The 54,941-nt window shown below is 51.4% G+C and overlaps 1 protein-coding gene across 1 annotated transcript; it reads right to left on the bottom strand.

The window, feature by feature from the left end:
* Positions 1-23,628: 23,628 nt before the first annotated feature.
* Positions 23,629-36,827, bottom strand: LOC133345423 (C-X-C chemokine receptor type 3-like). Its single transcript, XM_061556150.1, has 2 exons — positions 36,782-36,827; positions 23,629-25,822 (listed from the first exon to the last, which is right to left on the bottom strand). The coding sequence occupies exon 2, from the start codon at positions 25,812-25,814 to the stop codon at positions 24,534-24,536; it is 1,281 nt and encodes a 426-aa protein (XP_061412134.1). The 5' UTR covers positions 25,815-25,822; positions 36,782-36,827; the 3' UTR covers positions 23,629-24,533.
* Positions 36,828-54,941: the final 18,114 nt, after the last annotated feature.

Here is a 54,941-nt window from a genome sequence, read left to right on the forward strand (position 1 = left end):
GTGAGTGGTGAGTGTGAGTGGTGAGGGTGAGTGGTGAGGGTCAGTGGTGAGCGGTGAGAGTGAATGGTGAGAGGTGAATGGTGAGGGTGAGTGGTGAGGGTGAGTGTTGAGGGTGAGTGAGTGGTGAGGGTGAGTGGTGAGCGTGAGTGGTGAGGGTGAGTGGTGAGGGTGAGGGTCAGTGGTGAGCGGTGAGAGTGAGTGGTGAGTGGTGAGCCTGAGTGTTGAGCGGTGAGAGTGAGTGGTGAGGGTGAGTGGTGAGGGTGAGTGGTGAGGGTCAGTGGTGAGCGGTGAGAGTGAGTGGTGAGGGTGAGTGGTGAGCGTGAGTGGTGAGAGTGAGTGGTGAGGGTGAGTGGTGAGTAGTGAGGATGATTGGTGAGGGTGAGTGGTGAGGGGTCTGTGGTGAGTGTGAGTGGTGAGTGGTGAGGGGTCTGTGGTGAGTGTGAGTGATGAGTGGTGAGGTGGTGAGTGGTGAGGTGGTGAGTGTGAGTGGTGAGTGCGAGTAGTGAGGGTGAGTGGTGAGGGTCAGTGGTGAGCAGTGAGAGTGAGTGGTGAGAGGTGAGGGTGAGTGGTGAAGGTGAGTGTTGAGGGTGAGTGAGTGGTGAGGGTGAGTGGTGAGCGTGAGTGGTGAGGCAGAGGGGTGAGTGGTGCGTGGTGAGTGGTGAGAGTGAGTGGTAAGGGTCTGTGGTGAGTGTGAGTGGTGAGTGATGAGTGGTGAGGTGGTGAGTGGTGAGGTGGTGTGAGTGTTGAGTGGTGAGTGTGAGTTGTGAGGGTGAGTGGTGAGCGGTGAGAGTGAGTGGTGGGGGTGAGTGGTGAGGGTGAGTGGTGAGGGTCAGTGGTGAGCGGTGAGAGTGAGTGGTGAGGGTTAGTGGTGAGCGTGAGTGGTGAGAGTGAGTGGTGAGGGTGAGTGGTGAGTAGTGAGGATGATTGGTGAGGGTGAGTGGTGAGGGGTCTGTGGTCAGTGTGAGTGGTGAGTGGTGAGGGGTCTGTGGTGAGTGTGAGTGATGAGTGGTGAGGTGGTGAGTGGTGAGGTGGTGAGTGTGAGTGGTGAGTGCGAGTAGTGAGGGTGAGTGGTGAGGGTCAGTGGTGAGCAGTGAGAGTGAGTGGTGAGAGGTGAGTGGTGAGGGTGAGTGGTGAGGGTGAGTGTTGAGGGTGAGTGAGTGGTGAGGGTGAGTGGTGTGTGTGAGTGGTGAGGCAGAGGGGTGAGTGGTGCGTGGTGAGTGGTGAGAGTGAGTGGTAAGGGTCTGTTGTGAGTGTGAGTGGTGAGTGATGAGTGGTGAGGTGGTGAGTGGTGAGGTGGTGTGAGTGTTGAGTGGTGAGTGTGAGTGGTGAGGGTGAGTGGTGAGCGGTGAGAGTGAGTGGTGGGGGTGAGTGGTGAGGGTGAGTGGTGAGGGTCAGTGGTGAGCGGTGAGAGTGAGTGGTGAGAGGTGAGGGTGAGTGGTGAGGGTGAGTGTTGACGGTGAGTGAGTGGTGAGGGTGAGTGGTGAGCAGTGAGTGGTGAGGGTGAGTGGTGAGTAGTGAGGATGATTGGTGAGGGTGAGTGGTGAGCGTGAGTGGTGAGGGAGAGGGGCGAGTAGTGAGGGAAAGTGGTGAGGGACAGGGGTGAGTGGTGAGGGTGAGTGGTGAGCGTGAGTGGTGAGGGTGAGTGGTGAGTGGTGAGGGAGAGGGATGAGTGGTGAGTGGTGAGGGTGAGCGGAGAGAGTGAGTGGTGAGGGGTCTGTGGTGAGTGTGAGTGGTGAGTGATGAGTGGTGAGGTGGTGATTGTGAGTGGTGAGTGTGAGTGGTGAGTGTGAGTGGTGAGGGTGAGTGGTGAGGGTCAGTGGTGAGCGGTGAGAGTGAGTGGTGAGAGGTGAGTGGTGAGGGTGAGTGGTGAGGGTGCGTGTTGAGGGTGAGTGAGTGGTGAGGGTGAGTGGTGAGCATGAGTGGTGAGGGTGAGTGGTGAGGGTGAGTGGTGACTAGTAAGGATGATTGGTGAGGGTGAGGGTGAGTGGTGAGTGTGAGTGGTGAGTGTGAGTGGTGAGCGGTGAGAGTGAGTGGTGAGGGTGAGTGGTGAGGGTGAGTGGTGAGGGTCAGTGGTGAGCGGTGAGAGTGAGATGTGAGAGGTGAGGGTGAGTGGTGAGGGTGAGTGTTGAGGGTGAGTGAGTGGTGAGGGTCAGTGGTGAGCGTGAGTGGTGAGGGTGAGTGGTGAGGGAGAGGGGTGTGTGGTGCGTGGTGAGTGGTGTGGGTGAGTGGTAAGGGTCTGTGGTGAGTGTGAGTGGTGAGGGCGAGTGGTGAGTGGTGAGCGGTGGGTGGTGAGGGTGAGTGGTGAGGGTGAGCGGTGAAGGTGAGTGGTGAGGGTGAGTGGTGAGTAGTGAGGATGATTGGTGAGGGTGAGGGTGAGTGGTGAGGGTGAGTGGTGAGGGTGAGTGGTGAGTAGTGAGGATGATTGGTGAGGGTGAGGGTGAGTGGTGAGTGTGAGTGGTGAGCGGTGAAAGTGAGCGGTGAGGGTGAGTGGTGAGGGTGAGTGGTGAGGGTCAGTGGTGAGCGGTGAGAGTGAGTGGTGAGAGGTTAGAGTGAGTGGTGAGGGTGAGTGGTGATTGTTGAGGGTGAGTGAGTGGTGAGGGTGAGTGGTGAGTGGTGAGCGGTGAGTGGTGAGGGTGAGTGGTGAGTGCTGAGGGTGAGTGTGAGTGGTGAGGGGTCTGTGGTGAGTGTGAGTGGTGAGGGGTCTGTGGTGAGTGTGAGTGGTGAGTGATGAGTGGTGAGGTGGTGAGGTGGTGAGTGTGAGTGGTGAGGGTGAGTGGCGAGGGTCACCCCCCATTCTGTATCTCCTCCTTAGCTCCTCCCACCCCTCTCTTATTTATATAGCGTCTTGTTTCACTGCAGATTTCTTGCCCAGTTCAGCAGTTGTTTCTAACTGTTGCGTCCCACCTGATGACGGGCGCTTGTGTTGCACTCGAAACGTCGTGAGTTTTTTATTTTTATTTTATTTGTATTTTTTCACCTACGTGACTTTACCGAAAGAACCAAAGAATATGGATTTTTGCAGTCACGAAAACTTCAAATCTAGAATAACAATTAGTGTTATAATAACAATTCTATATTTATTTAAAGTTGCGCATTTTGAGGGACAGGGGTGAGTGGTGAGGGTGAGTGGTGAGCGTGAGTGGTGAGGGTGAGTGGTGAGTGGTGAGGGAGAGGGATGAGTGGTGAGTGGTGAGGGTGAGCGGAGAGAGTGAGTGGTGAGGGGTCTGTGGTGAGTGTGAGTGGTGAGTGATGAGTGGTGAGTGGTGAGGTGGTGATTGTGAGTGGTGAGTGTGAGTGGTGAGTGTGAGTGGTGAGGGTGAGTGGTGAGGGTCAGTGGTGAGCGGTGAGAGTGAGTGGTGAGAGGTGAGTGGTGAGGGTGAGTGGTGAGGGTGAGTGTTGAGGGTGAGTGAGTGGTGAGGGTGAGTGGTGAGCATGAGTGGTGAGGGTGAGTGGTGAGGGTGAGTGGTGACTAGTAAGGATGATTGGTGAGGCTGAGGGTGAGTGGTGAGTGTGAGTGGTGAGTGTGAGTGGTGAGCGGTGAGAGTGAGTGGTGAGGGTGAGTGGTGAGGGTGAGTGGTGAGGGTCAGTGGTAAGCGGTGAGAGTGAGATGTGAGAGGTGAGGGTGAGTGGTGAGGGTGAGTGTTGAGGGTGAGTGAGTGGTGAGGGTGAGTGGTGAGCGTGAGTGGTGAGGGTGAGTGGTGAGGGAGAGGGGTGAGTGGTGCGTGGTGAGTGGTGAGGGTGAGTGGTAAGGGTCTGTGGTGAGTGTGAGTGGTGAGGGTGAGTGGTGAGTGGTGAGCGGTGAGTGGTGAGGGTGAGTGGTGAGGGTGAGCGGTGAAGGTGAGTGGTGAGGGTGAGTGGTGAGTAGTGAGGATGATTGGTGAGGGTGAGGGTGAGTGGTGAGGGTGAGTGGTGAGGGTGAGTTGTGAGTAGTGAGGATGATTGGTGAGGGTGAGTGGTGAGTGTGAGTGGTGAGCGGTGAGAGTGAGCGGTGAGGGTGAGTGGTGAGGGTGAGTGGTGAGGGTCAGTGGTGAGCGGTGAGAGTGAGTGGTGAGAGGTTAGGGTGAGTGGTGAGGGTGAGTGGTGATTGTTGAGGGTGAGTGAGTGGTGAGGGTGAGTGGTGAGTGGTGAGCGGTGAGTGGTGAGGGTGAGTGGTGAGTGCTGAGGGTGAGTGTGAGTGGTGAGGGGTCTGTGGTGAGTGTGAGTGGTGAGGGGTCTGTGGTGAGTGTGAGTGGTGAGTGATGAGTGGTGAGGTGGTGAGGTGGTGAGTGTGAGTGGTGAGGGTGAGTGGCGAGGGTCACCCCCCATTCTGTATCTCCTCCTTAGCTCCTCCCACCCCTCTCTTATTTATATAGCGTCTTGTTTCACTGCAGATTTCTTGCCCAGTTCAGCAGTTGTTTCTAACTTGTGCGTCCCACCTGATGACGGGCGCTTGTGTTGCGCTCGAAACGTCGTGAGTTTTTTATTTTTATTTTATTTGTATTTTTTCACCTACGTGACTTTACCGAAAGAACCAAAGAATATGGATTTTTGCAGTCACGAAAACTTCAAATCTAGAATAACAATTAGTGTTATTATAACAATTCTATATTTATTTAAAGTTGCGCATTTTGATGTGACGTCACATTTCTCAACCCCCCTCCCCTCGTCACACATCGTCACAAATGTCTGACCCCCGCCCCCCCCCCCAGGTGCGTGACGTCATTTATAGACGGCCCCTAAGGTATGTACTGGTGTACGAAGTGCACAACCATGAGCAATTCCCAACAAGTCACAATCACGTTGTTCAGCAGGTGATAAAACACGGCTGCCATACGCGATAACTACTTCTCGCCCATTCTGAATATGTGACAGCACTCCCCTGATATCGACGTTACTAGTGTAGGGGTGTTAGAGAGAGAGCCGTTATGCATGGCAGCTTATGGGAAACAAACACAGTGGGCGGGGCTACGTGAGTGCACGGGGGGGTGCTCTCAACGACGTCCGCACCAGGCAGCCCGGGGCCCCACCCTTCAGCGGGGGTTGAGTATAAAAAGGGGATGTGTCAGAGGGCTCGGGGAGAAATGTTAAGCTAACGAGAAGACTGAAGACATCTTAGCTAGAAGCCCTGGACTCCCCTAGTTCGACGTCCTTATCAGGGCTGAACAGGATCGAGCCAGCGGCGTGGTTCCGAGAGCCAGACCCGGTGCTCTTGTCAGAGCAGGTCTGGGACTCCGGGTACCGGGCCCGACTTACCAGTGTCGGGCCAGATAGCCTCCCCTAGCCCGTTAGTGGAGGACTACGAGGCCGGCTAGGGTAGCTAGCGTGTGTATTCCCAGCTAGCCGGGTGAGGGGGCCGATACCCCCTCGAGTGTTATATGCCCACTGTTGTGCTGTGAAATAAACCCGTGTGCCTCCAACTCCGGCGTCAAGAGTCGTCAACGGTATTACATCTGGTGTCAGAAGTAAAAATCTATGAACATGGACACGCGCCGGACAGCTCGAGTCAGGATACTGGGGGCGGAGGACACCGCTGCAGTCGGAGAGCCCGGGACGGGTGAAAAGAGCACGGAGCAGTCGGGGCCAGATACGGCTACGCCGCAGCAACAGGAGGGTGGGGAGGTGTCGGCAGAGGGGCTGAGGCAGGCGCACGCCAAGCTGATGGAGCTGCTGCACGCCGCTGCCAGCATGCTGGACCACATCACTCAGCTGGGGGCTGCTGGACCGCCACGGGGCGATGAAAGCCGACGACCACAACGCCTTCCCGCCATTTCGGCGGAACACCAATTTGAAAATCCCGCCATCACCGCAGCTGCAGTTGAGGGCGTGGCCGGCCTGAGCATCGCGTCCAACGGCGGGCATACAGTACCTGCCGCGTCATCGCCAATGGACGGGACGTCACCTACGGGTGCGACCGGCGATGCCATCGGTCGTGCGCGCCGAAGCAGAGCCGGGTGAGGGGAACGAGGAAGGGCGACCTTCTGCGGCAGCCGCTGCGCTACATCAGCGACTGCCTCCACTCAAAGAATTTGTGGGCGAGGAAGGCGACTGGGGCGGCTTCCAGCGGCGCTTCCTCGCTCACCAGGAGATGGCGAAGTGGACGGACGCCGAGGCTCTCCGCGTGCTGCCAGCACTCCTCGACAGCGACGCCCTCACCACTTTAACATCGGCACCGAAGGAGAGGCGCTCTACGCTGCAGACGGCGATGCAGGTGCTGGCTGCAGTTTACGGTCCGCCGTCAGACTGTCGCCAACTCTTCTACGATCGCCAGCGGGGGGCAAAGGAGTCGCCTCTGGCGTACCGCACAAGCCTCCTGGCACTGGTTGGAGATCCTCCAGGATTTTGATTTTGAAACCACCTACCGTAAGGGCGTTCGCCACACCAATGCGGATGCTCTGTCGCGCATGCCAACCACCTCCGAATGTGCATGCCTCCTGGGGTCGGGACGTTGCAGGCCAGCAGGGGACATACCGGTTCCGGTCCTGGCGGCCGCCGGCGACGACGAAACATTGGTTCCTAATTCAATCGCACAACAGGGAAAAGATTCCTTGTTGGGGTTGCCCGTCAATGAATGGGGGCGCCTCCAGATGGAGGATACCTCTCTCCTCGGGTTGCGTCGTCGCGTCGGCTGTGCTGGGCAGGGCAGGGGTGATGCCGACGCATGGGAATTGGTGCATGGTCTGCTGATGCATTGGGACGGGAAATCGCATCGACATCGGCTGGTGGTCCCTTCGGGGTTGCGGGGCAAGGCGGTGTGGGCCGCACATGAGCGCCTCCTACACCTGGGGATCCAAAAGACCCTCGCCTTACTCCAACTCGATTTTTTTTGGCCAGGCATGACGAAGGATGTCGGGGATTTACTGGGGTCATGCCCTCGGTGCGCGCAACGAAAACCGCCAGCACGTGTGTCTAACCCACCCTTGCAGTCAATCAAAGTGTCCAGAGTTAACGAACTCGTCGCGCTGGATATTTTGGGCCCATTCCCCGCCACACCCAGGGGCAATAGATATTTGTTGACGGGTGTGGAGTATTTCACGCGCTGGCCTATGGCCTGGCCCCTTGCCAACCCGTCGGCAGCAGCCATCGTGGAGGCTTTTGTTCAGGGTTACATCCTGGACAAAGGTGCTCCGGAGCGGCTGCTGACCGACCAGGGCAAAAATTTTTCCGGTAAATTTCTCAAAGAAGTCTGTGAGCTCCTGGGCACGAAGAAAATCCGTACCTCCCCGTATCACCCGCAGACTGACGGGATGGTCGAGCGTCTGCATCAGACCATCACGTCAATGTTGTCACAGCAGGTGTCGGACTCACAGACCGATTGGGACTTGCAAATTCAAGGGGTATTGGCGGCGTACCGGATGGCTCCCCACGCAGCTACGGGATTTTCACCCTTCTACCTCATGTACGGCCGCGAATCTGACCCGCCTGTTCGTGCCCAGCTGCAGATCCCCGCGCCTCAGGGAAAAACTAAATTGGCTGACCATGTGAAATTTAATTTGGCCAAATTGACAGAGGCACGGGATGCTGCCATACAAAACTCTGACCTCCGTCAGAAAGCGAACGAGCGACTCAGACGGGGTCGGGCGCACATGCTGCAGTGGAAGCCGGGGGACAAGGCATGGCTGCACTGTCCCCAGGTGCCATTAGCAACCTCCTCTAAGCTGGTGCGGCCGTGGCGGGGCCCTGTGGAGGTAGTTGAGGTGTTGCGACCGCAGTGCGTGCGTTTCAAATGGGGAAAGCGGCGGTGGTTCGTGCACCCCTCTAGATTAAAACCATGCGTCGCAGTACACATCCCCACTTCACACACGCGTGGCCAAACATGTGGGGGGTCGGCCGACTCACTGGGTCCGTCTCCGTCACTCTCACCTAATGCCTTGCCGGCTGTGCCACCTCCAGGTGCATCAGGAGTGACGGGCTCACGCCCGATCACCCCTCCTGGGGATGCCAAGGGTCACGCGGCGTCGGATGAGGACTCACCCCAAGACGGACTGTTGCCACAGGACGGTCCGCCACCCGGGGTTACCCCGTGTGAGGGGCCCGCTGCAAGGACGCGCGCTAAAATGCGCAGACTGTTGTGAGGACGGAAGATGTGTACATAGGTTGTGTTCATTGTGTGTTGTGTGAATGGTGTGTTCCCCGCTCATTGGATGCGTATGCGTTGGGCTCACCATGTGTTGGGTGTGTGGTGGGTTCCCTGCAAATCGTATGTATGCTGTTTTACGGAATTCGTATTTATTCGGGGGGGGGTGCGTCGGGTTGTTTTCTCTTCTTGCTGTTGCGTTCTTGTTGTGTTCTTGTTGTTGTTCTTGTTATTGTTGAAAAATAGTGAAGCACACGCGCGGTCAGGGGGTAAATGCGCTTTTATTGTCGTTTTTTTTGTATGTTGGCAGCCGGGACGGCTGCAAGCTATGCGGGGGGGGGGGGGTGATGTAGGGGTGTTAGAGAGAGAGCCGTTATGCATGGCAGCTTATGGGAAACAAACACAGTGGGCGGGGCTACGTGAGTGCACGGGGGGGTGCTCTCAACGACGTCCGCACCGGGCAGCCCGGGGCCCCACCCCTCAGCGGGGGTTGAGTATAAAAAGGGGATGTGTCAGAGGGCTCGGGGAGAAATGTTAAGCTAACGAGAAGACTGAAGACATCTTAGCTAGAAGCCCTGGACTCCCCTAGTTCGACGTCCTTATCAGGGCCGAACAGGATCGAGCCAGCGGCGTGGTTCCGAGAGCCAGAGCCGGTGCTCTTGTCAGAGCAGGTCTGGGACTCCGGGTACCGGGCCCGACTTACCAGTGTCGGGCCAGATAGCCTCCCCTAGCCCGTTAGTGGAGGACTAAGAGGCAGGCTAGGGTAGCTAGCGTGTGTATTCCCAGCTAGCCGGGTGAGGGGGCCGATACCCCCTCGAGTGTTATATGCCCACTGTTGTGCTGTGAAATAAACCCGTGTGCCTCCAACTCCAGCGTCAAGAGTCGTCAACGGTATTACACTAGCATCAGTATCCAAGATGAAAGTAGCGGACAAATCTGGATATGCCAAGGGTGACGTGTCTGTGAGATGTGAGCGCAGCTTTTGAAAACCTGCCTCTTCCACTGGGCCCCATCGTAACCGCTGGTTCTTGGCTGTCAAGGCGTGCAAGGGCATTGCGATAGTTGCGAACTTAGGCACAAACCGACAGTAATAGGACACAAAGCCAATGAACTTGCCGACCTCTGAAAGCGATGTGGGAGTGGGCCAGTCCTTTACACTGGCTGTTTTTTCCGGGTCAGTTGCCACACCTGACAAACTGACCATATGGCCCAAATAATAGACTGATGGCTGAACTAGGTGACATTTAGATGGCTTCACCTTGAAATGAGCGTCCCGGACCTGACCGAATACCTGACATCCAACACAGATGCTCCTCAAAGGAACGGCCAAAGACAATGACGTACAATTAGATAAAAACATAGGTCCCATTGGAGGCCTGCTAAAACCATTTCCATCAGGTGCTGCAAAGTATCTGGTGCCATTCAGAGGCTCATAGGCAAACAATTAAATTGGTACAGTCTTTGCAGAGCTCTAAATACCGTTTTTGACAAGTGACTCGGGATCAAGTGGCATTTGCCAGAACCCCGACAACAAATTTAAGGTACTAAAATATTTGACCCCTTCTAATGCGTCTGGTGAGTCATCGATGTGTGGTAATAGATGGGCATCTGCCAGTTTAAATTTGTTGAGATGGCAGAAATCAACACAAAATCGCAGAGAACCATCATATTTGTTTGCAAGAACCACTGGAGCGCCCCATGGGCTTGTGGAGGGTATTATTATATCTGCTCGTAACATTTCAACCACCGCTTGCTGGACACATGCCTTTTCTGACGGACTCATTCTGTATGAGTTTTGGCTAATGGGTGCTGCATCCCCCATCTCTATGTGGGGTTCCATCAGGGAGGTGCATCCTAAATCGTAGGGCACTTTGCTAAATATGTCACGAAACTCCCCTAACAGAGCTCTCATTTGTTGTACCTGTCCCTCTGATAGCTTCAGATTTTGCATGGATATGGAGTCCATCCATGACTCGTCCACCTGCCACGAAACTATCCCGATTCTTCCTACCATTTGGGAACAGCCCTTACTTGCGCGTGGTGGACATAGGACTGAAATGAGCAAGGATCATCCCTACCTGCACAGTTGTGGCTACGTCAGATATATTTAGGACTTGAACAATCGCTGGTTACTCCAGAGGACCGTATCCGCAGCTGCTAGTGAGTGACAATCCATCACTGTGACTGCTGGTGTGACTAATATGGCTGAGTCTGCGTGAGGGGTCACCAGGGAGATGCGGTAGCATAGTGGAATTAACATTTATGTCGCCGGGGGAATAGTCAATGACTCGCTAACAATGGCCGGCACGAAGGGCACATATTTCATATTGCTATTCAGTCGTAAAAAATACAACCATCCCCCAGAATGCGTTTCTACGCACTCCTTATTTGTAAGAATTTTGACCGACATCCGGTTCAGGAAATCTGTCCCCAGCAAGCAGGGTATCATGAGTGTGCTGGAAATCAGCACTGGTCCTGACACCGACAACTGTCCTATGCAAATTGTAGCATTCATCTTCCCTATAATGCCAATGCTTCTGCCGTTCACAGCTATATATTTTGCTTGTACCGGGTATAATGCACGACATTTGTATGGAAGCGTGTCAAATATTTTCATAGATATAATGGTCGCAATACCTCTGTCAATAAAAATGTGCACACTAACCCCTTCCATGGAACCCACCAACACCAATTTTCCGGCTGTGGCAGCCACCAGGCGCCTGGTTAACTTACGCCATTTTGTGACCAAGTCGGGCCACTGGCTCGTCAGCCGCTCAACATCCTGAGATGATGGAGGTGTAATGCGGGCGTAAATGGGCAGGTCGGATGTGACGATCCGAGAGGGAGGAGTCAGGGTCACGTGGGGGAGAAGTTATAGCGGGGAGACAGGAAGCCATCTGGGGAGTCGGGGGAGTGAAGGGTGGTGAACACGTTGGGTGGTCGCCGTGCCTCAGCCTGGTGGCTGAGGGGCTCATGACGGCGCCAGCCAGCGGGGTGGAAGAGAGTTGGGGATAGAGCAGAGAGTGGCGAGATAGCCACAGAGGCCACGCAGGGCTGAGGTTGGAGATGGCGAGATAGCCACAGAGGCCACGGAGGGCTGAGGTTGGGGAGTGGCGAGATCGCCACACATGGTAAGACTCGGCACCGCCGGCCAGCGGTGACCGAGCACGGAGGAACAGGGAGCAGCGGTGGAGCTGCTGTGAGAGCAGCCAGAGGGCTGCACCAAGAGCCTGCAGCGGAGCTGCAGGAGCGCGGAAGGCTACGGGAGCGAAGGCAGCTGTGGAGCTGCCAGGCAGAGAGTCTCAGGAGGAGTGCCGTGAGGGAAGGAGAACGCGAACCCAAATAAAGGACACGGAGACAGAACCAGGGTCGAGTCCTTTATTACAGAGGTGATGGAGAGGAGTGCGAGCCAGATGGTGGTTGTGAGGGATGGAGTGGGCGTGATATAAAATTAGCTGCCTGGGTGTCCGGGTTGTCATCACTCGCCTGCGCATTGTTGCTTGAGCCCGCAGGATGTGGATCACGTGTGGGCGTCCCAGGAGTGTTGGGATCGTTCTGACTCCCTCGCATGATGTGCCCCAGTTGACTGCAGCGATGACAGATCACCGCAGTACGAGTGCGGTGAGATGTCCTCGCGTCCCTGGGTTTCCACCAAAGTGTCCACTGCAGCATCTCCTGATGTGCTGCTGACAGTTCACGTATGGCAGCCACCATCCCCCCCATGGCTGAGTCCGACGCAGGGCCACTTGCTTTCCCTCGCACTTCATGTGTGGTTGTCGCCCCGTGTCAATCTTCCAGTGGAACTTCTGATACCCAGGCCACGGTGTGCAATGGTCCTGATATTTCTTCATGTGAATGGCTGCATTTCACTATCCATGAAGAGGTTCTTGTTTCTAGTTCCGCGACTGACAACACTATATCTCTCCGCCACTATTGAGTCCAGCGCCAAGTCGTCCAGACATGGGAAGGTCCCTTGAGTTAGAGCCAGCAGTGCACTCCTGTAAGCCAAAGAAGACTCAGTTGCACCACGTGGGCGATTCTGGAATCTTTGCTTGGCCCCAGATGGTGGGTCAAATATTTCTGCCATTTCCCTGTAGGCTTCTTGGAGCGTAATTTTCCTTGACACTGGGATAGCCGAATACACCATCAAGGCCTGGTCATTAAGCGCTGTAGGCAAAGCCTTCGGTGCTTCACTCTGCTGAGACGGGACATTGTACGGATCCAACCGATACCACCAGTTGAAAACGACTTACCTCGTCCGAAGTCCTTTTCATAAAGTTGAGCTATACAGCTCAAATTCATGATTTATTCCCAGACTAGCAGGAAGTACCCGGTGTTGCCCAGGGGAAAAATATATTTCAAAACTTATCTTAAAAACATAACATACATACACAAATATGAAGCTATTGTGAAAGTCCGGCGATCCGTTTGTCTGTCCATTGGTCCGTCAACAAAATTATAAGAGGCTTGCAGAAGTCTAAAAAGTGATAGAAAGTGGGGGGGGCAAATAGTTGATCTCAAAGGTTTTGAAAATTGTCGAACCCCCCACCCTCAAAAAATATATTTTACCTTGCATAGGAATATATACCTACACACCATACATACAATAGTGAGTAGTATCTAGTGACTCTCTAGTAGTATCTGACTCTACAATAGTATCTGGCTCTAAAGTAGTTTCTACTGACTCCATAGTATCTACTGACTCTATAGTAGTATCTACTGACTCTATAGTAGTATCTACTGACTCTGCAGTTGTATTTATTGACTGTCCATAGTAGTATCTACTGGCCCTACAGTAGTATCTACCGACTCTATAGTCGTAACTTATAACTCTATAGTAGTATCTGTTGACTCTATAGTAGTGTAATAAAGGTCGTTGAGATGACTTCTGGAATCCGGTCTTCAACTTGCATTACAGCTTTCCTTCACGCTGCTGACAGGCACCCCGTGTCGTTCGTCTCCACCCCTATTTAATACCCGGGTCACGTGGTACGTTTCCACCAATCTTGGTTAGCCTCCATGGAATTTTCCAGGCTCCCTCGTAGGCTCCCGGAACCACCCCCCTGACTCATCTCCCAATTGGCTGTGGCCAAAGCCAGCAGAACCAATCCTCCTTACAGCTGTCACCTTTCCATTACGTCAGGGCCACGCCCCTAGGCTTCCCCCTATTGGCTATAAACCAGGACCGGCAGAGCCAATCATCATGACGAGTTGTGATACGTCAGTGAGCCGGATATATCCTCACATTACATCACACCCCCCCCCCCCCCCTCCCGGTGTAAAAAGTCAGCCGTCTCGGCTGGGATAAGGGTGACAGGCCGAATCCCATTAGAATAAATCTTAGAGTGTCTATGATGCATTAACAAGGTAATGGGGAAGTAGGCGTCAGCGCGCCGAGGAATTCAAAACATTTAACAACAGACATACATTAGGGCTCCCCTGTAGAGCGGTAACAACAGGGTGACAGACCGCAAGGCAATCAATATTAGCGAAATGGGAGAGATTTCGATCACGTGCGCGACGCAGGACCCTCTCCTTCCTTCGTGCGTGGTTGCCTCACCGACTGTTCAGCAGGAGGTGGTTGCTGTGGAGAAAAAAAGAAGAATGTTGGGTTTCAGTAGTATCTGTGACAGGTCCCGTTGGAGGAGGGACGTCCGGGGTCTCGTCGTCCCTCAAAACCTGTTCATCTGCGGGGGGTATAACACAGCCCCGCTGGGGATCAACGGGCGAGGCAAGTAGCACATTCAGCACGCCAGACCCTGGCAGGTCAACAAGTGGAGCTGAAGGGCCAGCACGCGGGTCAACGTAGGGCTTAAGTCGCGACGAATGGACATACCAACGACATTGGCCGTACTGGATGCAAACACTCTGGGGATTCCGAATGTCCACCAGCCTCACAGGCCCCCGCCAAGGCTTGTGCAGTTTAGGGGATGTACCCACTGGCACCTGAGGGCAATGGAGCCATGCCAAATCGCCCACCGACCAGGGCATGTCAGTTCGCGATCGACGCGCATACCTCTCGTTCCTTGCCTGCGTACAGGCCGTCACACATCTGGCGGCCTCTCGCGCCTCCGTCAACCATTTAAGCGAGTCCCGTACATGATCAGGCAAGAAAGGGGACGGTTGTTTCCCCGCTGCACCCAGTTGCACATCAATCGGGGGTACATTCTCACGGCCATACATCAGGAAAAATGGCAAATATCCTGTAGACGCGTGCGGAACCATGCGGTATGCCGCCAGGACGCGCGGTATGTGCAAGTCCCAATTGGTTTGTTTTTCACTCACCGTGTAACAAAGCATGGCCAAAAGGGTGCGGTTAAATCGTTCCACCATGCCATCCATTTGCGGATGGTAAGGGGAATTGCGGATTTTCTTTGTACCCAGCGCAGAGCATACATCCTTGAGCAATTTGAAGGAGAAGCTACGTCCTTGATCCGTGAGCAGCCCTTTGGGTGCTTCTTTATCCATGACGTATCCATTCAAGAAAGCCTCGGTGATGGACGAGGCCGTTTGGTCAGGCAAGGGCCAGGCCATAGGCCAGAGAGAAAAATATTCGACCCCGACCAAAAGGTATTTGTTTCCCCTAGCCGATGGAGGGAATGGGCCCAGGATGTCCAGAGCAACTAGCTCATTAATACGGGACACCTAAATCGAATGTAGTGGTGGGACATAATTTTTACGAGGCGGTTTCCTCTTTGCACAATCATGGCAAGATCGGATAAAGTTAGTGACATCTGCTGTCATGCGGGGCCAAAATAAATCCTGCTGCATTGCGGCCAACGTCTCCTGCACGCCAAGGTGCATTAGCTTGTCGGCGTGCAGAGTACGGAGCAGGTCGTGGCGAAGGGATGTCAGCACAACCAGGCGTGAACGGTCAGACAATCCATCCGTACTCATCAGTAATCCCGCCTGGCCCCGGAACATCTGCCATTTCCATCCCGCCGAATGAGATCTCGGTTTCTGATCAGTTCCCGCAGCGGAACCCGAGAGGCATCAGCCTCCTGCTCGCGTAGCCACACCGAGTGCGCAAATGCAGCGTACCGTCGGCGCCAACGGGTACATCCTGGCCTTCATCGTTCGACATCTCCCCCATAACCGGACAGGGCAAGGTAGGCAGCGCTGCACAGCTGTGCGTACCCGTCAGACAGGCGCAGGGAGGAGTCGGGGGCAACCTGGAGAGAGCGTCCGCGTTGCCATGGCGAGTGCCCTTGCGGTACGTGATATTCAAGGAAACTCCTGCAATGATTCTAACCACCGAGCCAATTGACCCGATGGTTGTTCCAATTTCAAAGAATATTGCAAGGCCGCGTGGTCAGTGCGCACGAAGAATTTCCTTCCATACAGGTACGGCCGGTACTGGCAAACAAAATGTACTATTGCTAACAGTTCCCATCGCGTCACGTAATATCGCGTCTCGGCAGGGGACAGAACCCTGCTGCCGTATGCCACCACTCACTCGACCACATCTTTCCGTTGCGATAAAACGGCTCCTATGCCGATATCGCTAGCATCCGTGTCAAGGATGAACGGCTGGGAAAAATCTGGGTAGTCGAGCGTCGGCGCGGTGGCCAGGTGATCCCGAAGAGATTGAAAAGAGCGCTCCTCCTCCGGGCCCCATTTAAATCTCTGATTTTTCCCCGTCAGAACATGCAGTGGCTTAGCCAGCGTCGCAAAGTTCTTAACAAAACGGCGATAGTAGGATGCGAACCCAATAAACCGCCGTACGTCGCCCACCGAAGTGAGCGTGGGCCACTCTCGGACACACGCCGTTTTCTGAGGGTCCGTGGACACACCGTCAGAGCTGACGATGTGACCCAAGTATCGGACGGACCGTTGCAAAGGGTGACACTTCTTTGGTTTAAATTTTATGTCCGCCGAGCGCATCCTCTGAAAGACAGTCTCCAGTCGTTGGAGGTGTTCTTCGAACGTGCGGCTGAATACAATGATATCGTCCAAATATATGAGGCACGTTTGCCACTGCAGCCCCGCTAGCACCAGTTCCAACAGGCATTGGAACGTCGCCGGTGCTGCATTCAAGCCCATAGGTAAGCAGTTAAACTTAAAGAGGACTTGTGGCGTGCGGAAGGCCGTTTTTGGTTTGGACACGTCATCGAGGGGAAGCTGCCAAAACCCAGACGACAGGTCGAGGGTGGAGAAAAAATTTGCCCCTGACAAAGGATCCAGTGAGTCGTCCATCCGTGGCAAGGGGTATGCGTCTGCCATGGATGTCTTATTCAATCGGTGGAAATCCACACAAAACCTCGTCCCACCATCTTTTTTCTTAACCAGCACCACCGGCGCGCCCCAAGGACTGTTGGACGGCGAAATTATATCGGCCGCCAACATGTCGTCCACTGCGCCACGCACGTGTTCCCTTTCAGCAGGGCACATGCGATGTGGGTGCACACAAATCGGTCCCGCCACACCGGTGTCGATATGGTGCGATTAGAGCGAGGTATGGCCCAGATCCAAATCGTTTTTACTGAAAACGTCAGCGTACTCCGATAATAACGAATGCAAGGTGCTCCGCTGCATGGCCGACAAAGATGTATTTTCCCCGCACAAATCTGCGATCCATCGATCGTCTGAACGATCGTATCGTGGCCCGCCAGCGGCCATTTTTGTGTGTGGTTCACCCTCAAAGCTGGTGAAATCGGTAGTGGCGTGAGCCAATACCGAGCCAGCCGGGACGACGACCCGGTCCGGGCCCCCATTTAAGACTTGTATAAACGGGGCCTGACCAGGCTGAATGATAGTTTGAGCCGCTACTAGGGAAAAGGATTTTGCCACAGAATTCGACGGGGACAATCAGCATACCCGTCGCACCGTCCGCAGCATCAAAACGCTTTCGGTAACGCAACGGAATAAGCATTTGCGAGCTCGACGGCACCTCCACCGTGGCAGCAACAATCGCGTTAACAACGTTACCTGAGGGCGAACGGCCCAGCAGGGATGGCAGGAACGACATCCTACGGCCCCCTGGCATTTCCAAGCAACCTTGTCCAACGAGTATTTTAACTGGCATGCGGCGCAAGAAATCGGTGCCCAATAGGCATGGGACGGCCAGTGAACGTGAGATCAAAACTGGTCCGACCGCAGTGATATTCCCGATAGCAATGCGCACATCAACTCGCCCCAAAATACCCATGCTACCCCCATTAGCAGCAACGCATGCGTCATTAGCCGGTCGGATCCGTGACGTAGGAATGGACAGGAGATGAAAAATAACATCGGAAATTATGGTGGCAGACGCGCCAGTGTCTACCAAAATACGAACATCGACGCCATCGATAGTACCCCGTACCATCGAGGACCCCGACGCGATTGCCACCACCCTACGGGCCAATTTTTTCCATTGTGTCGCAGAGTGCGGCATCGACACAGGTACACCACAATTACCGTCCGGAGTGCAAACATGTGTGCGAGTGGATGGGTGATGTGACAAGACCTGTCGGGTATCTGATGTGTGCCGACTTGCCCGAGGGTGCCGTGGATCCACGTCCGGTGGAGGAGATGGAAGCCAGCCCGACGGGAGCTGAGAAGGCAGAGGTCGGCAGCGGCAATCCCGGGCGACATGGCCTCGTCGGCCACACTTAAAACACGTGGCCGCCGTCGCCCGGCAGTCGCTCGTCCCGGTCTCTGCACGTGGTCATCCGGCCCCATCACGCTGCTCACGCGGCCAGCGTTTCGGGACCCAGCGAGGATCAGCCGCCATCACATCGTCGTCGCTGGAGTCATTTAAGCCGTGGACGACCCGACGTGGAGACCACCCCAACGGTGGACCGTCTATTTTGGGATTCCCCGTCCATGCCGCCATCTGATCCCAGCGTTTTAGGTTGAACTTGGCGTCCAAGCAGCGTGCCGCCCATCGCGACGTAAGCGGTTCGTGGACGCACACTGGCAACGAGATGTTAAGTTCCTGGGCCAGCTCAATCATTTTGGAAAGGATGAGAGGATCCAGGAGATCAGCTGATGAGTCGTGGTAGGGAGCCATGGCAAGCGCTAACAGCGCCCCTCGGTACACCAAGGGCGATTCCTCTGGTCCTCGACGACGTGACATAAATTTCCTTGTAGCCGCCGTCGGCGGTTCGTAAAACTCCGCCATTTCCGTGAAGGCGTCAGGCAGCGTCTTCTTCTTGCTCGCCAGGGATGGATCGGAAGACCGCCAAGGAGACATCATCCAGCAGCGTAGGCAGCGCTTCCAGCGCCTCCGCCTCCGTCCATCGCACCGACCGAAAGGCTGACTCGAACCGCCAGGTGAACGCACTCCAATCGCCCCCTTGATTTGAGGAAGGCGATGCCCGCGGTGAAAGTCGGAAGCCTCGAACGTCTGCAATCCCGCTCCCCGCGCATTTCGCGGCTCCCCCAAGATGGCGTCCGGCTTCCGCGTGGCGACAGCCCCGCCCAAGATGGCGTCCGGTGGCTACGTTGCAGCAGCCCCGCCCAAGATGGCGGCCTCTCCCTCCGCGGCAGGAGCAATGGCGGACGTCGATTCCCGCTGAAAATCCTGCTCATCGGCCCTTGGTTGAATTCCACGCGGCCAACCAAGGGCCGCTGAAGATGCGACCGCCGTCACAAGATTCAGCAAAATCGCACGGAGCGATTCAATCTGCTCCGCCAGTCGACGCCATCCCTCGTCCGCAGTCAAAGACGTCGTTTCGCCGACCTGTCAGCGATGAGCGGGGTCGAGGAGAACAGCAGCCGGAGGCAGAGGACCCGCAGCTCCAAGCAGCTCGTCCTCATCCACCTCAACCTCTTCCTCCGACGGAGGGTCCGGTGGGTTCCTCTTCTTGAGGTGCTTGGACATTTTAAAGGAATCGTCCAAACGGTCTCAAGAGATACTTCTGACACCAATGTAATAAAGGTCATTGAGGCGACTTCTGGAATCCGGTCTTTTATTCAACTTGCATTCCAGCTTTCCTTCACGCTGCTGACAGACAGCGTGAGAGGGATAGATAGAGAGAGACGCACTGCCACGTGGCAACCCGGATCCCCGCTCACGCGTGGCTCCTTCCTCCGTTCGTTCCCGTTCTCACCCTGTGTCGTTCGTCTCCACCCCTATTTAATACCCGGGTCACGTGGTACGTTTCCACCAATCTTGGTTAGCCTCCATGGAATATTCCAGGCTCCCTCGTAGGCTCCCGGAACCATCCCCCTGACTCATCTCCCCATTGGCTGTGGCCAAAGCTAGCAGAACCCATCCTCTCCTTACAGCTGTCACCTTTCCATTACGTCAGGGCGATGCCCCTAGGCTTCCCCCCATTGGCTATAAACCAGGACCGGCAGAGCCAATCATCATGACGAGTTGTGATACGTCAGTGAGCCAGATATATCCTCACATTACAGTAGTATCCACTGACTATAGTAGTAACTACTAACTCTATAGCAGTATCTACTGACTCTATCGTAGTATCTATTTACTCTATAGTAGTATCTACTGACTCTATAGAAGTATCTGCTGACTCTATAGCAGTATCTACTGACTTTATAGTCATTACTACTGACTCTGCAGCAGTATATACTGACTGTAGTGGAATCTACTGACTAGTATTATCTACTGACTATAGTAGTATCTACCGTTTCTACGGTAGTATCTACCGACTATATTAGTATCTATCGACTCTATCGAAGTAACTACTGACTCTGCAGTAGTATCTAATGACTATAGTAGTACCTACTGAATTTATAGTATCTATTCACTCAATAGTATCTACTGACTTTCGCAGTAACTACTAACTCCATAGTAACATCTGTAGACGCTATAGCAGTATCTTCAGACTCTATCGCAGTATCTGCTGACTATAGCAATCTTTGGAAGGACATTGATCAACCAGGTATAGTGATAACTGTTGTGTTGGCCGACTCTCTGAGTTGCATTACATTTCTAAGTTTGCTAAGTTCTCTATCACCTTGTTCCTGCTGTAAATTTCATCCCCACCCTCTCGCCCGTTATGGCAGCCCCTCCCCCCTCCCCTCCCTCCCCCCCTCGGATTAGCCGAGGTCACCCCACCCTCTCGACATTTAATTGCAAATTCCATCCCTAGTCCCGCCCACTTACCCTTGGGCTATACCCACCACAAACGTATATAACCTTTGGTTGCAGTAGCTCTCTCGCTACATTTCCTATTGCCTCATCAGTCCGCCTGCTGTATTGTTTCACCTGAAGACGATGGCTTGTGTTGATATCGAAACGTCGTGATATATTCGTTCTTTATCTATCTACGTGACTTTACCAAAAAAAAACAAAGAGTATGAATTCCTGCAGTCACGAAAGCTTCAAATCAAGATTATATAATAGTACTAACTTCACAGCATGTAGTGGTGAAGCCTAGTCTCGTGCATCTACGGACTATAGTAGTATCTACCAATCCTATAGTTGTAAGTGCACACATTGGAGTGGGGGGGGGGGAGAACATCACACTTTGAAGAATTTACCTCAGCGTCGTGTGTATTTTTCTGCATTTTTAACGCGAATGAGAATTCCCCCCCCCCCTACCGATCGCGTGTGTGTGTTGCTAGGGCAACCACGGGTCAGCTTTCTCGCGAATGCGCAGATGCGTAGTAATATAATAATTAATAGTATTAAATTGTTAATTTAACTATTTTAAACTTGATGGATGTGAAATAGGAATAGCGCTGGCTATCGCGTAGTATCTGGATACATTTTTTTAAACATAAACCCCACAGTTTGCGAGTTAAATCCATCGCAATTTGCATACACAGACAGACGGACAGACACACAAACGGACAAAAAATGACTTATATAGGTAAGGTAATGTGCAAACACATACAGACCATACTTATAGAGGCTTCATTCCAGAATGCGTCCCGAGCTCTTACCCGGGCCCCTTACATATCCTCTACCCCCTTTCCAGCAAGTTCTCCTCTTTTCCTCCAATCCCCTTTTCCAATGGTTATCAACCATTCCTTATTAATTATTTTAATCTTCGCGCCTATTCCTTTTGCACCAATCTGATTTTAATGTTTCGATGCCTTCCAATCAAATTGGTGCGTCATGTCACTGACCAAGTCAGTTGTCAGTGGCTCTGCTAATTTTAAACTTGGCCTGCCTGTGAAGTCCTTAAAGACTTCTGGCATACTACCCCACACATAGACATAGGGTTGGCTGCCAGGCATTGGGGTATGAACCAGTCAAGATCAGTTTCCGAATATTAAAGCAACTCAAATCAGAACTCTACGCAAAAATGAACTTGCATATTGACCCCATGGTGCAGTGAGTGTTAGATCACCCATCGAGGGGTGGGGTTGCGTGGGATCATAGATCCCCCGCTGCCCCCCCCCCCCCCCCCCGTTGGTAGCGCCGAGGGGTTGAGCCAGTACATGGCTCAACCTTGAAGCGCGACTTCCTTGAGCCAATACATGGGTCGACCTTGAAGCATGACTTATTTGACCCGGGATGTTGGAATACGTCCAAATAGTACTTGAGAGGTGTGTGATTTCATGGGCACTTAAAGGTTTCAGACCTCGCCCTATCACCGCTTGCTTGATGGGATGGTTGCACGGTGGCATGAGACCTGACGTTAATGTTGTATCAATGGGTGTGTGTAGAACCAGTCTGATCGCCACGTTTGTTGTGCATCTGTCGCATGTGAAACCGTTTTTTCTCCACCGGGCGGGATCCCTTCATCCCCACTACCCAAGGGCCGGGTGGCTGATGTGTCCGACGAGCTGGGGCGTGCGTCTGCGGAGGTCGTGCCTCAGGAGTTTTCAGGTTTTCCGCCCACAGGATCCCAGCACCTGGTACCCTTGGAGTTTCCGGTTGCGCCGACCGGATGTGGATTGGGGAGAGTGGAGCAGCCGTCACCCGGGTGTTGGGGGGTGTACATTGTCTAGGGGTTGTTGGTCATGTGTTTGCGGAAATATTGTTTTGGGTGCTTCTCAGTTGATGTACATACTGTCTGGGCGACGGTTGCTGCTTTGTTGCTTTTTGGAAGGCATTCTTTTTTTGGTTATTGGTTCTTGTTGCTGTTGTTATGGTTAAAACACAGCCGGGACGGCTGTGTTTTACCAAGGAGGGGGGGGGGGGTGATGTTGCTATGGTGTTTAGCGCCAGCTAGTCACAAGAGTGTAAATTGATGTCTTGAGTCTCTCTCTGGCACAAGAGTGGATATGGCATGGAAGCGGGCCCGAGGGGGCATAGTTCTGGTGAGGGTCGGAGAGAGAGTGAGGACGTGATACTCTGTGTGAACCCGAGATGGCATGTGGCCAGGGCAGGGTAGCAAGGGGGCCCAAAAAGGGGCTCGATGGACACGTGATATGGGCCAGAGCGTTCTAGTAGGATCTAGAAGGGGGTGTGGCCGAGGGCGGAGCCAGGCCTTGCTCAGGAGCATAAAGGGGCAGTCCCGAGAAGGTTTTGGGCTCTCTGTTGGAATGGAACCCGCCGGTGCTACGTCTCTTCCTCGGTCTTCGATGTCACGCTCGGCATCGTGGGTCAGGCAGTATGTGACTGACTGACCCGGTTATGTAGTCTAGTTAACTGTGTAGTTATCACCTCTATGTAGAACCCGTTGTAACGTTTAAGTAGTAGCCCTGTTAGGGTGTTGTAATGAACGTGTTGCCTCCAACTCCAGTGTGTGTCTCCATATAACACACTACAAATGGAACCAGAACCAGTCCACCTGACCTGTATTCCACAGAGGTCCAGACGGTACCGGTCCAGCTCCTGATATAGGAGTGGCAGCCTCTCCTCGGCAGTGAGCATGTGAACATTCAATATACTCTTTGGGTCTTTCGGTAAAGTCACGTAGATATAAAAAAGTAAAAATCACGACGTTTCTATCTCAACACAAGCAATTATCTTCAGGTGAAAAAATACAGCAGGCAAACTGCTGAGGCAGGAGAAAATACAGAAGTTCGCCTGCTGTATTTTTCACCTGAAGACGATTGCTTGTGTTGCGATCGCAACGTCGTGTTTTTTTTCTATGACTTTACCAAAAGACCCAAAGAGTATGAATTCCTGCAGTCACAAGTGAAGATTTAACATTCAATGTGGCCATCTGCAGTGACTTCCAGCTGTTTCTGGAGGAACCCTGGGGGGGAGGGGGGGTTGGTCAGGAGATGAGCTCCATGAGCATAAGAGACAATATAGGCGTTTTTTCCAATGGCATGGCTCATATCACACCAGTGATGTGAGCCATGCCACTCACATACAAAGATCCCCCATACTGTATAACCTTAACAGACTTTGGGGCAAGTGCTGTTAGCAATCACTGATGAAGGCCGGTACAGCACATGAGGAGGCAGATGGCCAGCACCATGTCTGGGTGCTTCTCCCTAGTGCCAATGTTTAGACACTACCAGGTACTTATTTGAGACTGAGTCGATGTAGGGGAGACCCAGGATTCGTGCACTGGTGAGCGGAAATTGAACTTGGGTCGCTAGGTCCGTAGCGCAGCAAGCTTACAGAAATACCACTGTTCCCCACATACAAAACACACTCGTACATCCTAACACTAACCCTAACACTCATACATATAAATACAGATTTTAAACTCTCTTTTCATTAAAAAGGTTTAAAAAAAAAAGACTAACCGTAACCTAATGCTGTGCTACGACTGCATATCTCCCACGGGTGATCTCGTCACCATGTCACACTACTGCATTGTAGCACTGCACAGATAAAATGTGTAAGTGACGAGAAAACCCATCATCACAGAAAAAGTGCAGCCTGGAAAAATCAAACAACACGCAGAAACGTGCACACAAAGCACTCGGACTTTGTGCATTATGTACAAATCATCAGAAGTTCTTTAATCATTTGCATAATGGTCGACTTGTAATGTCACCATCAAAATAACGAGCAAATGTGACCGACTGCCAAGCTGCAGTAATAGAGATAGACAACTGTGGACTGGTCCATGTAAGCACCATGTAAACACAGCACGACTCATCGCTGTAAAACAGTGAGCCTTGCCAATGTGTCATCTCTGCCAACGAGCAACGCATGATAGGAAACTGCCATAATGGAGAAGTATTTTAATTAGCCGTGGCATTTGGTTTGAGGCGGTGCAGCCAACACTGAATGAGAGAGGGATGGGAGCCCTTCCATTGGAGCTGCTCACAAAGATCATGCATGGAACCTCCCTTATCCGGCCACTTACCCAGCGGGGTGGACAGCTGAATGTATTTAGAATCATAACACAACACTTGTATAATCTGGACATTGCTTTCAAAGCACTTCAGCAGATTATATTATTACAATTTGTGGTTAAACATTCCACCTAGGTGTTGTTGGTAGTGGATTTACCAGAGGCAGCAACAGTAAAACCAACGGTGGGGAATTACAACTACCTGGTGCTGACACGCCGGTTCTAGCAAGAGCTGTGATGTACGTGAAACTCCAGCTTGATGGCCAACGAGGGTGTCATATACACACGTACATCACACTACTTATATCTATTCTACAAAGATAATATAATTGGCAGCATGATCCATTGCACTTGATAGGACAACACCAGAATTAGAAATAAACCCACGAGTGAGTGGAGACACCAGAAAAAATGTGGCTACTTTCTGCGTGCAACCCAGGGCTGTGTGCAAGGCAATAAGGTAGGTCTTGTAATGTGTCTATGGGAACACCATCATTTTCCAGCTGTGGATGTTCTTGTGAGCGAGCTTCCCCAGAGTGTGTTGGCATCGATTGGGTTCCTGTGCTGGCCTCCCCAGCAGCCTGGCGGGCTGTCCCACTGCCAGTCAGCAACGAGCAGAGCGTCGATCGCACGTCCCCCAGCATGCGATACAAATCTTCGCGAAAACGGACACCCACAAAGGCGTAGAGCAGCGGGTTGAGGCAGCAGTGCGTGAAGGCAAGCGTCTCCGTTGTCTGCCTGGCGTAGTGCAGCGCCTCGTGCGTGCGGCAGCCGAGCCACGTTCCACGCAGGTCAGCGAGCGCGACCACCAACAGCACCGCGTTGTAGGGCAGCCAACACAGGAAGAAAAGCAGCACCAGGGCCACGATGACACGCACTGCCTTGCGCCTTGAGCCGCGGCTCTTGGTGTGTGCCAGAGTGACGGCAATGCGGACGTAGCAGGCGAGCATGATGGCGAACGGCAGGAGGAAACACGCCGCCGTTTGAAAGACGGCGAGCGCCGCCTTCCGCACATGCCCGCCGGGGCCCGCGTGGAGGCTCTGACAAACTGTGCGCGGTGCGGAGTCGGGGGTGTCCGCTTGAAGCTGCGCACGGCTGGAGAGCACATCCAGGAGGCTGAGCAGCGTCGCCGCGGACCACGCACCGGCGCAGGCGACCCACGCGCGCCGGCGCCGCCACCGCACCCCACGACAGCGCGTGGCGCGCACCACAACAAGGTAGCGGTCTACACTGAGGCACGTGAGCACGAAGACACCGCAGTAGAAGGAGACGCTGTAGAGTGCCGTGGCCAACTTGCATGCCCACTCACCAAACGGCCACTCGCGGGCAGCGTGGCGCGCCCAGAGCGGCAGCGTGGCGACCAGCAAGAGGTCAGCGGCAGCCAGGTTGAGCAGGAAGACTTGCGTCGTGTCCCATGTGCCGCTGCCATAGCCGCGACGCTGCCGTCGAACCAGTACCAGAAACGCCAACCCATTGCCCACAAGGCCCAGGATGAACACGATCGAGTAGAGCACGGGCAGCAGGGTCTGGCCCAGCCGCTGGGCGCCATCCGAGCACAGCGCGCCGCTGTCATCCTCGTAGTCGTCGGTGGGGCCCCACACGGAGCTTGAGTCGAGCGGGTTGGCCGTCGTGAAGCCTGAGTCTACATCCATGGCCTGTGCTGCGAGGGACCGAGACCAAGAAGATGGCAGAGCAGACTGTGTGAGAGGATTCTCACCCCCCTACAGTGACTCATGCTTGCGGGTTTGAGGGGAGCAGCGGCGTGGTTAGCAAATTGTAATTATGACAAGCCAAGTTGCCATGTTATGATGCTCATCTGTGGCAATCTGCAAATAACAATAAAAAATCATGGTCTTCTTCCCATCGGGGCCGTCCATAAATGACGTCACACACCTAGGGACATTTGTGACGATGTGTGACGAGGGGGGGGAGGGGGGTTTGAGAAATGTGACGTCACATCAAAATGCGCAACTTTAAATAAATATAAAGAATATAATTGTTATAACAACACTCATTTTGATTAATTTTCATTATTAACTATTTGAATATTTAAATATACTGAGGTCACTTATTTATTCCATGAAGGAGCATTTTGCTTATCGGAGAATGGAGAAGCATACATTTTGTAATTTTTTTAATGATTGTTATTAAACATTTTGATTTTAATGATTCTTCCAGGGCTTTTCATTCTGTGGAATGAATATGTGATTGTTATAATTGTACTCTCCATTTTGCTTCGTTCTACTACAAAGTTTCAAGTATTTTTTATAGTTTTAATTACATTAAATATTTTATAATGATAAGAGACTTTCAATATAACATTCTGAACATCTGCAGTTTTAGTTAGACGTTAAATATTTTCAAGTGAATTTTATGCTAAATTTCAGCTTCCCTTTTAATACGTGTTTTCTCCTACAACATCAGAGTGCAGCGCCACATTAAATACGCACTATAATGACAATTTTTTTTTTTAAAAAGCCAAGCCATGATAATGACAATAGTTAAAAGTGATTTGAAGCATGTTTTATTTTCAAAATGGAAATATAGCTTTGTGACGTCATATTTGAGGGGGGTCTGACTTTTTATGACGCCGTATGACGAGGGGGGTAGGGGGGTCAAAAATCTGCCAAAATCGCGTGACGTCATTTATGGATAGCCCCATATCCGTCTGCACACAAAATTAACGTATTTTGTACACAACAGCCGCATGGCCTTTTTGGAGTGCATCATTTCAGCAGCAGTCAAAACAAGCAAACTGGACCGGTTTCAACATTCATTGTTGTATTACCTATTTTATATTTTATATTCTCTATGACGATAATTACGATCTGCGATTAGCATATCAACTGAATAGATAGCAATACTACGGAGAAAATAATATCAGTGTTCTCATGAATGAAGTAATCAGACAAATCTTGAGACTGCCTCTGCTTGCTCCCAAACCCAACCCGGCTCAACTCCTCTCGCCACCCTCTATCTCTGCGGTCATCTGTGCCTGCTGCAGTGAACGTAAGCATGTGGCAGGAAGTGAGCGCGCCCGCCTCCTTGTGGCTGTGGTGCCGTGGCACGAATGTGTAAACCCCAACCCCTTTCTGGGAAACTTCAAAGCGAACGCGTTAATATTGAACTTCATTTGCACCATACGTAGCCAACCGTGCTAATCGGAGGAGCGAGGAAATAATAACAGTACATGCCAGTGCCATATTAAGCCGGTAGACGCAAAGGCTAAAGGGTAAAGTCATAGAGAAACACAGGGTGCACCCACCCCCTTTTACAGCATTCATCAGCCATTGTCCATCCACAGCTGGATGAATTCCTCATGCCATTGCTATCCTTCACGGTCTTGTGATGCCACAATACACCTCACTCCCACACATGAGTTGATCTCATCGGTCCATATCTGCAGTGGTCGTCGCCCTTTCCCCTCTGAGAGCATAATTACATTGTTAATTCTCAGAAAAGTGTCTAAATATGTCATTGCTTTTAAACGGCATAAGGCATCACTATTTTCCCTAAAATGTTTTTTTACTACGATAATGAATATGCCGTTGAACGAACCCGAACACAATTCCTTTGTCGAGATCCAGCCAGAGTGGTAGAGCCAGTCCGTTCTTCTATTCTTTAGTATGATGGCAATATGTTCAGGAGCCAATGTCGATGTGTGCTAGCCATGAGAGAGCTTCAGGAAAGAGTTTGTGTAGTTTTTCTATTCTTCCATTGAAGGAGTTGTTGTATATGTCGGATTATGAAATTTTGATAAAAAATAATAAAACTTATAACTATGCGTAATGCACAGTAATTATGGTAATGTATATAATTATATGCATAAATTATGATAATCGCGGAGATAATGTATGCGAATGTTTGAATTTATGTTAACGTATGCAGTTATGATAATTATGGCTTAGCTTCGTTATCCAGAGTTGCATCAATCAGGATAAAACGATTATCTTTGATTAAACATTTATTGAGTATCTTAGTGTGTTTATATTATGTTAGGTCTCCAAATTCATATCTCAACGCAGGATACAGTTCTTATAAATAAGAGTTTTGCATGGACTTGGAAAGAAACACTCAAACGCTTTTGTTAAGCAATTTTTATTCTAAACCAAAATATGACACTCTAATATGCAAAGGCGGAAGCATACGTCAATAGATTAATGAGCAAGATTATTCAATTAACGAAAATGAATGACTAAAACACTTCTTATTCATGTAACTCGACGGCAGCAACTGCTTTGCACAATCAGTTGATATTGAACGCACCACCTTGAAATGGCAACCCTTTTTGAAACACAAATATATCTTTTTGAAAGTCTTATTCGTGTGCGTGTTGTGTGTGCGTTGTCCCCTTGTAAAATTTAAAAAATTTTAGAGCCGGGAGTTGTGTCGGAGCTTGTGGGGTGGGGGAGGGGGATACAACCAGCGGCCAGAGAGGTTTCCTCTCGCTCGGGCATGGCAGCAGCGAGCCCGTCGCCGGCTTTCTCCGCAGCTAGATTGAGCGGCGTTGGCACGATGTTCCTTGAAGAAACTTGGTTGCTTGGTGCTTGATGGCGCCCAGGGCTTGGTGCTGCTCGTGCACTCTCTCCACTGCTAGATGAGTGGCGTCGGCACGACGCTCGCGGTCGTGGTGCGCGATGATTCCATCGTCGGAAGTGCGCAGCTCATCCGCAAGATGACGAGTCGGCACGACGCTCGGTGACGCCCGGGTCGTGCTGCTCGTGCGCTCTCTCTCTCCACTGCTAGATGAGTGGCGTCGGCACGACGCTCGCCGTCGTGGTGCGCGATGATTCCGTCGTCGGATAGCGCGCTGCTCCGCCACCGCTGGACGTCTTCTCTGTTCTCAGCGGGTGCTGGTCGATATGTGTGTGTATTAAACACACGGCGCATTCGATGGCGCTCTCCTCTTCCTCATTTTCTCCGTGCTCTCTACCTGATCGCTGCCAGCTTCACACGGACACCCGCCCTTACTTCAGGGCTGCGTTGGCTCAGACTCTGGACGACGCGGCTGTGCACGCTCACCGGCTTGGAGCGCTGTGGCGATGAATGATGCTCTCGTTCGTTGCTGGGTTGACGTTGGGTTGACGTTGGGTGTCTTCGCTGGCTCGAGAATGATAACTGGAATTTCGCAAGCTTCACTCGCACTTAACCACACCTCGCCACTTCGTTCTGCGAGAAGCGACACTGGCCATCGGTATCGGTGTTTGCTCCCTCACGACGGCACCGCCAGCCGGGGCATGGCTGAAACCCAGCCTCGACCCAGGCTGAACTCAGACTTCTGCGACTCTGACGACCCCTCCTCCTCCCATCTTTCCTCGAGGCACGATGCGCCCCAGCTCCTTTGCGAGCCTCCCTCACAACGCCGCGTCGCAAGCCGAGAGCAAGACTGAGCGCGACTCGAACCAGACTGCCCTCAGATTTCTGTACGTTTGTGTTTAAAACTCAAAAACGTGAACCCCTCCCCTCTGCGCATCTCTTGCGAGAGAAGCAACAACAGAAAAACAGACACCCTCGGAATGTCAGGTCATAAACCCTTTTCGCGACCCTCTAACTCCCTTGCTCCCCCTGCGTGGGTCATCCCGAGGCAAGACCCCTCTCCGGATTTGATGGTTGGCCTGTTTGTGCCGAACCGTTGGAAGACAAAGGTGGCGGGGAGGTCCTGACGTTTGCTGTTTTTGATGGCATACCACGTTTACCAGATGCCTGGCGTGGAATGTGACGAGTAGTGGGTTGTTTTCATTATTTAATAAAAAAATATATATATATTTTTTGGCCTAATTATTCCTAATATACATTTTTGTAAAAAGGGGCATAAATACAACAGAGTGCACAATACAGTGGCTTACTATATGGTCCATGGTTTTGGTTGCATGGCCATTACTGTGGCTTTTCTTGATTTGTATTTATTTATTAAGGAGATATGCATATCGGCCTGATGATGTTCTAATGTGATTGATTGTTCTACCAGTGATTGATTGTTACACCAATGTTCCACTCTGTTAGCCAGCTTTCTTCTGGATCTGGGTGACATTCTGAGATGTTACAGCATGATTTCAGAAGGGGGATCGGATGAGGTACATTTTTTAGGTTGATGGATAGATGATTGTAGTTTGCAAGAAAACATCCAAACTCCTTTGAAGTTTGCATGTCTGTGCAGAACAGGGAGCCAGGGGACTGGTGTCAGGTTCAGTTTCCTGGTTATGAAGCGCATTGCGTTTTCTAAATTTGCATCTGGCAGTGTTGTGTATGAGCTCCTGGATCAGGCTGGAGTGCAGTGACTCTGTCACTGAGTAGATCATCAGTGAGAGGGCGGCAGGTTGCAGCGCATCAGCTGAGGTGTCCCAGGTCGTTCCTGTTTCTGTAGCAGGGCGATTTTTTTACGTGGTCTTTCAACACATCGTTTTAATGTGTGAAGGTGAGGCTTCTATCCATGATAGCCCCTAGATACCTTGAAGTGTGGTCATATCACACTGGGCTACCACACAGAGACACAGCAAGAGTGGCATTTTCTGCATGATTCTACAGGTGGTGTTTCCAGAGACGGTAATGTGCTTCCAATAATAACGAGCTGAGCTGTGCAGAAACGGCTATGTCGTCTGCACATGAAGTTGGGAGAGTTATGTACATGGCAGGTCACTTATGTAAAATTGTGCTAGTACCAAGCATTGATGGAGGTCATTGTTCATGGATGGAAGACCAGAGACTTCTTGCAGTGGCCCACCTGTTACGTGATGTTGCTGTGGCCTTAATTACAATGAATGCCGTAATCTAGGTGAAATGGATGTTACTAATTTGAATCCAGATGTGATCAGTCTCTGTGGTTACTGGCAAGGATCATGGACTCCCAGCTACACGCAGGAGGAAATAACAGGAGAGATGTGGTCGTCCTTGCACATGAAGATTAGATTTGCCTGTTTCATTTTCTGGAACCAGGGATTTAGCAACAACAAAACATGTATTCCCCCCTTCCCCCAGTTTTTTGCAACTCATTCGTGTTGCTTGTTGTGAACATATGAGTCTAATAAACAAATTGACTCATCAATGATGTTACTGTGGGTGATGAATGGCAAACTTGGGGCCATGGCTCGTGAAACTGCAGCACCTGCTTCTGCAGCTGGCGAGTCTCATATGCTTGGGGCCACAACCGAAGCATCTTGCGACTTTAAAGTAGCCAACAATTTCCTTTTTAAACAATTTTTAAAATATCTCATGATTAGCACCATATAGCGTCGTTCATACCAAATCTCAATCGCTGAGGAACCACAGACAAGCTGGAAGGCTTCCAGGCGATGAGTCTGTGCCAACTATTGCTCTGCCATTCTCGAAACATTAAAATGTTTTCAGCCAATTAGTGAGAGGAAACCAGAGCACCTAGAGAAACCCCACGAATGCGAGGGTGTAACATTGTCCCATATAGAAGGGACAGATTATATTATTTCGCATTTTTCTGTATTGTATTCTGCTGGCAAGCCAAGGTACAGTGCTTCAATGCCCATGTAAGTAATTTTTGCACCATTTGTATTTTGTGCAATCTTCCAACCCTTTCCTTCACAGTGCTGGATGACAGGCATGCAGTAACCACCTGAGGTGTGGACTCGAGTCATGTGACTTGGACTCGAGTCAGACTCGAGTCATGAATTTGATGACTTCAGACTCGACTTGGACTTGCATAACAATGACTTTGTCCCACCTCTGAGGTGTGGACTCGAGTCATGTGACTTGGACTCGAGTCAGACTCGAGTCATGAATTTGATGACTTCAGACTCGACTTGGACTTGCATAACAATGACTTTGTCCCACCTCTGGTAACCACTACCTGGGATGTGCAGAGGCCAACGAGCGCAGCACATAAATGATGCCGTACGGCCATGAGCTTCATAGCACGCTCAAAGAATCCCCCAAAGTCCACACAGTACGAGGTTCTGCTGGTTGGCACCCAGGCTCAGGGGAAAAAAATTGTGGGAAGATCAGGTGCGGCAGTTGTAGACTCCAGGATTCAGTTTTGTACTCATCTAAAAAGTTTCAGCACCATACTCGACCAGCATATGTTGCGTGATTACCACGTGCAAAATATAGCCAGCTCTTGCCATTTTCATATTAGTGCTCTACAATACATTCAACAACTATTGATTCGTGACATACAGTAGGGAAAAAAGTATTTGATCCCCTGCTGATTTTGTACGTTTGCCCACTGACAAAGAAATTATCAGTCTATAATTTTCATGGTAGGTTTATTTGAACAGTGAGAGACAGAATAACAACAACAACAACAAAATCCAGAAAAACGCATGTCAAAAATGTTATAAATTGATTTGCATTTTAATGAGGGAAATAAGTATTTGACCCCCTCTGAATCAGAAAGACTTCTGGCTCCCAGGTGTCTTTTATACAGGTAACGAGCTGAGATTAGGAGCACACTCTTAAAGGGAGTGCTCCTAATCTCAGCTTGTTACCTGTATAAAAGACACCTGTTCACAGAAGCAATTAATCAATCAGATTCCAAATTCTCCACCATGGCCAAGACCAAAGAGCTCTCCAAGGATGTCAGGGACAAGATTGTAGATCTACACAAGGCTGGAATGGGCTACAAGACCATCGCCAAGCAGCTTGGTGAGAAGGTGACAACAGTTGGTGTGATTATTCACAAATGGAAGAAACACAAAAGAACTGGCAATCTTCCTCGGCCTGGGGCTCCATGCAAGATCTCACCTCGTGGAGTTGCAATGATCATGAGAACGGTGAGGAATCAGCCCAGAACTACACGGGAGGATCTTGTCAATGATCTCAAGGCAGCTTGGACCATAGTCACCAAGAAAACAGTTGGTAACACACTACGCCGTGAAGGACTGAAATCCTGCAGCGCCCGCCCGCAAGGTCCCCCTGCTCAAGAAAGCACATATACATGCCTGTCTGAAGTTGCCAATGAACATCTGAATGATTCAGAGGACAACTGGGTGAAAGTGTTGTGGTCAGATGAGACCAAAATGGAGCTCTTTGGCATCAACTCAGGTCGCCGTGTTTGGAGGAGGAAGAATGCTGCTTATGGCCCCAAGAACACCATCCCCACCGTCAAACATGGAGGTGGAAACATTATGCGTTGGGGGTGTTTTTCTGCTAAGAGGACAGGACAACTTCACCGCATCAAAGGGACGATGGACGGGGCCATGTACCGTCAAATCTTGGGTGAGAACCTCCTTCCCTCAGCCAGGGCATTGAAAATGGGTCGTGGATGGGTATTCCAGCATGGCAATGACCCAAAACACACGGCCAAGGCAACAAAGGAGTGGCCTAGCCAGTCTCCAGACCTTAATCCCACAGAAAATCTGTGGAGGGAGCTGAAGGTTCGAGTTGCCAAACGTCAGCCTCGAAACCTTAATGACTTGGAGAAGATCTGCAAAGAGGAGTGGGACAAAATCACTCCTGAGATGTATGCAAACCTGGTGGCCAACTACAAGAAACGTCTGACCTCTGTGATTGCCAACAAGGGTTTTGCCACCAAGTACTAAGTCATGTTTTGCAGAGGGGTCAAATACTTATTTCCCTCATTAAAATGCAAATCAATTTATAACATTTTTGACATGCGTTTTTCTGGATTTTGTTGTTGTTATTCTGTCTCTCACTGTTCAAATAAACCTATCATTAAAATTATAGACTGATCATTTATTTGTCAGTGGGCAAACGTACAAAATCAGCAGGGGATCAAATACGTGTTTCCCTCACTGTAACCAACACGGTGGAATGTAGCATAGTATTGACAAGCCTCAATTATTGCAACTCACTACTCTACGGGACGTCTGGCAAACACATTACCATGCTGAAGCATGTACAAAATTATCTGGCACGTGTCATGACGGGTACTGCAAGATCCGACCATGTCCGTTCAGTGCTCGCCGAGCTGCATTTGCTTCCAGTTGCCGAACGAATACATTATCAGGTCGCACTCAATACACAAGCTGCTTGCCACAAGTGAACCCACAATACTTTGCTGATCTCGAAAAGGAACATAAACCATCACAACTTCCGGTCATCCTCGCATCAGCTTTTAGCTATCCATCGAACAAAGACGGTCACCACATCGTACATTTTCAAATGCACTTCTGCGGCTGTCTGGAATCCTCTTTCTTTTGATATTAGGAAGCCACTGGAGCTATGCACTTTTAAATATAGATTACAACTAATTTCTTTAGAACTGCTTTTCATGTTTAACTTGTTGTCCTTTCCCTGCACCTTTGATTAGCACGGTGGCTACCTTATGAAAGAAATTCAACATATCTACGAGTGGGAGTCACCTGGCTGGGCAGAACACTTCTCATATGGTCATAATGTGCAAAATCCTGGCTCTTTCTCTCACAATACAAACATAAATGGAAATGGTGGATTATGACAAATCTAACATTGGTACTGGATTTTCTTAAGCTATTCGTTACGCATGGTTGCACTTGATTTTCTGCACAGTTGCAATTTACATTTCTCAGTCAGTGTTAGCCACTGATGGCGTGACGGGTTTCTTTTTTCATTCTTGTTGCTCCATGCCACCTGCACCGTTCCCGTTCCATTATAATGTGCACTGATGCCTACTTTATTGAGGGCTATATTCGCCCGTAAAATAACGATTGATTGATTGATTGAGAGCAGGCATTTCGAATCGCATTGCTTTTCCAAATAATGTGATGGAAGCATGTTATACACAGGTTCTTGAGAATATTATGCAATTAAGGATCGTAGATTATTTTAAAATATGCAATTTTTCTCAGTCGGTGTTACCCTACATCAGTAAGAAATTCAGAACATCTTGTGAATGTGATTAAAGATATTAAAGATTCGAAGTTTTCGTGACTGCAAGGATCCATGCTCTTTGGTTCTTTCGGTAAAGTCACGTAGCTAAAAATAAAAGTAAAAATAAACAAATTAAATCACGACGTTTCGATTGCAACACAAGCAATCATCATTATTTTTATTTAACTTTTTTTTTAACCTACGTGACTTTACCGAAAGAACCAAAGTGTAAAGATATTAAACTTAACTCTAATAATATTCTGGTGAGCTTTGATGTAATTTCTTTATTTACTAAGGTTCCAGTTAACAAGTCACTTAAATTACTCTACACTAGCAAATAAGACAGGTTTACTCAAATATATTGCAAAACTAGCTGACCATTGTCTAAATAACACTTATTTCTCATGGAGAGGTGATTTCTTTAGACAAAAGGAAGGAGCAGCAATGGGCTCTATTTTACTGCGACAGCGAATCTGGACATGGAAAACTTTTAAGCAAGAGCACTTGCTTCAAGTACATTAAACCATCTATTTATTTTAGATATGTAGATGACACTTTGGTTGTCTGGTTACAAGGTAAAGATACACTTAATTAATTTCTAAATCATCTCAATTCACAAAACCTGCCAATTTAGTTCACCATGGAAATGGAGGTGAATAACAAACTCCCTTTCCTGGATATTTTGCTCGAGCGTCGCCTAAATGGTAAAATAATACATTGTTTACCGAAAGGGAACGCACACTATCTGATTGCAGATTCGCATCATCACCCCGCACAGAAATCCTCTCGCATCAAGAGGCTCATACATCGGGCTAAAACAGTCGTCAGATGGTGAAAAGTCTGAGGAGAGAGATTAAACATGTCAAATAAGCGCTACGATTGAATGGCTGTACAGTAATAATGCTCAAATTAACAGCATTGAATGCCAAACCAAGATCGAACAGCAAGACTGCTGAAAGCGGTCAGGTTATTAAAACAATCAAAATACCATATATCACGGGAGTAACTGCCAAATTAGCTCGAGTTTTGGAAAAGTAAGCTTTGGCATAGTACACAAAATTCAATAACGAGTATCTTGTACTAAATATTAAATTCCTAAGTTATCAACAGTAGGTGTGTATCAGATCAATTGCTTATGTGGCAGATGCTATATTGGACAGACGGGATGTAACATTAGCATAAGACTAAAAGAACACCAAATATAACGTTGAAGTGTTGTGTAAAGCTAATTACTGGCCAAGACTAATTCGAGAATCCAGTGAAACTGAGAGAAATACAAATAATTTTAACCGCTCAGACAGCTTGAGGCTTAGTGCTGCCTGGAAGCGTATTATTAAGTAACACATCTTACAATTACAATTTCCTATAGAGGAAACACATACTAATTCACTGATTACTAATATATTATATAATTACAATACCCCCCCCCCTCCTGATCTCTGCACCTGATTGGGTTCAGTGAGGACGTCGTCTGCTCTATTTAAGACCGGAAGCAGGTGGATTGCTTCACTATTCAGGCAAATCGCCCGATGCTGGATGTAATTACCAGCGAAACGTCGTACTCAAATTATAAATGTTGTGGCTTTACTCTCCAACACACCGGTGAGCTGAAGTAACTAATTGGCGTATTGTTTACGTGACAAACTCCTTACTAATTGGCTGTGTCGGGTGGTGCAGGGTTAAAACACATTTATACTTACCTGATCGAACCCAAAAACCTTTATGACCAAAAACATATTATGAATCATAACAGTTATGGTAGTAATGTAATGAGTAACCCTTGAAACGCAACAGGTGATTGGTTGAATTGCTCATTACAGTTATACGTCCCCCCAGGGCTCACCTTGCAAAGAAAATCTCCAAGCGGCGGACAGGTGAGCGAGCGAGGAGGCTGGGAAAGCGCAGAGTGAGGCACTCCCCGAGCTCGCTGCCCCGAGTGTGCAGTGACTCACGTCGGCTGCTGTAGAGAAATGTTTATCACAAGGAAGGGGAGGAGGGGGAGAGGTGAAAAGGAAGGAGCAGGGAGTTGCGGGTGGGTGAGTGTTGTGCTGTCGGGGTCAGTTATCTTGCCTTGCCACCTTCACTCCCAGTAGCAGCTGGTGCCTGTACTCGGAAAGTATGAGCTAAAAAAATAGTGTGGGGAAAATGGTTGAGTTAACCACACATCTAAGCCAGGGGCGTGGTGCCAATTCTTTCCAAACTCGGATCATGTTGATATTCACGATTGCAAAAGCCAACGAGTTTCTCTCGATGCATTGTATAAAGGACACATACGCCCCTGTTACTTGTGTAGAGCCGTTGTAGCCATTGTAGACGGCCTGATTTAGACTTGCCGCGGGTGGCAAACAAACACAATGGGCGTGGCTACGTCGGTACGCGGAGCAGGTGCTCGCAGCGACGTCCTCGCCGTACGCTGGAATCCCCCACAGCCCCTCCCCTCGGGGGGAGATGGCTATTTAAGGCGGTGAGCCGAAGGGCTCTGGGTCTAGTGTTAAGCTGTAACCAGTGAAGAAAGAAGACCAGCTAGACCGGCCCTAGAACTCCCTGGGATCGCTGTCCTTTTAAGGACCGACCAGGCAAGCCAGCGGCGTGGCCCCCAGAGCCCAGAACCGACGCTCTTCTAAGAGCGGGGTCTGGGTATTCGGGGTGCCGTAACCTAGGTGTAAGCTAGCTGTGAGCTAGGCTGTTGTGTTCCGTAGCTAGACGGGTGAAGGGGCCGATACCCCTTCAGTTACTGTACGCTTCCGAGTTACGTGCTGGTGTTAATAAATAAGTGTGTGCCTCCAACTATGTGTCAAGTCTCCCTGGAACCATACTACACTTGTGTAGAGGTGTTACGGGAGGGCAAACAAACACACCGGGCGTGGTTATGCCCGTACGCGAAGAGATGCTTACATCCACGTCCGCAACATTTAGCCTGGGGGGCTAATACGGCGCTGGGATCCCCCACGGCCCCACCCCTCGGTGGGGGAGTTGCTATATAAGGCGGTGAGCCAGAGGGCTCGGGGTTCAGTGTTCAGCTTAAACCAGCGAAGCAAGAAGACAGGCTAGATAGCCCCTGGGACTCCCCTGGATCGCTGTCCTTCTCAGGACTGACCAGGGCAAGCCAGTGGCGTGGCCCCGAGAGCCCAGAGCCGATGTTCTTCTAAGAGCCGGTCTGGGGACACAGGGTGCCGTAATCCCAGCTTAACCAGAGCTGGGTCAGCTAGCCTCCCCTAGCTCTGAAGTGGACGACCTAGGAGTAGGCTAGCCGGGACAGAGATTGTGGGATTTCCCTGTTAGACGGGTGAAGGGGCCGATACCCCTTCGAGTGTTGTATATCTCGGCCTGTAATATGCAACTGTGGTCAATAAATAAGTGTGCCTCCGACTACGTCGTCCAAGTCTCCTTGAACCTACTACACTTGCACAACAACTCAATAATTATTGTAATCAGCACCGTCGTTGATTTCACCGATTGATCGAGACATTTTTACGTTCGCTCCTGCGTGCATCAACTGCGATATTTACGATCCTCGTTTAGTTTTAAAGACATTTCTCTCCAACTCCTCAGACTGTCTCAGTCACGTCATATTTGTTCACATGTGGTGCACTCAAGTCTCTTTCCTCATCCAGTTCCAGCGAATTAACAACTCGTCATTCAATAAAAACACATCTCTCCCTGTTCACAGCTGCGCTCCTCCCAAGCCATCGTAATCAACGTCCTCCTGTTCCTTGCAATTCAGTTTAAATGTTTAAGGAATCCAAATTGTAGTCGCCGGCGTCATGGCCAATACAAGGAAAAGTGACGAGTTTAAGAAGTTGTATTAACGTCATCACAGTTAAATAAAATGTGTCAATAAATATAAAAGAACAATAAAGATAAATGTGGAAAAAAACATGGGTTCGAATTTTAAAACATTGAAAAATAAAACTAATTAATTAGCGTAGGAGATGATAAGAACACAGACGTTGTGAATGGGGTCTAAAATAAGTAATCTGGTCAACACGCCCAGAATTTTGGAGTCGTCAACCCACGTGACCGCACACGGCTCTCACACCGCACTACTTAAACAAGCAAATAAAAAATTTGACAATCTACAGTTCGATTTCCCTTTTCACATTAAATTCTCAACCTATCACTCTGACCCATTTCAAAAATCAAAAGTTGCACTAAATCTTGTCTTGGTTATTCATAAATAATTCACACGACCTAGTATGTCACGGTTATATGATTCGCAACACTGTATTGTGATTTCTTCATTATCCCACACTCGCAGCTTTGTATAGCACCCATCTCCCTACAATTATTCACACGAGAAGTCATTCTCTGTGAGTGTTCGTAGCAAAAACTATTCCACAGCTTCCACGTGTCGTATGCAGAGGACAAATATATGAAAGCAGCCGCCGTTTTCAGTTTTTGCTGAAAGCCAGATTCTACGTGCGATGTCAAGGCGAGAACCTGGTCACAACAGCTTCGTTGTGGCCTAGAACCTGCCGGCTCAGGTGGTATGGTGGCTTCCAAGAGAGGAGAGTCGAGCTAACAGTATTCAAGCCATCCAGTAGCTGGTAGGCTGTACAAAGAAGAGAGATTGGCCTGTAGCTGTGCGGGTCATCAGCAGGTTTTCCTGGCTTGAGAGCAATGACTTTTGCTTTTCTGCAAAGTCTTGGTTAGTTTAACACGTAGGCTTTCACGACCAATATCATCCATAAGAGAGTTTTTTGGGTTAGATTGCATAAAAATATAAATGTGTCGTTAAAACCCGCCACCACCCGACACAGCCAACTAGTAAATGTTGTGGCTTGGCTCTCCAACACACCGGTGTGCTGTACTAGTGACGAATTAGCATGTTTCTCTTTACGTGACAACCCTTACTAGTTGGCTGTGTTGGGTGGTGGCGGGTTTGAACGACACATTTATATATTTACGCGATCTAACCCAAAAACCTCCTATGAAAGTGTAAAGGAGAGCCGACACAAGTTTGCAGGGGTTTAGTCTTTTAATCCTTTTCTTCCATCCACACCTGTCCCCAGCCGTCCCAATCTCGTTCCCGCCAAAGGCCCCCTCTTCCTGCCCATTCTCCCCTTATATCTACTCGATCACCCCTCCCACTAACCCTCCTATTGGTGGGAATCCTTCCCCTGACACCCCTACATCACCCCCCCCCCCCCCCGGAGAAAAAAAAACGTCCTCGGTTCTGCCTCCCCCAAGGACCATTTAAGTCTCCCCATGCCTCCCACCACTGACAGTGATGACAGCCCTTAACCCCCCCACAACCATACAATGCAATATAACACAACAAAATCAATTGCGCGGCCTGCCCAGGTCTCCAGCCAGCGTCCCGTAACAGCCCGGACATCCACAGGCAGCAGATGACCGTGGCGGCCCCCTCCTTCGAAGGCCCTCTTGTCGCGGTCCCTGGTTCGGTGGTGCCGGTGTCGCCTTGCCTGGCGCCGCTGTCTCTCTGGCCCCTGCTCGTGCCGCCGCTCCGTCAGGCCTCACATGGGGTGCTGTAGGTGACAAGGGAACACAGGGCACCGAACCCCCTGCCGGTCGGCGCGTGGTGGTCGGCGACCTTGGCCTGGGTAGGGATGATGATGATGATGATGTTGGCAGTGATGTTGGTGGTGATGTTGGTGAAGATGACGGTGGAGAGATGTATGGCTTAAGGCGGGTGGGGTGTACAAACCATCGTCTCTTACCCAGTTGGACCTGGATGCACTCCGGTCGGAGTGCTTTAATGACCTCGACCGGCCCTTTCCAGGGTCGGTGCAGCTTTGGTGAGAGGCCAACCGGCACCTGAGGACAGTTTAGCCATGCCTGTTCCCCGACTTTAAAGGGCTTGGCTGTCACTGTGCTCTCCCGTATCCGTACATTACTCTCTTGGCTCGTGGCCAATGCGGCCTCGGCTGCTTGGCGGGCCTCTCTCAAATAAATTAGGGAGGTCTTTAGTGCCTTCGGCCATTCGTGAGCTCTTGCAGGAATGTCCGTCAGCTGCACCTCAATAGGCAGAACGGGATCCCATTTGAACATCAGGAAAAACGGCGAGAACCCCGTTGCCACGTGCAGGGCCACCCTGTACGCCGCTAAGACCGATGGAATGTGGAAGGTCCCAGTCGGAATGGTTTTTGTCCACCACTTGGGACAGCATGGCCGCTATGGTGCGGTTAAGCCGCTCTACCATCCCATCGGTCTGGGGATGATACGGAGATGTTCGGACCTTTTTAGTGCCCAGGATAGAGCAGACGTCCTTCAATAGCCGTGAGGAGAAATTCCTGCCCTGATCCGTGAGCAACCGCTCCGGTGCCCCCTTATCAAGGACATAGCCTCCCACGAAGGCATCTGCGATGGTCTGTGCCGTTTGGTCCGGGAGGGCCCACGCCATTGGCCACCTCGTGCAGTACTCGACTCCGACCAACAGGTATTTATTTCCCCGTGGCGTGACCGGCAGTGGTCCCAGGATGTCCAACGCAACCAATTCGTTGACCCTGTTCACCGTGATGGGCTGTAGGGGCGCCCGGGTTACCCGGGGTGGCGGCTTTCGCCGCGCACATTCGACGCAGGTAGCGACCCATCGATGCACGTCAGCGGTCATACCTGGCCAAAAGTAACGACCGTGTAATGTGGACAGTGTCTTCCGCCCCGCCAGGTGCAGCAGCTGGCGGCCGTGTACGTCCATAACCAATTGTTGACGCAGCGACTCCGGAACTACCAGGCATCGCCGGCGCCCTGTCGGGTCCCATCGCATGAGGAGGTCCTCCCATACGATGTACTCCTCCCCCCCTGCCTCTGCTGAGGCGCGTAGCGTTCACAGTGGGGCTTCCTCCAGCTGTAGCTGTCTCCAATCGTCCAAGGTCAGCCCCAGGTCGTGGTCGGTCAGCTGGACCTCACCCTGTGTGCCCTCCGCCGTGCATACGGGAGCAATGACCGTCCCCTCCGGCCTCGCCTCCTTGCAGCATGCCCCACCTGTGGTGCATGCACAAGGGCCCTGGGGCGCCAGTCGGGACAATGCGTCTGCGTTGGCGTGTCTGGTCCCTTTGCGATGCACCACTTGGTACCTGTACTCCTGCAGGCGCTCTATCCATCTGGCCAGCTGGCCCGAAGGCTGGTCGATGCGGAGTGAATACTGCAAGGCCGTGTGGTCAGTGCGGACAGTAAATTTGCGACCATACAGGTAGGGTCGGAATTTCTGCACGAAGTGAACGACTGCCAGGAGTTCCCTACATGTGACGCAGTAGCGCTGCTCCGCTGATGAAAGCACGCGACTACCGTAGGCGATAACCACCTCCCGACCCTGCTGGACTTGCGACAAAACACTGCCGATGCCCACATCGCTGGTGTCCGTGTCCAGGATAAAGGGGAGGCCAAAATCCAGAAAGGCCAATGGTGGTGCATCTGTCAGACATGAGCGCAGCTGCTGGAATGCCTCTTCCTCCAGAGGGTCCCAATAAAACCTCTGGTTCTTCGCCGTCAACACGTGCAAGGGCTTGGCAATGGTTGCGAAGTTGGGTACAAACCAATGGTAGTAAGAAACAAAACCCACAAACCGGCGTATCTCTGGAACCGCTGTGGGAACAGCCCAGGCCCTCACGCAGGCCGTCTTTTCCGGATCTGTAGCCACTCCAGACTCACTGACGACGTGGCCCAAGTAGCGTATCGACGACTGCATAAGGTGGCACTTCGACGGCTTGAGCTTCAAATTCGCGTTCCAGAACCGCAGGAATACTTGACGTAATCGGTAAATGTGTTCCTCGAATGATCGGCTGAAGACAATTATGTCATCCAGGTAGATGAGGCACGTTTCCCATTGGAGGCCTGCTAAGGCCAACTCCATTATGCGTTGGAACGTCGCCGGCGCAGTCTGGAGGCCCATAGGCAGGCAGTTGAACTCAAACAGGCCCTGTGGTGTCCGGAACGCTGTTTTAGGTCGGGAGTCCGCGTCTACTGGGACCTGCCAGAACCCGGACAATAAATCCAGCGTACTGAAAAATTTGCTCCCGCCAGTGCATCCAATGAGTCGTCGATACGTGGAATGGGATATGCGTCGGCCAGCGTGACGGCATTGAGGCGTCGGAAGTCCACACAGAATCTCAGTGGCCCGTCTGACTTCTTGACTAGGACCACTGGTGCCCCCCAGGGACTCGAGGATGGATAAATTATGTCAGCCCGCAGCATCTCCTGCACCGCTTGTTGAATGTGCCCTTTTTCCATTGGGCTCATTCTATATGTGTTTTGGTGCAGGGGTGCGGCGTCTCCCGTGTTGATGTGGTGCTGCGACAGATTTGTGCGCCCTAGATCGAACGGTCCCCGGCTGAACACGTCCGAGAACTCATGCAATAACGAGTGCAGCTGGTGTTTCTGGTCGGGCGGCAATCCCGGCTCCGGCCCCGCCAGCTGGTCCATCCACGATTCGGCCCCTCTGTCCTCGGACTGGCTGATGCTGCCTACAAGCTCGGGCTCCGTCCCGGGGGCTCCTAGTGACAAGGGACTAACATGGGCCAGAACTGTTCCCTCCTGCACCGTTGCTGTTCTATCGGAGGTGTTCAGCACCTGAATGAACAGATGCTGGTTCCTCTGGACAATAGTTTCGGCTCCCACCAGCGCATGGCGATCCGTGGCAGCTGACGCCGGAGACACCAGGATGAGTAAGTCCGGTCGGGCTGTCACGAGGGGGGACCGATATCGCAGCGGAATCAGCATCTGGGCTGCCGGGGGAATGGAGACAGACTTACTGACCAGAGCCTGCACATAGGGTACACCCCGGCCGACCCCCTCCGCCTTTAGGAAATTGAGATGCGTTCCCTGGACTTCCACCCGCCCATTGGCCAGATCGATTTTCATTGGCATCCGCCTCAGAAAGTCCGTCCCCAACAGGCAGGGTACGGGTAATGTTGCAGAGACAAGGATGGGTCCTGCTACCGAAAGCTTCCCAATCTGTATCGGGGCTTCAACCTGGCCCAGGAAGCCCATGCTGCCTCCATTTGCTGCAATGAACGTCGTCTTGACGGGGACTAGAGGTCGGTTTTTATCCGGCAGCATCTCGTGCATGGTGCTCGAGATGATCGTGGCTGATGCCCCTGTGTCAACCAAGATACGTGCCGACATTTCACCGACCAGGACCGAGGTTCCTGACGTGGCCGCTACCACCCGCCTTGCCAGCTTCCTCCATTGTGTGGCTGAGTCCGGCCACTGACCAGGCGGCGTCTCGTTATCCTGCGGTGCATGGTGAGATGATGGGGGAGAGATGTGAATGGACCGAAGATGGGGTTCCCCCCTTTGGAGTGCGTCGCAGCAGGGTGAACGCGCCCTTGTTACATAGTGTGGGCTTCCCCCTGGGTTGCGGGCTGGGCTCTCTATGTGGTGCAATTTGTCCCCCCTTGGTGACGTAGGATGGGCCCCCCTTGTGGTGTGGGGGGGGGGGCCCATTGTAGGGGGCGGTGGGGATTGGGGGGTGGGTCTTCCCGTGAGCCCCTCACTTCTCCCCTCGCCTTCCTTTGTCACCGGGGCGTGGTCCCCCTGGTCCCGTCTCGCTCCGCCGCAAAGCGGTGGTGAGGCGGGCCGTGGAACTGCTCCAGAGAGCAATGTCAATTTTGTGTGCTGCCTCAGCCGAGGGGCCGTTGCCCCTGGCAACTCGCCGGCGTCGCAGGTAACTAGTGACGTCCGCCCGCGAAACCACGCCTGCACGCGACGGCACGTCCGGCCGCGACATCACTTCCGGTCGCGACGCCTCGCCCGGCCGCGACGCCACGCCCGGCCGCGACGCCACGCCCGGCCGCGACGCCACGCCCGGCCGCGACGCCATGCCCGGCCGCGACGTCACTTCCGCCCGCGACCTCACTTCCGCCCGCGACCTCACTTCCGCCCGCGACGTCACTTCTGCCCGCGACCTCACTTTCGCCCACGACGCCACTTCCGCCCGCGACGCCACTTCCGCCCGCGACACCACTTCCACCCGCGACGCCACTTCCGCCCGCGACGCCACGTCCAGTCGCGCCGCCATGTCCGGTCGCGACGTCCCTCCCGGCCTCGGCGCAATCCCCGGCGTGGTCCCCGGCCCCGGCGCGATTCCCGGCGTGGTCCCCGGCCCCGGCGCAATTCCCGGCGCGATCCACGACACCACTTTCGGCCGCGACGTCACTTCAGGATGCAACGTCACGCCCGCCCGCGATGCCACTTCCGCCCGCGACGCCACTTCCACCCGCGACGCAACTTCCGCCCGCGACGCCACGTCCAGTCGCGCCGCCATGTCCGGTTGCGACATCCCTCCCGGCCTCGGCGTGATCCCCGGCGCGGTCCCCGGCCCCGGCGCGATTCCCGGTGCAGTCCCCGGCCCCGGCGCAATTCCCGGCGCGATCCACGACACCACTTTCGGCCGCGACGTCACTTCTGGATGCAACGTCACGCCCGCCCGCGATGCCACTTCCGCCCGCGACGCCACTTCCACCCGCGACGCAACTTCCGCCCGCGACGCCACGTCCAGTCGCGCCGCCATGTCCGGTTGCGACATCCCTCCCGGCCTCGGCGTGATCCCCGGCGCGGTCCCCGGCCCCGGCGCGATTCCCGGTGCAGTCCCCGGCCCCGGCGCAATTCCCGGCGCGATCCACGACACCACTTTCGGCCGCGACGTCACTTCTGGATGCAACGTCACGCCCGCCCGCGATGCCACTTCCGCCCGCGACGCCACTTCCACTCGCGACGCAACTTCCGCCCACGACGCCACGTCCAGTCGCGCCACCATGTCCGGTTGCGACATCCCTCCCGGCCTCGGCGTGATCCCCGGCGTGGTCCCCGGCCCCGGCGCGATTCCCGGTGCGGTCCCCGGCCCCGGCGCAATTCCCGGCACGATCCACGACACCACTTTCGGCCGCGACGTCACTTCCGGATGCAACGTCACGTCCGTTCGCGACGCCACTTCTGGTCGCGACGCCACTTCTGGTCGCGACGCGATCACCAGCCCCGGCGCTATCCCCGGCGCGATCCCCTTACCCCGACCAGGACAGTGGGGACCGGGGAACGACACCGACGGCGCTCACCCCGAGGAGACTCCCGGTGAGTTCGCGGCGTCGGGGTTGTAATTGCTCGGCCCGACTGAGAGGCCGGGCGGGATGGCGTCACTCGCCTGGATCCTGTCGGCGTTCGGCCCCGGCAGGTTCCAGGTGGCGTTGGAGGCCTCCGGCTCCGTGCGGCACCCCCTCGCCACATGCCCCTCTCGACCACAACGGTGGCAGACCCACGGGGCATTCCGTCGGGGTGGCTCGGCGCGATGTTGTAGAGGCGGCTGCCAGCAACCCGACGGCTGGTCGCGCCCCTGGTCCCTCTGCTCCACCAGTCCCCGGATCACCGCGTACACCTCCCGCAGCGATGGCTCCGGCTCAGACGTCGGGGGTCCGTTCCCAGCTGCCCCACAGGCAGACTGTGGCAACGGTGCAGGTTCGGCGGTTGGTGCCGCTGGACCCAGTAGCACCACGGCAACTGCTCGGCTTCTCCCCCCCGCCGCGCCAGCTACCCGGCCCACGGGTGGCGCCTGGCCCATGACCTGCTTGTGGGCTTGGATGGTCCGGGCAGCCCACAGCAAGGTGCGTTCCTCCGGCGTCACCACGGGCATTACAACGCCGGCGCGGCAAGCGTAGGCGATGAGGTGCTCGACCACGAGGTCCTCGAGCGCTTGTTCAGCCAGGCGAGGGAAAGCCCTCCTCGCCAACACGAGCAGCGCACCCCTGTAGGCTAAAGGGGATTCTCTAGCCCCTCGCTGGCGGTCCTGGAACCGTTTAAAGGCTCCTTCTGCCGGGCAATAGATCTCCCCCAAAGCCTCGTAGGCCGCCTGTAGCGTGGTCTTGCTGTGCGAGGGAAGGGAGGTGTAAGAGGAAAGTGCCTCTTCGCCCAGAACGGATGGCAAAGCTCGTAGTGCCTCTTCGTCTGTCCACTCGAGAGCGTGGAAGGCAGCCTCGAATCGGCGGACAAACCCCTCCCAATCTTCTTCCTCGGCCACGAACTTGTCGACGGGCCCCAGCCGACGCGGCCGTCCTGCCACCTGCTCTCCGTGTTGGGTGTTTAGCCCTGGGGGTTTTGGCGAGAGCGGCGGCGGCTGGCGTGACGAGGTTGGTTGCGGCTCCTGCCCGGCCAGCTGGTCGGCCTCCGGGTCCAGTGGCCTCTCCTCCCGTAGTACGCGTGGGGGTGGGGGTCCCGGTGCTAGCGGGCCCCCCATAGGGAGCCTCTGCAGTAGCTCCTTTAGTGCCCTCTCCACGCGGGCCATGTGGTCCTCCATGGGGTCCTCCAGGCGATCCAGGCCCCCTGCTGCTGCTTCTGGTAGCAGGCCCCCTTGTTGCCCGGGATGGGAAGTATCCGGCCCCTGCTTCCTCTTCTCTTGGCTCTTATCCGCGGGGATTCTTCTTCGTAGCCATTGTAAATCCCACCGCTGCCACCAGATGTAAAGGAGAGCCGACACAAGATTGCAGGGGTTTCGTCTTTTAATCATTTTCTCCCATCCACACCTGTCCCCAGCCGTCCCAATCTCGTTCCCGCCAAAGGCCCCCTCTTCCCGCCCGTTCTCCTCTTATATCTACTCGATCACCCCTCACACTAACCCTCCTATTGGTGGGAATTCTTCCCCTGACACCCCTACAAAAGTTATGGTTTATTGCTGGTGGTGATTATTTTTGCTAAAAGTTTTGCCTTTACTGCCAAGGTGTTTTAAGAATTCTGGGTCATGCGGGTTTACCTGCCTTTGTTACCACCAGTGCGGCATCTATTTCTTCTGGAATTACAGCTGCAGACAGAGGAGAGTTTTTGTCACAGGTGGAGAATGTTTCTTTTGTGGCTTATTTTGCTGTGCGTTCTGGTTTGACTTCCGATTTTTTTGCATTGCCGAAAAGCTGTGCTGCTATCCCATTGGCAGTTGCCTTGGAAGTCTGATGTTCTGAGAGTGCCACTTCACCGAGCTTCTGCAATAACCCTCATGCCCTGCTGCTGGAGTGTGTGAAGTCAAAATACTCCATAGATGCTGCCCACCTTGCTTGTCTGGCAGAATCTAGCGACTGCAGAAGGGCTGTTGCGATCTCTGGCTCACCAGTGCTTTGATGTTCTCAGAGAAGGTTTTCCCTTTCCGCAGTCCAGCTGGCCATCTAGGACCTCCGATCACCCCGCGGAATCGCATCTTTAGCGGCTTTCGTCACAAGCATAATGAACTGCTCAAACTTTTCAGGATTCGTGGAGATGTGGTGGACGTTCTTTCCACTGCAGCCGTACAACCAGGCCAATTTGCCCTTCTGAAGTTCCAGCGGGGTCTTGGTGTCATGATGATTACTGGGATTTGGTGGCCAACATGGATGACCACGGGCTTGTGCTGGCTGTGCAGGAAGCGAGGTAGGACTTTGCGCATGGTGGGCAAAGGCTTACCATTCTTATCTGTAACAAAGCACAGGTATGTGTTGTATCCTTATTCCACCATGCAGAATGGAATGTGCCTGGTTGCTTGGTGTCAAAAATTAGGAAAAGCTCTTGTGCAGATGCCCATTCAAGGATTTGTTTGCCTGCCAGGGTAGCCCCACATCGTGATGGCTGTTGAAGTCTCCTATATAGATTGCGGGATGTTGCACCGCTGGCAATTGTGATAGGTGCCAGGTTGTTGTTGGTGGTTTGTTCACATTGTATACGACCAGACCAGCGATTATTGTTCCAATTGTGAAGTCCTTGTCTATCTGAATAACTCCTGTTGTGTCTTTGGTGAGATGCGCGATGTAAGTAGCCAGACCGTGTCTAGCATGGCCCTTGGAAGCAGAGAGGATGTACACTGGGATGTTCAATCGTATGGAGCTGATTTCCTCCACGTGTCACTTGGATAGTTAGGATGTCGATGTTTTTTTGCTGAAGGATCTTTGCGAGGACATCTGTCTTCGCTCGGGATAGGCCCTCACTATTTAGCTGGCATAGACGAACCGAGGGGCTGATGGAACGACTCGTCTGGCCCTCAGGAGGACCTGTGTTGCCAGGCTTGTTCTTTCTGCTGTAATCCACAGGACGACTCGCGACATACGGTTTCTTTAGCGATGTCATTCGTTATGTACTTCGTTGTAGACTTCTTTGACGTAACAGGGTGGGCCACCAGAAGGCTGACGTCACCCACCCAGTTTGTTTAGTATTTTAGTAGAATGATAACTTCAAAAATTTGAAGGTGCAATCAATTGGGAAAAGATGTTTGTTTGTGTATAAAACCCCTATATTTGATTTAATTTTATTTGAGATGTAATCAATATGGGGCTGGAATGTAAGTTTATCAAGTATTTGAAGCACTCCATTTGTTCAATAATATTGTTTCTGATATCCGTAATAGGAGAAGGGAATGAAACAGAATCTTTTTGAAGACAATACCATCGTTCAATTTGGAATTCATTAGCAATTTTAGAGATCACATTTGATACTGAATTAAGTCGAAATATTTTGGAGGTGGACTTCGTTTGGAGATTTATCCGATACTAGTGTAATAAAGGTCATTGAGGCGACTTCTGGAATCCGGTCTTTTATTCAACTTGCATTACAGCTTTCCTTCATGCTGCTGACAGGCAGCGTGAGAGGGATAGATAGAGAGAGACGCACTGCCACGTGCCAGATGACGGTTGCTTGTGTTGCTTCTGAAACGTCGTGATTTAATTTATCTGTTTTCATTTTAATTTATCTTATATTTTTTACCTACGTGACTTTACCGAAAAAACAAAGAGTATCAGCAAATATATTTACTTTTAAGTAATTTAAGCCTAGTCCAAATTGTTTAAGTATAAGAACAGAATTGGAACAACTTTGTGGATACCCCTTAGTTATTTTAATATTTGGGGACGACATGTTATTACTATGCACCTTTTGAGAATGTTCTGAAAGGTAACTCTTAAACTAGTTTATTGCACTGTCAAATTTTTTAAATTGACTAAGTCTTGTCAGTAGAATATCATGACAAGTCAAAGAATAGTGCACAGCCCTAGTGGCCTTCATCCAGGTTATTGAAGATAATACATCCATTATTGTTGCGGTGGTGCAGTAATCCTCTCAAAAAATACTCTTTAGTGTGCATGACATTGTGACTTTTTTTTTATTCAAGTTTTTTTCAGACTATTGTAGTAACTGATGAAAGAATATAGATAAGTCTATAATTATTAGGGTGAAATATATATATAGTTCTCGTGGAATTATACCATCAGCAAGTTAGAGGTTGAAAATATGTGCGAGGGTTTATAAGCTCAGATCTACCACAGCCACACGTGCAAATGCAGGTATCTTGTCTTCTCCCGTGGGTGTCGATGTCTTCATTGATGCTAGTTTATGGAGTACGTCCATTTGAGATATGGGACTAAACGAGAAGAGCGACGATGACTTCAACATTTTTCGAGTTGATGTGTGAAGCGGAAAAAGTGAGTGATATGAATCGTGGTGTCTTTGTGGAAACTTTACTCTGATGTGTTTTGTGAAAAATATTCACTGCTCATCCAAAATAAGAATTAAATGTATTGACAGTGTCAATGAGAGAGAATTCCTCTTTGTGAAGAGGACTTCTCTCTCAATGTAAGTTTTTTATTCTGTTCGACATGAGAGTTTCTGTTGAAAGTGTTTGTAGGAGCCATGTTATAACTATAAAATAATATATTCCTAAAGGATAGACCTTTTGCTTATTTACTGAATTTTTTTTTATGAAAGGCTATTATTGTTATACATTAATTTGCTAGAGGTTATTGTTAGTTTAACTCTTACGTAACTATTCAGATATTTAGTATCGGAACTAATAGTGTTTTAACCGTAAAGAAGCGTTATGTAATGTAACGAAACGTAATTTGCTTTCAATGACAGTAATTTGCGACATAGAACTCCGTTTCTGGGATTATTTCCTTAGATACGCGTCATTTATATTGCAAAGAGGTACTACTGAGCTGTAGTCGCTAATTTTGCAAGGACAGGGCGCCCCTACAGCGTGAAATGTTCGAGACCGTGAGCGTTACGATGTGCTTAGGCAAGAGGAGCCACGATATATAATAGGCTAGGTGCGACCTTGTGAGACAAATCAAATATTGGGGCCCCACCTGACTGATTGGCCCACCCCCATAATCTGATAATGTCGTTACAACGCCAATGCCATCCAGTATTTTTTTTATGTTTGCCAGAGTCTTGGGGTTTTTTGTGAATTTAGAATAGTTTAATAGGAGAGAAGTGTAGTATTTCTTACTCGGCGAGTACATCTATTTCTTAGTGTTGTTTAGGTAATCCAATCAAGGAGGTTGTTTGAGTGTTTTTGCATTGATAGTAGGGTCACGTAGGTTAAAAGAAAACAAATAAATAAAATCACAACGTTTCGGAGGCAACACAAGCTTCCGTCTTCAGGTGGAACTGTCACAGCAAAATCCCTCACGAGGCACACACAGACGTCTGGAGGCACCACGATTTATTCACAATTTAACAGGGCTACGGGTTAACAATACTCGGGGTTATTCTAGACCGCCAAAGGGGTTTGTACATAAACTGAGTCCTCGACTACCGACGCTCCAAGGCCCCCAAAACAACGCCGCACGGTAAGCTCTTTCCGCCAGACAACCCCGATCGCTCCACCTCTGTCCCTCTTATTCTCTCGAGCGTGGACCCTGCTCTGTAGGGCCTGCTTCCCTGCCACTTTTTCCGTCGGCCCCACCGAGAGGTACACTTATTTACCAGTTGTGGTTGTAGTCGACTTATACGCCGTAGAGACGCTATTTACGTCTTTATATCTGCATTTAGCACATATACTCGTGGTGAACATGCAAACAAAAAAAATGCTCTTATAGTATTGCCATAAAGGGGAAAAGCCTACTATCATTATTTAATACTGGCAAAGGAGGTCTCATGATGTGTTGCACTATTCATTAATTTCGAAATATTTCTATAAACCATTGTGTAATGAGTTTACCATGTACTGAGATTAACGGAAAAAAACACTTTTCCGTATAAAATGTGTGAATCCTTCGTCAATTTTATTTTCTTACCAATTTTGACAATCAGATCACACTAAATCTTTTTCCAATATTTCTAAGTAAAACGTAACTTGAAGTTGTTAAGTGCAGCGTTTCCTACAACACAATAATTGCAGTGGGCATTCAAGTACACGTGATAAACGCCCTGCAATGTGTTGCTTTTGTAGCAGGGAGTAATGGACAGCATAGGGGAGGAAATGGGCAAGGGCATGATCGTTCCGTAGAGTAAATAGAGATATGGACAGAGAAAGGGGATTAGGCAGGGTTAGAAGGCAGGTGGAGAGGAGGAGGAGGGGGAGTTTAAGAGAGAACGAGAGAGAGACGAGATGAGCAGGAGCAACCTGGGGGCGCCTCAGCTGATGTGCTGCAAACTGCCACCATCTCACTGATCTAATTGGTGACGTAAAATTGGGTTTAGCCCAGTCCGGGAGCTCGTACACAAAACTGCGAGATGCACAATTAAACAAAACAATGCACTTCATAACTGTGACACTGAACCCGACACCAATCCATTGGCTTCCTGTTCTGGCGAGCATTCTGTCACCAAATATCCAGAGACATTGCGTGAACTGCAAGAGAGGAGACACGTTTTTTTGCCAACGACAAGCACCTGCCTACCCTTCAAGACCTCAACAATGCATCGTGCCAACACAGTAGTGTCGTTCTACTACACTACATCACCCCCCCCCCCCCGTATAACACACAGCCGTCCTGGCTGTAACATAGTTGTGAATAATAAAGAAAATATTGAAAGGTGTGCCTCCGAACAAGCAACATCAATAAATAACTGGCGACTGATAATAAATACCGCGAGAAACATATGTACACATACCGAGAGGGGGAAAAGGAAGAACATATGGAACAAGGGGAACCAACAACAACACATGTACATCAAGAAGAACTGGTCAACCCACTTACCCCTCAGCACAGCCCACCCATGTGAAAATACGCACGCACCGACATGAATGTGACTCTTTGAACAACGGTGTAGGCAATCAACAAGGTGTGAGAGTCATGTACAGTGGCCAGTCTTCGAACGAGTTTGCGTGGCTGAGCTCCCAGGGAAGGCGAGCACGCTCTTCCCGGAAGTCCTGGGGGAACTTGAAAAAGGCCCAAAAAGGGCACGGCCCCTCCCCAGGAGTTGAGCAACAGGAAGAGCAGGAGTGACGGATGGGTGCTCCACTCCCCCCTTCAAGTCCACATACGGTCAGCACTACCGGCGACTCCAAGGGTGGCAGGTGCAAGAATTCTGTGACGAGAAGAAGAAACCCAAACCTCCTGAGGCACAGTACCGCGAGCATGTGTCTCAGCTCATCAGACATGACAGCCATCCGGCTCCAGGGTAGTGGAGATGATCGTATTTCGCCCGGCAGGAGAAAAGAAAAACAAAAATACACAGATTCTGACGCGTTGGATGCACAACCAACACCGGTAATCGAACCAAAATCACACACCAACACCACATGGATGGCAGGGTCTCACACCGCCCTGCTACCGTTCCACCCCTCAGGTGGAAATAGGGTGAAGACTGAAATGCCTAACACCCACCTACACACACCACTGAACATTCCGGACTCTTTCTACGTCCCGTGTTGAGAAGTCGTACTTCAGGGTCGACCCATGTACTGGCTCAAAGAAGTCACGCTTCAAGGTCAAGCGAGTATGCTGCACCCCAAGGTACAATTTTGGACGTTTTACAACTTCCCGGGTCAAGGAAGTCATGCTTCAAGGTTGACCCATGGACTGGGCAAAGAAGTCGCACTTCAGGGTTGCCCCAGTATCTACATAAAAAAAGATATATATAAAATCGACGTGACAAAAAATCTGTCTGCTCTTGCCCAGAAATGGCGGCCGCATGCGTGAACCACATATCCGAGGCTACCCGTGCTCGTACAAAATGGCGGCCGCATATGCGCGAACCGCACCTCCGTGGTTGTCCAGCGCATGCATCTCAGCAGCCCTCCTTTGGGGACCACAACGGACATCTCATGTCACATGTTCGCACCCTCCGCCTTTTCGACGCATCGCCGCAGCCCATTGCACTTGTCAGCCGTATTGGGGGAAATTTAAACCAGTCTCTGTCCAAGACTTTCATTGCAGAAATCAGCTGTCCCAACCAAGCTGAGAGGACACACCAACCCCTCTCTCCAAGACTCGCATTGCAGCATTTAGCTGTACCAACTGAGCTGAGAAGACACAAAAACACCTCCCCAAAACTCGCATTGCAGCAATCAGCTCACTCACTCCATAACATGCACCCTGAACAACTTAGGGTTACTGCCACAACTTAACGGGACCACTACTCCTGAACTCTGCGAGCCTCCAGCCCACTGTTCCAGATGCGCCTCGGAGTGTCTCGATCTCCGGGCCGTCAGATCGAGCCTACAGCTCCAGACGCACCACGGAGGGTCTCAACCTCCAGGCCGTCAGGTCAAGCCGTCTGTCGCAACCCGACGGGAAAAATTGGTTCAGTGCTGGCAGACCATGTGGCCAGATCACGAACGTATCATCTTCGTATCTCTTCCACAAGGACGGATGTAGGGTGGATGTCAGGATGGCATCTCTTTCAAATTTCTCCATGAAGACATTCGCTACCACTGGTGATAAGGGAGAACCCAAAGGGATACCTTCATTTTGTTTGTAGAATGTACCATTCCAGGTGAAGTAAGTGTTAGTAAGGCAGTGCCTCACCAAAGTTGGTACATCAGGATTCAGTCCCTGTTGGACCAAGTCTTCAATGATTGCAATGGTGTCAGGCACAGGTACCTTGGTGAACAGAGAAACTACATCGAAACTGACAAGCAAATCATCTGGAAATAGTGGGATGTCCATGATTAGAGTGCAACTGAGGTGTTCTTGTCTGTGAATGGAAGCAGGGTCTCAGACAGAAATCGGGCCAGCTTGTAGGTGAGTGAGTTAATGGTGGATACGATAGGACGGAGTAGAGTACCTTCTTTATGGATTTTTGGAAGTCCACAAAATCTGGGTGGTCTAGCAGCCGAAGGTTTTAGAGAAAGCTGCTTGGTAAGTTCGATTAGAGAA

This window comes from Lethenteron reissneri, chromosome 22, assembly GCF_015708825.2.
Source record: "Lethenteron reissneri isolate LAM-NWPU_2019-01 chromosome 22, ASM1570882v1, whole genome shotgun sequence".
Lineage (NCBI taxonomy): Eukaryota > Metazoa > Chordata > Hyperoartia > Petromyzontiformes > Petromyzontidae > Lethenteron > Lethenteron reissneri.

Bases quoted from the DNA above. Each gene is read 5' to 3' on its own strand.
- LOC133345423 (XM_061556150.1), bottom strand. From the start codon at position 25,814: ATGGATGTAGACTCAGGCTTCACGACGGCCAACCCGCTCGACTCAAGC.